This window comes from Archocentrus centrarchus, chromosome 10 (assembly GCF_007364275.1).
Source record: "Archocentrus centrarchus isolate MPI-CPG fArcCen1 chromosome 10, fArcCen1, whole genome shotgun sequence".
NCBI classification, from domain to species: Eukaryota; Metazoa; Chordata; class Actinopteri; order Cichliformes; family Cichlidae; genus Archocentrus; species Archocentrus centrarchus.
In genome coordinates this window covers 9,407,586-9,479,674 of record NC_044355.1, presented here as the reverse complement: position 1 = coordinate 9,479,674, position 72,089 = coordinate 9,407,586, and the positions used below count along the sequence as shown (strand labels likewise).

Below are 72,089 nucleotides of genomic sequence, written 5' to 3'. Positions count from 1 at the left end.
GACTGAACCTCCAGTCAAACCAATTACCATCCACACCCCTCCAGCTCTTGAGCACCATTTGAGAAGGAGACGAAATAGGAGCAGCTGCCTACATTATTTTCAGGTTACTGCAGTCAAAACTGCTGCAGTGCAAAGATGAAGGTGATGGAATTTATCAATTCATAGTACAGGAGAAAGTGAATTACTGTTGTTTGTCAGTGGCAATCTATTCTGCTGAGAGGAGCAGGATGCTTTTAAAAAAGTGTAATATATGTTGGCATAACAATGTCGAGTTTTGTCTCGACCAGTGTGTATGTGCAGAACTCTAAGCATTGAGGTCTTTGGCTCAATTTAAGAGAAACATACTAATGGCTGTTCATGAAGAATTCATGCCACTTTTGCTCCGTTTTGTCATGTTATGGGGGATTTTAGTTTTCATTCCCTGTATGTTTTCTAATCACTTACCTTATTTTACATCTCATCAGCATTCTGCCTCACTTGGGTATACTCCCCCACTTTCTTTGTTCCCTGCAAGATTTGCTTCTAACTCCCTGACATGCTCAAGTATTCCAGCTAGCCTAGGTGGTTTCCTAAGTTTATAGTTTTATTTTCTTATGTTTGTGTCTGACTTTTTTATGGACCTTGTCTGACCTTGTGTATATGACTGCACCCAGCATAAAATCCCCAACTTGATAACAAAAAGAGGGGGGAAATCATGGAATGGGTGGGTGAAGAGGTGTGAGTGAACAAACAAGCAAAATAATAGGATTACAGGGAGCAGCTGGTCAGCAGTATTTGGAGAATCTACATTAGCCTGATCTACTGCACCAGTTTACTCTCTCTTGAGAACATGTCATCTCTGCCTCCCGTTGCCCGCTACCAGTTTGAAAATATGGCAGTTGACCCAAATTGTTCACCCTTCACTCTCTTATTCCTCCCAAATTTGTCCCAAATTGAAAATGTATATTTCTCTCTCATTCACTCTCTACTACATGCCCCTGGCTGTTGGTCTGAAGCTATCTTAAATATTCACAACCAGGGAGTAACTGACGAGGAGAGCAAAGAGTGACACACTCAGAAAAAATATACACCAGAAATGAACCTTGTGCAGTGAACTAAATAACTGTTTATCATAAGTGACCTTATGCAAGAGGTTAAACAAGAACATATCAAAAAGATGTGCTATGTGGCATGTTACTTGACATACACACAAACATTATTTTGTTAGGAACAGAACTAATTATTTAGAAAACTATACGGCAACTGATGATTTGAATCATGGCTGATTGTTTAAAGATGTTAAAACAACCAGACATAGGGCAGTTCTTGTGATCATGTCCATGTGCTACTTCCACACTTTTCAGAAAGGAAATGGTGTTACCTTTTGAGTAAACCATCTGATATTAAATAAGGCGGGATTCGCCCTAGTAAATTTTTTTTTTTAAAAATAGTGGAGAACCCTCAACATTCAATTTGTGGTCAACCCATACCGTGACCTTTTCTTAAACATAACCAAGTAGTTTTGGTGCTTGAACTTAACCAAACAGGGTTTGGGAACACAAACAACCAGGAAGGAAGCAGTAAGGAAGTAGGCACCAATTGCTTGGGTGACCTTTAACCGCCATCTTTTCCTCCAACTGCAAACGTTATCACTCTTTATTCTGCTCATTTTTCCATCTGTCTTGTTGAGGCATTAGAACAGCAAATGTCCAAACACAGTTATTGGCAATCAACCTGTTGTGATGTTTAGGTATGAAGGCTTGTTGCTAGAGTCATGCAGCTAAAAAGTACTTTAATGGTTACCCTCCTGCAACACCTGCTGCATGGACTGGCACCTTTAAAAAGAAAAGTATATGTAATACATTTGTTTCTATGTAAAAAGTGTACTTTTAGCTACAAACCTTCACTCCTGCTGAATCTTGATTTTTAAGTGTGTTTCAGTGAGGGCACAGCTCTTTTCTCCAGGCTTTCTTTACTTCTGTTGAAATACCAGAGGTCACGACTATAAATGAGCACTCGTGTTGTGTGCAGTGCTGTTGAATCTCCTGCTGTATTCCAGCTGTGGGTTTATTTTGTTGTCAGTGTGAGAACACATGAAGGTAACACAGATGAAGGTCAGGCTGCCAAGTAATTTAAGAATATTTAACATATGTTTTGTTGTTGTTTTGCATTGGCTCATCATTGTTTCTCTGTATTATAGTGAAAACTTACCGGATCTCACTTTTTTCTGATAGTCTCCTAGATTTGTACACCAACATATTCTTGCATTTCTCTAAAAATGTCTTTGACCACAGGTTAATTTCTTAAAGATTATTGTAGAGTGCTCAAGTTTTGTTCTTATTCACTCCTTACTATGAATTCTTAATTATATTTTGGATGCAGCCATATTAACCCTCCTCACTTCTTGCAAATCAGAGAGCATCACAGCAGCGTATTTGTTATTGCTCACGAGAAATAATTATCTTTTGTAAAAGGTAAAGCCTACAACAAAATGTTACATTTAGTTTCTATACTTCAAACATATTTGCTTTCCTAAGGAAAATAATGACATGGGGTGAATACATGATTGCTAAATATAGGGATGACCTCAGGATGTTTAAGGTTTGAGGCTGAAAATAAATAACCCCTCATGACCACATAAAACACAATCAGCTTTAGTATGAAACCTCTTCACAGTACAGTTACAACCTTCAGTGGTCGGCTGGTGCACCCGGTGCCACGGCACAATGAATCACCAGCTCCTAATATACTACACTTGGTTTCTTGCTCTTTTGTTGCAAGCAAAGTTGTTGATTATCCACTCTTTCCTTGGACTATTCTGAAATCATTAGCATTAGTTAATGACATTTCCCCCCTGAAACTCTCCTTTAACCTCGAGCAGCAAGTATATAATGTGCAAAGCAAAAGATGTCTGGGTATGGTAGCCTTTAAGGTCTGTTACCTGCAAAAGTGGAAGACTACAATACCAAACTTTTACATTATAAAAAGATAAGATGCAGTTGCTCCTGGTTTCATCATACATTATGCCAGAGAATTTTCATGTTGAACTCTGCAGTTTCTGCTCTTTTTGTCTGGATACCTGTGGCAGCTCAGAGAGGCTTCTGCATTGTTTATTTTATGAAATGTAACTCAAATCCCCCTTAGACTCATTAACTCTGTGAAACATTTCCTCATCCTATTGCATCAATAACAATTGAGAGCAGACAAATGAACCTGTTAAGATTCAAGGATCCTGAACAGAAAGGGGGCAATCAGCTGTGTACTAATTTACACTATTTTCACCCCAAGTAATTTTACAACTAATTTGTGTTGCAGCTCAGAGTTACTGATCAATTATGAAAATGTTTTCATAGTGTTTGCGCGCAAATGTACCTTCATTTGTTGCAGAAGCTGAATAATAAGAGGTAATTTCAGATATCCCTGTTGGTGTTTTGTGCTCTGATCCACTGACCCAACAAAACACTGCACGGGTTGGTGTTTTGTACGTCAACACTGGAACTAAACCAATTTCAGATGCATTTGCTCTGGTGGTGCTCTCTGTATCTGACAAAGTAGGACATTATTCATGTTCAGACATCACCGCCCACTCACCGCAAAGACAGCTACTCAATCAGGCCATGCCAGATACAAATACAATAACTGGGTAAAAAAATCTAATGGTGTTACTGGTTTATAAAGGAATGTACACATTTTTCTAAGTCAGTTAGGCCACAATGCTCACATGTGATATGGACACTGAGTAGCTGCCCTAAAAGGAGATTCCATTGTCAGTAAAGAGGAGAAATCAATACAGCAATTGTATCTCTTTCAAAGTAACTAAGGAATGTTTTATTAAATTAGACAATGCTAGTTTAAGTCTATTGAGTGAACCTAAAGATTTGTTTTTCATTAAAGGGGTGTGAGAAATATGGAGACAGACCTGAGTTAAAGCTGGAGTATATTTAGTCTTTGTGGAAAAATATTTTACTGTGTGGCTAAAAAAAGAAAAGCTGTTTCCACTGAGTTCCTAGGTTGAGTTCAATGAAGTAGAAGTTCTAAAATGATATGAATGATACAGACTGCTGCAATTATAACCCGTACTTCAGAACATCTACCATTTCTTAGGTTATAAATCCAAAATTAATTTTAAAAAGTGCAGCGACACAGGTCACTAAAGGATGACTACCGAAAATGAAGCTCTGTAGCCCAGAGGTTTCTTACTGTGAGGGGAAAATGACAACTTAATTCACTTCTTCCGTTAGCTAATTATAATTTAACACATTACCATATTGCTTTGGATTCTATTCATTTCCATCACAAACTCGCAAGTGCAACATAAAAAGAAGCCACAGGGCATGGCATTGTTGTCTCTCAATGTTTCTACCCCTGCGAGTGTCACAGGCATTACGTGGAAAATAGGACAGCCATTGAACACTCCTTCAAACTCCACTCTAACAGAAATGAGTCACACAAAGGCAGTTTAAAAGTGCTATCTTCAAAAACGTCCTTTATAAGATGTCTCATCTTAAAATATAAAGAAATCTAAATGTTTTCGCCAAGAAATTATTTCACAGCCGATGAAGTACATTTTGCCTCGGTGAAGTCAAAGAACAAAGACGGTACAGAGCACCTTATTTATAGCTACTGCGTATTGCTGAGCCTTAAAGCTGCACACAGCTGCATGTTCACGTCAGCAAAGCTGGAGCTGTATTTCACGGTTACAACTCATTGACACAGTGACTTGTGTCATAAAAAGACACAGCAGTTAAAACCTACTGCATCACAGTTGTAACAGGACTCAGAGCAGACCAATTCCAGTCTGCTCAGTATAAAAATCGTTACAATTGATTGGTGGAGCACAGGGGCTGACTTGAGTGTTTGTGTTTGCACAGTAAAAATAAAGGTGGGTATCTGATAAAGACCACAAACATATTGTTTATTACTGACTTCTGAATACACTGGGTGCATCTGTGTTCAATTTAAAGACACAATCAGTGTCTATATATATATTAAGATACGCTCACACACCGTAGAAAAATAAGAGTTATAAATACAGAATCAGCAGTTTGTCGGTTTCTTTTGTTTTTTGGATTGTATCTCAATCCAGTTTATTGTATTGTTAAAAACAGACCACTTTACAAAGATTGTTGTTAAAGCAATAAATACATGGTTAAGGTTAGAGAATATTTTCTTTTAAATAGGACTATGATCAATGCTAAGGAACAGCAGGCTCCTGTATTACTGATTTATTAATCAATTTAATTTCCAAACTTTATCTCGCTATATTAATAAAGCTTTTGTAGAAGTTCACTAAGGAAGATCCATGTTCTATTCTTTTTTTGCTGCTTCCGTCTTCCAATACTGTCAAAGTCCATTATGGTGTTTTCAGCCTGAACTCTGTAAACCCGGATAAGTTGAATCTACTTAAAAAAACCAAGGTAACTCGTTGCCTTAAATTTTTTAAGTAATGAAACAGTTTATTTAACTCAGCTGTTAAGTAAGCACTACTCCATTTCCAACTGAACTAAATTGTATGTTCTAATTGACCAAACTTATCTTTTATAGTTCATGAAAAAATAAAATATCTTTTGATTAATCAATTCCCCCTATCCTTTTCATGGTCGTGTGGGGGTGGTGGGGGCTGGAGCCTATCCCTGCTGACAAGGCAGTAAGATGCAGGGTACCCCCCGTACAGGTCACCAGCCTTTGCAGGGCTGACACAGACAACCATTCACACCTGTGGGCAATTTAGAGAGACCAATTAACCTAACCCCAGTAACTGCATGTCTTCAGCTTGTGGGAGGAAACCCATACAGACACAGGGAGAACATACAAACTCCACACAGCAAGAGTCCCAGGCTAAGGTGGAATTGAACCCAGACTATTAGATAACTATTTTAGCTGTGAGGCAGCAGTGCTAACCACCACACCACCATGCTGCCCAGTAACACAAATATTTTTTACAGTGTTGAACTGTGTCTGTTTAAATTTGGTAAATAAACATGATAAAACTCAGCCCTGCTGAATGCCGGTACATTAGCATTTACAAATAACATTTGTCCATGGAACAATAAAAAAAAACTATACGAGAGAGCATTGTGAACAAAAACCAAATGTCTACTATTCCAAACAGCGAGATGCCTGGGCCAAGCCGGAATTGAACCCAGACCTTCTAGATGGCATTCTACCTGTGAGGTAGCACTGCTAACCATCATGCCACCATGCAGCTGTGTGGTAATCCAGTCTGTTAAAACTGGTATAAACTAGATGTTTAGCAGGTGCAAAACTTGATGACATTAAGTTGTTTGAATTCAAAAACATGATTACAATAAGATAGACCATCAAAAAGTACAGTCTACTCAGCATTAACAAGTAATGTTCACATTCTAGGCAATTTTAAGTAATATGAACTCAGTATTTTTAAGTGGAATCAAAATCTGGGTTTGCAGTGAAAGTTTCCAAAAGTCCTCTTGTCCACATTGGCACTATTCTATGAATCTGCCTAGCAGACTCTTGCCTTCCCTCCATTTTCCCCTCATCCTGGTTGCTCAGAGACCCTCAGCCGAGTCACCATCTGCTTGACTACAACCACCACAAGCATTTAGACTCCAGGGGTCCTGTCCTACTTCCTGGTATTGCTGGGACTCAGCTATGTTATGTTGCTTCATCAGAGTTTATTACTCAGACTTTGTGCTTTGTGCTTCAGTATGTGCAACATTCAGTCTTTTCAGTTGATTTCTCCTTATTGAACTGTCATCCAACTTCATTCATTGCTTGCATCATAATGACCTTGGTAACAGAAGCGTTTTAGCAAGTTGTTTTGCTCTTGCTAAATTGCGTGTAGTTGTTCCTGTTCTTAAATCTCTTAACCATGTGAAATAAATGATATAGATCTTAATATTTGGTGGTGCCAGTAAAGAATAATGGGAACATGGTCCAGTTTATCTCAATACAAATAATATTGCTGTTATCAAATCATTTTTGACTTTGTGTCACTTTGGTTGTACCTTTAAATTCCACATGCACATGTTTCCATGTATGAGCCTCCTCATTTACAGCAATAGCCAGGAGATAGGGTTAATAAGTAAATGTCCAGGCTCTCCAGAGGCCATACTGGCTGTTGTTCCTGACAAAACAGTGATTTGGTTTAGTGTGGTGAATTGGAATGCAAATGCAGATGCACAGGTTTACTAGTTGTCCAAAGTTCAGTCAGTCAGTATTTTCCCACAGATAGCTTTAATATAGGGTGTTATAAGAGGTGCTGACAGACCTGTCAGCAGGAAATAAGACTACAAAGAGTCTAAAAACACCTGTACAGGGGTGATTTTTTTCTTCTTCTTCTTGGAGAGATGGAACAGAGTGGCTGCTCAGGTTTGAAGCTCTTATCTGGAATTTAACAAAGTGCTCACTTCACTGCAATATTGAAGACCAAAGCACCAGAGCTTCTGTCCTCTTGGGGGAATGTACCACAAAATGTTTGCTATGTTCTGATAAGAAACGGTGCTACCAAACAGTGAAGATACTGCAAATCATACACTCCATGGCATGCAAGACAGACGCTACAGGAATGCAGAAGACTGAGAGGAGATACACTTTGTCTTTGATCAGGCCTCCAAGACATTCACTAGTGACCTTTCTCTTAGTGCCCTTCATAATATGCAAAATCAGATTCACACGAGTCATCAACATTTGACCTTTTTTTTCCATTTTGGTCTGTTCATACCACTGTTAAACATACCAGACCCTCATTCAAACTCCGACCAGCCTCTTTTTTAGCTCTGTGCAGTTGTTTGGCAATGTCAAGAAATGCCATGCTTTTCTGACAGGGGTCAGAGTGTCAGTAGATCAGGTAGAGGGAGCAAAAAAAAGAAGGACATATTGTATTTAACTTTAATTCTGTCTGGTTTCACATATCTTTGCAGTGCACGAAGTCTAGAGAGTGTACCGCTATTAAATTTATCTGCAGTGTAGGTGAGGCACAATTGCTCTTTATTACTTAAAGGAAGTTTGAGCAAAAATTAAATGCAAAATTTCAAAAAGTCAGTGTCTAATGTTTAAAGGCTTGTATTTTGGAGAATCTGGACTATTGTTAGCCACTGAAAGTAACTGTGACAGAACAGGGACATGCAATGCTGTTAAACACAGCTTTACAAGAGAATGCACAAGTTATTCCCATGCCAAGGATCTGAACCTTTGCATGGTAGGATTAACTAGCTTAGATGAAAGTTGAACCAAAACATGCCAGACATGTGCATGGTAGGCATGGTAGTCATAACCAATAAGTTTTAGCAGTGGCACAAATTTTGCTTCATACAGTTTGAAGTTTGTTTTTATTTAGATTATTTTATATGTTTCTATATCTACGATATAGTGCAGAACAATTGCAAGTATTTCATACATTTAAAAGACTTCTATTGGCAAAAAAATTCAAATTAGTTGAACTGTATGTGTTATCTTATAAAAGAGTATCTGTAAAAGATAAGATCAATAACACTCATATATATCTGGAACCAAGAGGCTGTCATATATGTATAAGGACTGGAAGCTGGGGTTATAGCCTGCTTTCTTCACATAGCTTTATAACAATCAAAAATGACATATTTTAATAACTAAGATTTGCTGGTTAGCCGTCTTTGCTAAGCAATGCTTGCTGGCTCCAGTTTCATCCAGCAGCCTACTGCATATTTATTGTTTGCCTCATCCTCATCATCATTCTTTCCCAAACTTCCTTTCACATGCAGCAATATAACCATAAGCACCTTTATATAACCATGTGGAACAACTGTTGCAGCATTCATCACATATTGTGGAACACTGGGTCAGCGCTGCTTAACTCAGTCAGAAGTTAAACATAAATGTCTTCAAACTTTAAATCATTTTGAAGGTGTTACTTCATTCTCGCAAGCATACCGTGGGTTTAATTCGTTACTGTCTAAAGCTGTAGGCTTAGGTTGATTTGTACCATGTCTGCAAGCTAATTCTAATACAAAACAAGCACCCTTTTTTTTTTTAAACAGTCTTTAAGGGCAACTGCTTCTGAAATGTAGGTTGGGGTGAACTGAAGTGAACTACGTGCTTGGGAATCATAAAATAGACTCTGACTACCACCAATATGAATAAAATGTAGAGCTAATGTTGTGCTAGACTTACTTTGATGTTGTATTCTTCCAATAATTTGGCTGACTGACTCTGACCGACTCTTGTCATTTACATTGTGGCACACATGTCCGTCTGTCAAAGCCTATCAGCTTCCTTTTAAACTGGCTGTCCACCTTGGCTGGCAGTGTGAATTGAATGGATGCTTTATGCATGCAGACGGATGGTCATGTCTGTCTAGATTATTCCTTTTACTTTTATGCATCTGCATCTATCGCTACACATTTATGGCCCAATGAGAGAGTTTGTCCCTTACATTTAATCAAATGATACAAATAACGTTTGAAATCAGGTTTTTAGAGCTGAAAACACGACTGAGCAAACAGCAAATGCCACAAGGATTAGACTGAAATGGATTCAGGGCCATATTTATGTATGAGGGGGTTAGATATGGCCAAGCACGTTCTTCATTGAATGGTGGGTAGTTCTTGAATGGGTTCATCCTTGTACTTTTCTGAATACCTGATCAAAAAGTTTCTTTCATGCAAACTTTGTTAGCTGATAATGTACAAAACTTATTTATGAGTGCTGTTTTTGAAAGAAAAACACAAAACTGCAGTACTCATTTCAAAGAGGTCTGTGCATTGACATAAGAAGAAAACAACACAGATGGTATCAAACCAAAAGTAGGACCTCAATAAATGAAAAGAAAGCCAAAAAGGAGATAAAGGGAAAAAAAAATAAGAAGGGGGGGGGGGGGGGGCAACACAGCCCAAACAAAAACAAACAAAGCAAAAGAAATATTGCCGTGGATTCTGCTCAATTCCCCTCTGAATTCTGAAAAGCTGCTCAGTATGTATGACACAATTGTTGAATTTTGTCTTTTGGATAGGTTTCTGTAATCCGTTTTTAATTTACATTGTCTTCTCATTATCATATACTCATCTGCTCATCTATTCACATGATCAAACAATGGGGTTTTATCCAGACTACTATGAATGCACAGTGGCCTAAAGAAAGGAGGATTTTGCATCTAATATCAATGGCAAGAAATCATGAAACATATAAATACAGAGGACATGGATGAAAGGGGACAGAGGTTTTTTGTGTTACTAAAGTCCTGTCAAATCCAAACAGCTAAAATAAAACCAATAAAACCAGACAGGATGGCACCTTAACCTTGTCTCCATGTAAGTTCCTCTAAACGTTATGTGGATAATCACCTCTTTTGGCCATAAACAGCACGGACCGCTGCACAAAGCTTTTTGTATTCACCCAGACCAACAGCCAAGCAGAATGTTATTTACAGAGGATAAGGAAGAAGTTAGACCACAAACAGACTACTCCAGCCACAGGTCTAACCCTCAGGGGGAGAACTCGAGATTGGGATTTTGTGCCAGGCTGAGCAGCCATTTCTCTGCGACTCAGAGAAAGTGAAAACTCTGAGGTACAAACTGCTAAGAAAAAAAAACCCTTTCACAGGAAATTCACAATAGGTAGAAATGTTGGCAGCATAATGGGGCTTCAGAGAATTACACAGAATTTTAGTACAATTTTTACTCAACTGCATGGGTGTGTTACTAACCTAAAGAGTGATTTTTTTTTTTTTTTTTTTTTTTTTTTACAGGCTTCCAGTAAAGAAAAAAGATGTCATGAGGAAATATTATCCCCTGTCTCAGACAACTTCTTAGGTCACTATGCTAGAGGTCAAGTCTGGGATGTTACCAAGAAAAAATTGGACACATGCTTCACGGTTATATTAAGGTAAAGCTGGTTAAAGAAAACTTTGCCTCTGGTCGTATGGGCAAAAAGGAAAAGTCAGAGCGACTGCCACAGCTGCAGTCTGACCTTTTGCTGGTGTGCCTCGCATTAATCTACAAAGCTGAAATAAGGGCAGTGCAAGAGGTTAAAGAATAACAGGAAAGATAAGACGCTGACAGCATTCACCTCAGATATCACTTAGGTGGCTTATCAGCTGTGTATTTTTGCTTTATAGGGTTGTGTCTTTTCATTTTACAACATTAAAATAAAAAGTGAATCACAATGAAATCATAAAAATCTCTCTGAGCAGCTTATTGCCCTATTTCATGGGACTCCATTGTTAGCTTTAATACAGTAGTTCTTGGATAAGTGTATGTTCTGTCTTTTCTTTGTATTGCAGAAGAGTTTGGCGCTTTGAGAGATTTAGTGACAAAACATTTGACTTGAAGGAATATGATATTGCAGAAGGTGCCTGGTGGAAGAGCTGGCGTAGTGCCAAATCACAGCAACGTTTACCTCAAGGTGTATTATGTTGTAAGGTAAGGACCCCACACTTTTAAACCCCAACAATCAGCCTTATGAGCAGGCACTTGGCAAGAGTGGGAAGGAAAAACTCCCTTTTAACAGAAAGAAAATTCCAGGAAAACCAGGCTCAGGGAGGGGCAGGCATCTGCCATGAGGGGAAAGATGATGGAGAAAAACGAGAGCACAGAGAGTCATTAACAAAAAAAAAAAAACAAGCCATGAGAGAGCAGACAAAATTTAATAACATGCAGCAGTGGTATTTAAACACCTGAGGAGTAAAAAGAAGTCAGTGGAGAAGAAATTCTCAGTGCATCATTGGAAGTCCCCCAGCAGCAGCCTGAGCCTGTAGCAGCCTAACTAATGGTTCAGAGTCACCGGATCCAGACCCATTTATCAAAAAGGAAGATTCTGAGTCTGACATAACAGCCCACACCCATTTCTCCTTGAAGGGAAATTTATTCAGAATTTCAAAAATCGTTTTAATTAAAAACTTACTGAAGTACGTGAAACTGACACCCATGTCACAGTGGGTTCTTATGGGCTCGTTTTAAAAGTAGAGACATGGTGGTCTCCTGAATCCAAACTGGGAGCTGATTTTACAGGAGAGAGGCCTGAAAGATGAAGTCTCTGCCTCCCATTCTGCTTTCAAAAGCTCTAGGAACCACAAGCAAGCCTGCTGTCTGAAAGCAAAGTGCTCTGTCTGGATAATATGGTAAAACTAGGTCTTTAGGATATGATGGGGCCTGATTATTCAAGACTATTCAAGAAGCCAGTATTGGGGAAATAAGAGCGTTTTTTCTAGTCCCTGTCAGTACTTTCATTGCAGTGTTTTGGATTAACTGGGGTATTTTTCAGGCATCTTTTAGAACAGCTTGATAATAACAAATTACAATAGTCCATCCTAGAAGTAATAAATGCATAAACAAGCTTCCCAGCATCACTCTGAGACAGAATGTTTCTAATTTTAGCAACACTGCACGGTTGTAAGAAAACAATGCTACATATTTCTTTAATGTGCACACTGAAGGACACATCCTGTTCAAAAATGTCTCCAAGATTCCTCACAGTGTTGATGGAGGCCAACGTAAAGCCAAACCAAATAAGTATCTGATTAGACACAGTGTTTCTGAGGTTTATATAGCCAAATACAATGACCTCAGTAGTGTCTGAATTCAGGAGAAGAAAATCTCCCATAAATGCAAGGACTGAATGTGCACCTTCACTTTTCTCAAGGCATCTTAATGAGGCATTTTCCTTTCTGGTCACAGTTTTTGCTTACACTCACATACTACTACTACTACTACTTTATTTATAAAGCACTTTAAAACAACAGCAATTGCAACAAAGTGCTGTACAGATACAAGTCAAATAAGCCAATACACATAACAATGACAACAACGACAATAAGAAACCAACACAGTAAAAGAAATAAAACGAGTCTCAGCATGTATTAAAAGCCAGGGAATAAAAATGTACATACTGAAAACATACATACATGATGCATGGTTTTCCACAGCAGTTATAGCAGTTAAATTCCTCAGCTTAATATTGTGTAAAAATAATGCTTCCCTTCACAATTATCCTCATTTGGTAATTGTTCCACATTTTAGTGCTACATCACTGAAGTTCTGACACTTTTATTGGGGTGTTTCATTTCAAAGTAACTCTTGGTAGTATTTCCTCTTTAAATATTATGGCTGCCTCACTATAGGGGAATTTCAATCCTTTGCAATAGCAGCTTCTGTTCTGTTAGGGCTAATGTATATCACCCCTTTAACATCATGAGCTTCATTCAACCTGTGTGTTTAGCGGATGTTAAGGTTCCTTCAGTCTCTGGGCTTTGGATTTACAGAAGACAAGAATATTTCCATTTAGCATCATTTTGACATTCAATACATTTCCATTTTTATCTTTCAGCTTTTCCAACAGCTTGAGGGGGTTTAAGGCCTTGTCACTTTTATCCTTAAACTTGACAACAAATCCCCCTTCCTCTTTAAACTTTACAATTTCTCCTAATTTCCCAAGCAACCCCACTTTAATTACCATTCTACGATCTCTTTCTTTTCTGGTGTTTTACTGCATTTTCTTTATTGCTTTGTCTCTGTACATTGTTACATATTTAATTTCTTTATAGGCATATTATAGTTCCTGCAACAGCAAATCTGTTAGGGTCTGGTTGGGCCAGAGAGATGTAAATTTTGTCATCTGATGGTGACGGTGAACTCTCATCTACAGAGCCTTTACATTTTAACGTACTAAATACGAATGCACCCTTCAGGCAGGCAACAGAGAACTGTAACAAGAATGTCTCCTCGGCTGTGATGTCTCCAGATGTCTGTTTGACGGTCTGCACCAGAGTATAATCACTGCTTTACTTGTAGGCCACGATTTGGATAATCCTTTTATTTGTTTTTTGTTTTTCTGTCTGAGACTTTATTTGGACTTACCTGTTGCATCTTTTGACTTCTTTTATGGTTCTGAATGTGTGCCCACCACCTCATAGAAAAAGATTCAAACTCAAAAAACTGAATTTAAATGAACAAATGTAAATTCATAAGCTCACTGGAATGTGAAGCTAAAGAGGCTTGTTATTTTTCAGTCCCTTCTAAGAACAGAGAAACCTAATGCATCTTTAATACCATTCTTCATTGTAAGAGGACTAAGTAATTGAATAAGGTGAAGGTTAATCTGCTGTTTTCTCACACATAAAAAAGAATGACGCTTCTGCCCACTTAGGACACATTAGAGCTGCTGAGTGGAATCAACTGGGGAAAATGACTGACAATAAAATCGACAATTGTTCTACTGGCCTGTGATCTCTAATATTTAGAGGTGCTAATGGATACTGAGACTGGCCTTGCATTTATTTATTTTGCCAGTACGTGGGGATGCATTCAATGGCCTGATGTGGTAACATCATCTGCCATGGTGTAATGATTTTGGTTTCAGTTTTGTATCTAAAAATGAGCATAAGGTTACCAACCATAGCATTAGAATTAGTCCAAATAATCCCCGCTAGTAAATGTGTTTTAGGTCATGTTTTAGGTTAGAAAACCTTTTTGGATCTTCCAGCATGCCAGCCAAAACAAAACACTCTACAACTGAATCATAACCCCATCGATTTTCCGTGTGGTTCAAGCCGCAAATATATTGATCTCTTTTCCAAAGATGATAGGGCACTTGCTAACCACAACTCCCAACTCTGTATTTCAACCACTAGACCTGCAAAAGCTCCACTTTGGCAATGTGTGTGTGTGTGTGTGTGTACTCTTTTTACACTGCTGTGAGGTCAAAAGGGTGAAAAGGTGTAGACAGGTTTACTTCAATCAGTGGGTTAGTGACATTTCTGTATTTTTGGCTCATTTAAGCTCCTAAAAACAGCTGGCTGACAACAGCAGAAGACTTGCTTTGCCCAAGTGGCAGCATCCAGGGCTGAAAAATGAAACCAGCATGGAAGGGCCAAAAACTGAAGGCTCCAAAAGTGACTCCATACCTTTAGACTCCAGTGTTAAAATGCCCATTTTTTCCATTAAAAAGCATTTTGCACCCTGGCACGAAAAGGGTTTTTGGCTTCTATTGCCATGAGCAGACAACACAGACTCAAAAATGCAGACAAACAAAACCAGCCACCCCCCCCAAAAAAAATGAAGCCAAAAAGCCAAAGGGCAGCCGTTAACAGTCCAAATATCAAATGCAAACAGGGAAAACAGTCACACAGACAAATAGCTCAAAGAGTAAGCCAAACTGAGGCCTTAAATCAGGGCTCTTCAACTCCAGGCCTCAAGAGCCCCTGTCCTGCAGGTTTTAGATGTGTCCCTGACCCAACGCACCTGAATCAAATGGCTGAATTACCTCCTCAGTATACAGTCAAGTTCTCCAGAGTCCTGCTAATGACTTCTATATTTGACTCAGGTGTGTTGAAGCAGCAGCACATCTACAACCTGCAGGACAGGGGCTCTCGAGGCCTGGAGTTGAAGAGGGAAGTGGACACAGGAGAGTGACAGGACACAGCTGAACCTAATTAAACAAGACAAGGAAGTAAAACAGAATATAAAGCACATGAGACAAAGGCTATGAAAATTAACTGAAACATGAGAACATTTAACACAGAGATGGAGACATAACAAGACACACACAGGAGGCAGAACAAACTGAAACAGGGAATATATGCAAACTATAATTGAGAACTAAACTAGATAGCAAAACTAAAACTAGCTTGTGGATGTAAACAAAGAAACCAACCACAAATATCTGTTATAAATAAAAATAGAAAACTTAAACCTACAACCAAAAACTGGAGCTAATAATTCAGACTCATATAACATGAACATAAATAACTCAAAACACTGGGTCAAAAGACCCAGGACCTTGACAGCTATGTATAGTTTGCTCAAAACTAACAACTAAAAAGTGCATTTTTCTTCTTTTTCATTTGTCTGTGCAGTAATGAGAGTAGGGAACAGGTGGAAGAGAGCCTGGAGTAGTGGAGGTAGGCACTGGAGAGAAGAGGAATGAAAGTCAGTAGAAGCAAGACAGAATACATGTGTGTGAATGAGAGGGAGACAGATGGAAAGGTGAAGATGCAAGGAGCAGAGAAAGTGAAGACAGGTGATTTTAAATACACTGGATCAATCATCCAAAGCAACAGACAGGGAAGAAGAGAGTGCAAGCAGGGTGGAGACAAGTGTCTGGGGTTATTCGCTACAGAGGGTTAGAAGAAAGAGTGAAAGGGAAGATTTACAAAATGTTAGTGAGACCTGCTATGATGTATGGTTTGGACACAGTGGAAAAAAAGACAGGAGGCAAAGGTGGCAGAGTTAAAGATATTAAGATTTTCATTGGGAATGACCAGGACAGGCAGAATTAGAAATGAGTACATCAGAGGAGCACCTCAGGTTGAGCAGTTTGGAGACGATGTTAAACAGGCAAAGCTGAGATGGTTTGGACATGTGCAAAGGAGGGATAGTGGATATATTGGACCTAGGATGTTGAAGATGTAGCTGCCAGGTAGAAGGAAGAGAGGAAGACCTCAGAGGACGTTCATAATTGATGTGAAGGAGGACATGAAAAAGGTTGGTGTGACGGAAGAGGATGCTAGGAATGGGGTGAGATGGAGGCAGGTGTGGCAAACCCTGAAGGAAGCGACAGAAAGAAGGTTTGCCTGTGTGGTACAAATCATTAAAGAAGTTTTTTTTTTTAAATCAAGCTAGCCTTAGTTCATCTCAGGAAGACATTCAGCTTTCTTTTAAATTGGCTGCAATTCAACTGGCATGCAACAGAAGTCTCCTTATTGAGTAGGCCTGATTGGAGCTTAATGGCTAAAATAATTTGCTGTATCTATAATTTTGAAGTTTTTCTTACAGTGAATCCAGTTCTGTCCATAAATGCTAATATTCTGCACGCTGATTGGTCATTGAGACTTTATGGGTCACACTCCCTTGACAGCATTAATTTTCCAATGATATTGTAATAAGTGTACTTAAACCACAACAGTTCATTCAATCAATTAATCAGTTTATTTGTATAGCACATTAAAACAATAGCAGTTGACCAAAGTGCTTCACAGGGCATAAAACAAATAAAACAACAAATAAAATAATATAAAAACAAAAGAACATAGAACAAAAATAAAAACACAATAAAACCATAAACAATGAAGGACTGTAATAGTAGTGCCAATAGTAATGGCAAGAAGATCTATCTACCAGTCTGAAATGCACATGCAAAGAAGTTTTAAGAAGTTTTTTTTTTTTAAAGTAATAGGGGAATGAACTTCTCTTATGTGGAGAGAGAGGACATTCCAGAGTTTAGGGGCAACCACGGCAATGGCTCTATCCCCTCTACTCTTCAAATTAGATTTGTATCTGGTCAGAAAGCAGCTAGTTGTGAGGGTCAAAGGTGACTGCAATCAAGAGACTGCTGATAGAAATTATCTGCTGATATTTACAGGAGATCGGGTATGTCATACAGTAGCTTTGTGGTGCTGTGACTGCTACTTGAAGAAACGTGTTTTATTGCACCAGAACCCTTAAAATTTTATAATTGAACGTTTACATTTTATCTTTGTGTTGAGCCTCTATTTCCAAACTCAAATGTTTATGAGTGTTTTAGTCCAAATTGGCCATTATCCAGCCTGTAATTAGGTCATCATCAGAGGCCTCACTCCCTCCATCCTAATTAAGGATAATTACACCAGAGGCAGCTATCAAAACAAACGCTGCTGTTCCTTTAAATCTTCACTCGTTTCAAATGTTTTGGAGCGAGGGAGGGAAATACAGTGAAAGGGAGACGAACCACATTGTCAACGGGGGGGGGGGAGCGCACGCAAGCCGACACTCCCCTTGAACACAAGCACCAGCGCACTGACAGTCTGACCAGTGCCGACCAGCCCCCTGAAGCACAGAGCTTGCTGTTTGCATGTGTGCACCCCCCCCTTGGACTTGGTGGGAGGGGAGAGAAGTTTACCCAAAGAGCAGCTTGGATCATTGAGAGAGACGATGCCTTTTTCCTCTACTCCGGTCTCACGAGCTTCTCAGCGGATTTGCTGATTCCCACAATTAATCTGCAAGTTATTCATCAGGAGTGGGGAGAGATTTCGAGCCAGAGGATGCTCCCACAGGTCATTCGGATACTGTATGTCTTGTCTTTCTGCTTTTTCCAAGGAGGCTTTATCAGGTGAGGGGCTTTAAAACATCTGTTGTTCTTTCTGTGTCTGTGCGAGTTATTTTCTCTCTCATCAAATGCTTGGCATAAACTTTTTTTTTTTTTTGGCCATTTCAGTTGATTCTGCTGGCTTTTACGCTCCCGTCATTTATGGAGTTTTAAACTTATTAGATATTAACATCCAAAACGTTTTAATGCTGGTGCGAAGGGTTTAAATTGGAGACCGGTTCGTGCGCGCAAACGTGTTCCCAGCTGTGCAACAAATAAAATAGCCCAGCTGTTTACGCACAGGAAACAGATGCCACTAACCAAGAGCTACCAAGGCACTAGTCCCTGTTTGTAGCGCACAGAGGTGGCAAACTACCTGTGGAATTCCCGGTTGCATTGCAAGGTTGACCGGTGGCTTTGTGGATCGTTTAAATCGCTATATTAATACTCAGTGTAGGATAATCGTGGTGGTGGTGCTGAACAGTTTAACAGCAGCCAGTGATTACAAAGCTTACCTGGAAATAAAACCCAATAAAAGCTGATGCATACTGAACATTTGGATTCACGTTTGAAAACGGGAATCCAGTGTGGAGTTCATTGTTTATGCACTTGGGTTATTCACTATTGTAGGAAATAACAAAGGGAAGTCTTTGTGTGCTCAGTGTGTCTGCAGGGAAAAGAGAATCTTGGTTCTTATGTGTTCACTGTGTGTCCTACAACACACCTCCTATTTCCATGTCCTCCTTTCATTCAGTCCATCTAGCAATAACCAAGCTCCTCTGTCTTCCTCTTTCTGTGCCTTCTTCTCTTCCTCCCTCACCCTCTTTCCCTCCTCTTGGTGGCAAAAAGTTTTATTTGCAGTGAACACTTTTCTTATTTCATGCCCTGCCACCCTCAGGTGTGAGCGGAAGGGAATTAAGATCTGCATAATCCCAGAGCGGAACAGAGCAGTGACTCTGTGAACCCAGGGGCGAGGAGAGCAGCTCTTAGCCTGGAGAGTCAACTGACAGCACCTCCTCTGACAAATTATATGGTCTCCTACCAGCCATTCTGCTAGCCACGTAGAGAAGGAGTGGGAGGGAGGCAAGGGTGGAAAGGAAGGGATTAAGGTGTAAAAGACATGCAGAATCTGATGGAGGCATGGACACGTTGGGCGAATGATGGAAGATGAAAATGGCAATGGAGCAACCTGGGATGGGGAGAAATGTGAACCAGAAATTGAAAGGGTGTTTCATTTAGCTGGAGGTGGTGGGAAGATTAGTAAAATGGAGAATGGGGCTGGTAGATGGAGAGAAATGGTTCAGATAGGAAAGAGGAGATGAGATGGAGAAAGAGGGGAGGTACGTGTGAGACAGGAAGAGATTTGGGGGGAAAAAAAATTGTCATGTAAATGGTGCTCATCAAGCAGGATGGATGTATGTTTTTGGACGGGATGTTTGTCAACAAGAGGAAATGGAAAAACTGCAACGAAGGGTGTAATAAATAAGCAAGTTCATGTCATACTCTGAGGGTTTGGAGATGGTTGTGTGTTGATATGCATATAGAAAGAAGAGATGTTATGTCTTTTTGACTTGAATGTTAGCCTGGAAGCCCAGCCTGACACTGTCTGGTTTCCTGAAGCTTTTCTGCCATCCAGTTCAGTTATTTGTGGGGTATCCCATTTATTACCCTACAAGAGGAAAATTAAAAATGCAGTGATTGCATTGATTTATGTTAATGAATGCGCTGACTTCAGTCACGACAGTGTACACAGATGTTGGCTGAACTTGTGCTCACATCTTTCCCATTCACCAATGCCTGCATGTGATTGGTTGCGTTCTTTATGTAAGATGTTTTGGATGGGGGGGGGGTATCAAAAAAGAATTAATCCATTAATCAGCCAGTTCTTTAAACAGTAACATGGGTTTTTCTACAGTTCATTTGGTTAAAAAAATTATGGATTTTGGTGAATTAGGTATCTGGGTATTTGAACTTAAACTAGAACAGGATGTTTTATTGTCGTTCCCCTCCATGTTTGTTTTCCAAGCAGAATATTGTATCCTAATGACGCTTAATGTTATTTACTTCACCTGTCAGTGGTTTTAATGTTGCGGTTGAAGCTGTGTAATGCACATGTGCATCAACATGGCAAGAAAAACAACTGAAACATGACTGCAAAATAAACATTATCATAGTGCTTTGCTACAAGTCACATTTTATGTCCACAGCACTCAAAAAACAACCTTATACATGGCTGCTAAACTTTTGAACTCTTTTTGTTGCTCATGGATATATTTAACACTCTACTGCAGGAAAAGCAAACCCGTGAATAATAGCTGCATTCCCTTTAGCTGTGTCAGTTTTATTTCCCTGCTTTGTTTCATGTTTCACAATTTACTGGACACTGTAACAGAACAGTGCCACTCTAAATGTTCTTGCTAACACGAGTTAAAACATTAGCTGTGAAAACCGATGATGTGTGCATTTGAGGAGGAGGGTTTTCTAAAGTTGATCTGCCCAAACAGAAACAGCCATACAATAACTTTTAAAATTAAAATAAAGCAGAAACTATTATGCGTAAATGTGAAAATACCTGATGAAATTAGCTTTGGCTTAAACATGAGTTTTTGATTTAGTCCCACTGCCTTTTTTTTTTTTTTTTTCTGAACACTTATAATTGGAAACTATTAAAGTGTACCAATTATTCTTCCCTTATTTTCTGTCATACTGTTAAAATAGCTAATAATCATTTTAAAAATGGGAAAGTTTTAAATATAATGGAAGTAATCCCGGTGAGGTGCTTCAGGCAGTTTTTTTTTTTCTTTCCTACTAATGGCTCTACATGATGTTGATGAGAGCAGCTATCTCTAATATGGTAACCTCAGGCACACAGGTCTGGCTGTGAGCATGGAAGCCCCACCCAACTGCTGTTAAAACCTTCTGTTTATGAGAGGCATCCTATCAAATGAAAGTTGGCTCAAAGAGAGGCTAGCCTTAAAGCCAGAGGAGCCTAAATGTCTTGTTTCAGACAGCTGACGAACTGAGAGGCTGCAGCAAGGCTCAGTATGACATGAAAAAAAAGGGGGAGCAGAACCTGAATTTCTCACTTTGGGATGTTCAGTGCAAAAGAAGTTGGTAGTTGTTACTGTAATGAAAAAAATTACGACACATGCAGTCTTTACCATGTGAACACATCAGTGTAAATTGTGCAAATGTGTCCCTGACCTCTGGTCATCTGATGTGTATCTGTTTATTGGGAAATTGTGAGCAAAGCATAGTGGATTGCATGAAGTGAAGGGCAGAGGATTGCACACCAAGGATCTCTGCTGTCCTTGCCTCCAGTCAGCTAGAGATCATGAGTCAGAGCTTAAAAAAAATATCAGAGAATAAGTCTTATCAGATGGAGCTGGGCACTTGCGAGCCAGATTAGTGTGTGTGTGTGTGTGTGTGTGTGTGTGTGTGTGTGTGTGTGTGTGTGTGTGTGTGCAGGCAGGCATATGGTAGTTCATACCATCTTTCCCTCTTAACTGTAATGCATTAATTGAAGTAGATAAAGACTTCACTTGACCTTAAAACTGAACTTTAGAAAATGGGTCAATCATAAACAGTATATCACTGACATATTTGGAGGCAAACATTATCAAAAATCCTGTAACCCAGTTAGAGACATAAAAGGAGAAGTTATTTTTAAAGTCTTCACTGCATTGCTGTCACATTTTATTTCTCATATTCCTTTTAAAATGTGTGGAGTAGTTTTAATGCAGTGTCACCGGGCTTGCAGGAAAAGTCCAACCTTGTGTCTCAGAGACTAATTGGCCTAATTAAAAGACTGTATTGAAATAATGTATATACCACTGAGATACTTCCAGTGTTCGTGCAGTTATAATAATATATTTGGAAAAACTACAATAAATGTCAAACTTGAGAACCAAAGAAAAATAGATTTCTCTACTCACCCGTTTTGAGTAATGCCTAGAAGCTGGTTAAGGTTAGGTAATTCTTTTCAGTTTATACTGAACCGTGCCTTTATTCAACATAAAACTGACCAATTGTTTAGATGTATCAGGACATGCAGTTCATTCTTTTCATCAAGAGATGTGATCATTGATGATGACTTGTCTTTATTACCATGTGATCCTATAAGTTTCTGCCTAGTTTGTGATTTTGTTTTTAAAAAACAGTCGCATTTAAGGTGTTAAACACCGGGAGAGCACAGTTGGGTGGTCAGTCTGAAATGAGTGTTTTGTACCAAATGATGTCTGTGTAAATTGTCTGTAAACAGTTGTGCTGCATTCAGTTTACCTCAGAAGTAGAAATGTTGGAACTGAGAGTGACGTCACTCCCAATTTGAGCGTGTTCCAGTAGTAAAGTTGGAAAATCGAGGAAAAGCAGGATTTGTTTTGCTCCTTAGCAAGGTGGAACCATCACTAGCAATACATATGTTTGGTTTTTTTTTGGTTTTTTGGGGGGGTTTTTTTTGTTTTTTGGTTTTGTTGGGTTTTTTTTGCTTAAACACATCACTGCAGTACGTTCATGATTAGAGCCTGGTCAGTGTTCTGAATATGGCTTCTTTAGCGAGTCACAAATACACAATAGTGGTGATACAGATTAAAAATTATACAGTTTTACTAACATTTATGTTCACTGCCACCATCTTGGATTGTTAAGTTGGGGTTGGTGGGGCAGCTTTGACTTTCAGAGTTGGAAATCCAACTTGAGGCAGTGTTCTAGTAGAAAATTCTGACAGGGAACTTGGAAATTCGACTTAAACTGGAATGCACTATTAGCTTTTTCCCTGAATGCAACTACTGGTAGGAAAATACCTGCAGATTCAATGGAATACGTTGAGCAGCTTAAGACTGTTCCTTGAGTGATGATGCAAATGACAAGAAAATGGTTAGTGTACTATAAGAGAGAGTTGCTTTTCTTAAGGTTGTTCACACAAGCATTTAAAAAGGTAAAAAAAAAACTACATCTGTGCACTATCCAGTCCAAGGGGGTGAATTTTAGCCAGTAGCCAACTGTCATGACAATGACCTTTGTGAACTATAAGCCAGAGACCACTGAAGGTCAAATGGCACATCAGCTTTTGTTTAACCTTCTGTCAAAGTTCATCAAAATAGTTTATAGAAAAGTTATGATACAGGAATTGATGTTACAAATATCTCTTTTGGTTTTTTGGGGGATAAAATGCATGCCACAACATTGCTAATAGACATTTAGCAACCTTGTTTATTTTGAAGCCCTTTCTGAAACAGCAGTTAAAGAACAGAAAAGGTGCTTCTTTATAGTAAGCACCGTGGAAAGAAGTAAATGCAATTTTTAGCCAATACAGACTTCAAAAGCTCGTTTTTTGTTTTTTTTTTGGCGAGGACAAAATCTTTCTGTGATAGCTTTTAATTAAATTCTGATGGTCCTCCCAGCTGGCACAGACATATCTGCAACAGCAAAGCAATATCTGGAGGCTAGTAAACAGCAGAGAGAAGAGGACTGCAATGATTGTGTGCCTTCACTTTAAACAGTTTGCAACCCACAAGGAGTTGTCCGTAACACTTGCATGGGGAAAACCCTGGTGAGAAAATGCCTGCCACTTCCAACAGGAAAAAAACTCCAATTCCCATCAGGAAACTGTTGCACGCATTTTTAAACCCTTTTAAACAAACTTTATGTGTGACGTGTGCTCACATGCAGGGTTTAAAAGGACAACTGCACATGGCAGAAAAAAATAATCAGCAGGGTGTGTCAGTGATTTCACCTTGAGTTAGACTGTAACAAACACTTTTGGGGCTTTGTCATTCTTTCCAAAAACAAAGGAAATCCCCACACACTTGGTTGATACACATATTAGAGCAGCAAGGAGTTCTGGCAAAAGGAAGTGTGAAAGGAGAACAGATGGGATGTTTATGTGAGTTAATGACAAAAAAATGAGAGCCAAGCTGGATACAAGAGTCGAGCAGACGGTTTGCTCTCCACAACCACCATGAGTCGGAGAGGTATGCTTATCAATGAAATATGAACACAATAGACAAAAAAAAGTCATCAAAAGATAAAGCGTTCGTGTTTTTGTGCTTGCAAGCGTCAAATTCCAATGAGGATATGATAAAATTCAATTGAGGCTTGTTAGGGAAAGAAAAAATTTATTTATTCTGCTCGTTCTCAGAGGATTTTTTTTTCCATCCAACGCTGCTATAATTTTATATTGCAACTGTCTGTGCAGCTGGAAAAAAAAGACAAAATTAACATCCCTCTTCTATTTGTTAAGAGCAACTTTTAATAAAAGGGAATTGTTCACACATATCTAACCACACAGTCAAATCCAAATCCCTGTTAAGAAAGCAATGCCGGACGTAGAGCTGCCCATTGTTTCAGTGGCCATTAGATTTGTTTGTGGTGGAGGTGACAGCTCAATGATGGTGTCTACCAGCTGGCCTGTTCCTTCACTGATCGAATGACACCTCAGACTGAGAGATGTAACTGATTGTTTGCTACCTATTTCAGTGAAACCACATATAATCTTCCTCTTTTGTAGTTGCGTTAAACGTGCACAACGACCTCATTTGACAGATCTTAGTAATTTTTCGTAAGATCCAGGTGCCAGTGGATGAAAACAGTGGTTTTGTCCTCAGGGAGTTTATATGCCAGTTATTTTCTCATATCAAAATTCAACCACGAGTTAAATAGCTATGATCATTCATATCATAAACCAGTTTTATATTCTGGATGAGAAGTGGGTCTCTCCCTGTCTCTTCCTGTCCACACTAAACCATGTATTTTTGACATGCCTCCGCTGCCAGCTGAAATCAAAACCCCGAGCCACTGAATAATAAATGCATCATGAAGCGTAACTGATGTGCATCAGCTCAGGGTAAACTTTTAATCTTTGAAGATATTATGTAGCCAGCTAATGCTAAGCTGAAAGAGCATTAAATGCAACATTGTCCACTGGTTATGGAGGGAACCTTCAAAAACCTTTCAGACATGCATCAATGTAGCCTCTGCAGTTTTCCTGAGGTATGGGAAAGTTTTTTTTAGCATCTTCATGCTCATTGTTTTCAGCAGATATTTTTGGGTAAACAAACAAAAACTTGATATTGATCTCTTGATGCAGTCCCTTCATTATTCATTTAAGTAAAGCTGTCCATCAGTTTCAAGCTTACATGAAAGACGCTGCACGGATACTTGTAGGTTGAGGGAATTTTTTTTCTCTGAGCTAACTCCTATTATAGCCAGGAACTGCAAAAGGTAATAAAGTCAGCCAGCTCAGTAGACTCATTCCCCACATGGGTCTCCCTACAAAGCCACATAAAAATTCACATTTTAATTCCCTGGTTTCTTAAAATTTGTGCTGATCAGGGAATTCTTTGTACATACAGTTTCTTTCTGTAGTTTACATTATAGGCCTAAATAAGTTTATTTATTTATTTTATTTAACCTTTATTTTACCAGGTAAAATGTTTGAGAACTAGTTCTCATTTATAAACATGTCCTGGTTATCCAGTTAGTAGTAGCTGATCTCAAAGCAAATGAAGACATCATGTGTATGTGTACATTGTTTGTAAATACATTTTGCTAAACAATTTTTTAGTGTAGTAGAGGTTTAACTTGCAATTTTACATAGAGCTGGACTGTGTTCAGTGACCGTTGTTTGCAGAAATGTATGTGAGTCCAAGCAGTAACTGTATTATAGAAATAAGCCACTACCACCTAAAGGCCCAAAAGATAATAGCCATACAACATAGTTTTTCTGGCTTCATCTCTTACACACAGATTTTTTTTTTTATTCTCTAAACCTTTTCGTGATATTGCAACCTGTAGATGAAGACATCCTTAAAATTTCTGCATTAACTTGAGAAGCAGTATGGTTAAAACTATTTGCTTATATAGTCCTTCATAACGTGGTAAACCTCAATCTTTATATTCAATAGTGTTTCACAAGTAGAGTTCAACTTACAAATTTTTGTGTTGTGTTTTTATTTATTGTTTTATTATTTTTATTAAAATCCAGCACAAAAATAGTTTGATTTGTGTACCTGAGGAAAGCTCTATACCACAGCTCTTGCGTGTAATTTTATGTGTTCTCGATTCTGGCAATGCCCTAACTCCACAGTGAAACTGCCAGTGTGGGAAAATGGTCCTCACCACATTTTATTTTGTTTGTTTTTGGTTTTTTGGTTTTGTTTTGGCTAGCACAAGGCAGCCAACCAGCTGAGGTGGAGGCACTGTAGCTGAGAAGTTTTCAGGTGGCTTCATCTAGGTTCTAAAACCACAGTTGTGCCTGCAATTTTGTGTACTACTTTAAATCATCTATGCTGTGTCTTTGCAGCCAGAACAATCCAGCATACAATGTGACTCTCTCCAGTGTCTGGGTAAGAAAAAATGTGACATAGTGGCAAGGTAATGCAATTAAGGGGGACTCTCCACTCTTCTTCTCTAGCCCTAGCAAATTAAAATGGCCACTTATTGACTAGAAAAGCACTTTGGCTCTAAGGTTTGCCACTGTAGGTCATTATGTTCTCTGCAATTAGAATCATGAAGTGGGGGCCAATTATGAAACCCTCCATCATGTCATTACATCTGACCATATGGTCCTTGCTGATTATACTTCACTTTGAGGCTGAGGGAAAAGTGTGGTCTCAGAAAGCAAGACCTCATAATACACTGTTGGCCAAAAGAAGCAGTGGCCAGTGGAGTCAAACTGAAGAGCTGCTTTGTAATTGAATCCGAAAGTCATTAACTGAGCCATTTAGAGTGACCATGCTATAATCAATCAGTAATTACATAGGGCTGTGTCAGCTTTGTCAGTCAAATATTGTGGGCTGCAGTCAACAGTGGAAGAGCACACCACACTTATTAATCATTAACTCAAGGTAAAATGTACACCTAAACCATCAGCTTACGGTTTGGTTACTTTGAACATTTTATAGAAAATCTAAGTTTCTTGGATAAATCAGTGAATAAATTGAAATCAGTGGGTATATATGTACACTAGATAATGAGGTTTATGCTGAGAGGTGCTGTTTTGACTCTTAATTACCACAAATGACAATGAATTTAGAAACTGTAACTTAATTTTATTTGTTTTGTTTTTCTAATATTCCTAAAATTGTGATGACTAAGTTCCAGGAATTTATTTTATTCTTTGACTGTAACTATACAGGGGGCTGCGACCCCAAGCGGGTACACGCCAAGCTGCGGAGCCACCTACCCATCCAGTCCCCCGCAGGAGTCGGGACCCCCGCGCAGACTGGGAATTAGGCTCAGCAGCCAGTAACGATCCCTTCGCAGGTTCACTGACGGAAATCTCGTTACAACTTTTACTTAAGTCAGACAAGTTCGCGAACGATCCGGTTAAGATGATTGGTAGCATATGATCGTGAGCTGGAGGGGAGGGTCCACACTGCGCAGTGAGTAAACAAACACCAGAGAGGGAGGGGCTCCTGCAAAATGCGCTGGGAGAAAGTTGCGCGTTACATAGAGGCTACACGTGGGAACGGTAAGGAAAATGAGTGACGGAAAGCGTAGCAAAGACTGGACACATTTTAACCTTATACCTCCAAACATGTCGAATGAGAAACAGCGTACTTCAAAAGTACCGGCATTTGTGGACTTCCGGTCACAAATACCGTAATACCACTACATGACTGTGAAGTGTAATTTCTGAGCTTTCAGGAACCGTTTGAATTTTTTCGATAGCACGAATGTCGCAGAGTTAAGGTGAAAAGCCAGCTGATCAAGTTCCTTGATCAAGTTCCTTGATCAGCTGACTTTGCGGTGAGAGGCTTCGTCTTAATCAGCTGTTCGTGGCTGGTAAGGTAAGGAAACCCACGATTCAGCAGCGATCGCCTGGCGTTAAAGGATTATTCTGATAGAGTGTAGACTGCAAATTTAAAATTTAATATTGAGCAGGCTGCACAAACAACCTACATAGGTATACTGTATACGAATTGTTCATCCCTCAGTGTAATTAGAAGAACAAAACAGGGCAGGTCATCAGGCAGGAGAAACAGGATCAGCTCCTCAAAGGCCCTTGTTTTTTTCTGATTTCCAATCTTTTGTTTTATAATTTGTACTTGGAGCACTCTATTATATGTTGAGCATATAAAGAAAAGTTTGATATAGGCCTAATGTATGCTTTTACATTATCATTTTACACATTTTTTTTAAAAATTAAAATTTAAAGAGCCATATGGGAGCCGGAATTCCCATCATTACTATCTGATCACCACCAACAGAAGCTGGTTCCTCAGTGCAGCCAGAAAATGCTTGAAGTCACATGGTCCGATCTTGCATTCTGATTGGTTCTAGGGACATGGAGGCATTTATGGGCAATGGGAAATCACGTGAAGGCTTTTGATAATTCAGACTAGTCAGAGACAGGTATTTAATGGGTTATGACGATTGATTGGCGTATAGTACTTGTGGCAGTACTATTCGAGTGGCTGAATGGAAATCTCTGGCGGGCCCGATATGGCCCTCGCGCCACCAGTTGACACTCCCTGGCGTAGATCCAACAAGGTGCTGGAAACATTCCTGAGATTTGGGTCTGTATTGACGTGATAGCATCACACTGTTGCTGCACGTTTGTCTGCTGCACAGCCGTGGTGTGGATCTCCCACTTTGCCACATCCCAAAGGTGCACTATTGGATTGAGATCCAGTAAGTGAAGCCTATCAGAGTAAGGTGAATTCATTGTCATGTTCAAGAAACCAGTTTGAGATTATTTGAGCTTTGTGACATGGCATGCTATCCTGTTTGAAGTAACCACCAAAAGATGGATACAATGTGCCCATAACAGTATGGGCATGGTCAGTAGCAGTACTATGCTCAGTGGTTACTAAGGTGTGCCATGAAAAAAATATCTCCACCAACCTGAACTGTTGGTAGAAGATATCATGGATCCATGCGTTCATGTTGTTTATACCAGATTCTGACCCAAGCATCCAAATGTCAGAGCAGAAATCAAGACTCATCAGATCAGGAAACATTTTTTTTTAATCTTCTGTTGTTCAATTTTGGTGAGCCTGTGTGAATTGTAGCATCAGGTTCATGTTCTTTGCTGACAGTAGTGGCTTCTGGTGAGGTCTTCTGCTGCTGTAGCTCATGCGCTTCAAGGTTTGATGCATTGTGCATTCAGAAATGCTCCTCTGCATACCTTGATTGTAACAAGTGGTTATTTGATTTATTGTTGCCATCCTGTCGCACATAAGCAAGGCATTTTGACCCAGAGAACTGCCACTCACTGGATATTTTCTATTTTTCTGAACATTCTCTTTAAACTGTAGTGATGGTTGTGTGGAACAATCCCAGTAGATCATCAGTTTCTGAAATATTCAGCCCAGCTCGTCTGGCACTAAGAACCATGCCACATTCAAAGTCACCTCTCTTCCCCATTCTAATATTGAGTTTGAACTTCAGCAGGTTGTTTTGACCATTTCTATATGCCTAAATGCACTGAGTTGCTGCCATGTGATTGGTTGGTTTGTGTTAAAAAGCAGCTGAACAGGTCTACCTAACAAAGTGGCTGGTGAGTGTAGTTGAAGGTTGGAGTTAATTGGCATGTAAAATGTGCGCTGGTGTTGTCACCAAGGGGCAATCAGAACCAGGGGGCAGCCTCTAGAGCTGAAAAATGAATCAGATGCAGAAGTGCCAGAAATTGCAGTCCGTCAAGGTGACGGTTAAGGTCAGCTCCAAAAGTAAGTCCATCCCCATAGACTGTGTTTAAATGCCCAACAACATAACATAAAAAAAACATATTTACAGCCTGGCACAGAAAGCATTTTTGGTGATATTGTAGTAAAATCTAGTATATAGCATAGTTTCTCCCTTCATAACAGCTCTGAGGAGGGATACTTAGGGCCCTTGCCACTTTGTTTGATATGTGTCTCACAGACAGCTGGACTGTTCGCGCTAGTCTTCAGCTTTACTACTTTGAGTCATTAAAAGGAACACCTCCACTGTGACATTAGCTGACTAGTGCTTGCTGTGTGATACAAACCATCCAAGAAGCTTGCATTTTAGACACACATCAGGTAATTAGCACTAATTACTTGATTTGTGTCTGTTATACTGCACCCGTACAGTTTATGGATGCAGTTTGCTAAACAAGCAAGCTAGGGTAAAGATTCGGAGTCTGAGACCAGTGGTCTGTGTCCTTCTATTTTACTCTATATGGTTAGAACTTCCCACACAAACAACTAAGGAAGTGGTGCTTTCTAACATATTAATGCTATGCCTGCTTAACATTTTTATTTTTGTCTTTAAACACAGATCACTCTGATATAGTTTTCTGCAGTGGGAAGAAAAAAACTGTTTTATTATTACTATAAAAATGTGCTTTAAGTTATTTAAAAGTAGAAACTGAATTTGCTAACCTCAGTTTCTCAGGTAAAGAGTTCCAAAGCCGTGTGGCTCTAACAGAAAAATGCTCAAATTCCTTTTGTAATGAGGCAGGCTGTGAGAACAGTTAGGAGGATCTGACCTGAAGAACACCTGCAGCGGCATGGTTCATAGGGTCTGACTGAATCTATAATATAGGTTGGAGTGAGCTCATCTAAGGTTTTAAAAGTAACTAATAAAAGTTTAAAATCAATACAGTATCTAGCAGGTGGTCAGGATGGAAATGATGCAGTCTAGTCTCTTTTGAATTTGTGACTAGTCTAACTGCTGAGTTTTGAACTCAGGAGATGCACTTTTGGGTGAGACCTGAGTAGAGGGAATTAGTCCAAACATGGTGAGATGAAGGCATGGAGAATTTTTTTCCCCAAGGTCTGCTTGAGGTAAAAAAAAATGTTTTTGCAGCATTTCTTAATTGGAGAAAGGATGACTGTACAGTGTTGGTCATTTGAAAGGTTGAACAAAGCTCAGTGTTAATGATTACAACCAGGTTTTGAGCAGAATTCCTAATGTTGGTTTGTGAAGCTGAATAAAAGGACCTTGGATTTGGATCCAGTTCCAACATCAAGACCTTAATCTTATAGTTTTGCTAGTTTAAGATGTAAAAAAGACATGCTTAATCTGTATTATTGTAGTATAAGAAACTTTTGGCTGCTCCCTTATTTCACAAGGGGATCCTTGGGATGTTTGATTTAGCAGATTTTTGTAGTGGATGCCCTTCCTGATGCAACCCTTCCATTGATTCAGGCTTGGGACCAGCACTAGGAGTATGCTAGCTTGTGACCCCCTGAGGCTGGGTTTGCGTTGGCTCCTGGTTTTGGACCAGCAAAATACAATAACAACTACATCATGGAACAACTAGTATTCATACATTTTGTGTACTGTACATGTATATGTTTGCACAATGTTTTAATTGCAGTCTCCCAGTAGTTTGTATCAAACCCAATTTTACTAAATGACTTTGTCCGTAGGAGTTTGATAAAGTTCTTTTAGCTCATGCATACACTGCGATCCTCCTGGAGATGGTACATTATAACACCAAGACCACTCTTAAAATGTTCACAAAGAACTAACTGCAGTGAAAATAAAAACCCAAACTACATATATATGTTGTTCCTCTTCCTACATTTTACTACACCCTATGTCACACACAATCAGTGTAGCAGAACCTGTGGGGTGGTAAAGGTCCTTGAGGAGGATTACGGCTGTGTTTGTCACATAACAAAATAAGAGGCTCTCTCCTCTTCAGCAGCATTAAATGAGGGCAGTTCATAGAGTCCTATATAAGGACCTTGCATAATTCCCCTATACACTCAAAGAATTACCAACTGTTAGCGCTTACCTTTGCTCTCACATGGTAAGAACCAAATTATATGCAATAGCGCCTTCATCTGGTGACCAAAAAGCTGAGACACTTTGATGGGTTTCCTGTCTTTGCTGTAACCAATCCAGTAGGGTCTTCAACCATCAGTTTTCAAAGAAATAGTTTGTATTGATGGTTGGGCATACTGCTTGTGTCCATTATGTGATACTTTATGATATAAGTGGTCTGTTTACCATAAGTGGCCTTCAGGTGACACTCTCCTACAGAGTGGAAAGCTATTTCAAGGGTAAACCAACACAGTTCATATACCTCCACAAATCGGCCATGCTCTCTTTTCTCCACATACTGATGAAATGACTAGTTGTCCTTGTGAACTACATTATTAAACTATAATGATATCATAGTGTGCTTAAGTTAAAAAAAAAAAAAAATCTTTGCTGAGGAGAGCACAACAGTGTGAGCCTTTTGAAAGGTGTTTTTGTTAATCCCAAGCATATTCTATGTTATGTTGGTGCATTGCTTCTTGGTTGCCTCCTGGAAAGAATGAATTTGAAAGAATGCTGCTGTGGTTCTGACTCCAGGACTGTTTTCTCAAAATAATTGCTGTCTGAGGTCTACAGTTAGTAGCTGTTCTGTTGCATAAAACGTATTGTAAAAGTAAAGAGTGTAAAAGTTTAGATAATTTTTAGGTCCTTAGAGTGTTATTTATTTTCTTATTATTGCACTTATTTTTTAATCAGGGGGAAAAGTCTGTCTTTGTGGATTCCACGCACTGAGAAAACAATAAGCAAACCTTATGCTGGACAAAGATCATTTAATGTGTACCAACGTAATAAGCCAAATGAACTTGTTCATTTAAAGAGCAGATTTCATTTAAAGAAAATTTCGTGGCTTAAGATGGGTGAAATCTTCAAAATAAGTTACTAGTTAAAATGCACTTAGTAATACTGTGTACAACTCCCAAAAAGTTAGGACACTGTAGTACACATAAATGCAGTACTTTGGAAAGGGGGAACAAGGCAACAAAAAAAACCCAAAGAATAATTGGTAGAACCTTATTAAGTTATTTAGATTCAGTATACACGTTGGTCCTGAGGTTCATTAATGCACATAGATAACTTGCACATCTGTGATGACAACATTAATTCTGAATTATGTAGTCTAAATTGCAGCATATCAAAACCTTTATGTCTTTTTCAGTGAAGGAATTGCTTATTGTTCCAAAATAATGCCAAACCCACTTCTTCATACAATACAGCAGCATGGAGCCTAGAGAAAGTCACCTGCACAAGACCTCTCACCCACTTAAAGAGGCCATGAATTGCTTGGCAACTGAAAACTTCAGCTTGGCTTAAATGTAAATTTAAAGAAAGAGCTTATATATATATATAACATTGATATGTTTTTATACTTATTTGTTTTTTTCTGTACGCACGAAGTACCGCAGCAATTTCCTAAGGCTGTGAACCTGTTCACCCATATGGCAATAAAAACCTTCTGATTCTGATTCTGATTCTGATGTTCTGCGTACTGCATTTCAAATATAGCATTTGAATGATTTCCATATGACTCCATTATGCTCATACGGTATTTAGGGCAACACAGTGATGTCAAAAGAAGGTCAAATCCAGTGGCTTGCTGCAGCTCCCTGTGCCTGCATGAGTTTGTCCGGGTTCTCTGGCTTCCTCCCACAGTACAAAGACATACATGATAGGCTATTTAGTGATTCTAAATGGGCTCGTAAATGGTCAGTTTTGTCTTTGTTAACCCCATTAAGGGCTAGTGACCTATCCAGAGTTTACTGTGCCTCTTGCCCTACAGGCTCCACACCCCCTGCAACCATGGACTAGATAAACTGTTAAAAAATTAAATGGATGGATTCTCTTATTTACAGATTACACACCATACATTGTAATTCTTCTTTTACTTGCCTAAAAGATAGACCCATACCTGTAGCAAAAGTAGATACCCTTGTTTAATATCTTTAAATGAAAGAAATGTGTTAAAAATAATATCACCAGCATGGCAGCTGTTTACAAAATGTCAAGTTTTAGACTGTCAAAGTAGTATACGCGGTGTTTGAGTCTATTAGATCCTAGCCTGAGCCTTTAATTAACTCTTCCTCATTTTGTTGATTGAATCGATATATCCTGCCAGACATTTGTCTTCCCCTGAAAGGACAGAGGCAGTTTAGTTTGTTGAAATCATGTTAGCGGGGTCATGCTCATAATTGTTTGAACTTGACACAGGACAATTGTCATATTAACTGTTCGACTAAGTTACAGTACATTTATTATTAATATAGTTAAAATATATTTTCCTACCAACATTTTTTTTAGATCAGTACTCAACTTTTAAAGATGTGTTTGCATCATCATCCAGATTAAGTATGAGCAAATTTATAACCCATATATTACCAAGCTAGTCTTTATTTTGAAATGTTTTATGTATTTCATTATCTGTCTCTGTTAGTGATGTTCAAACTGTCATTTCAAAGTAAGACCGCTAATATTCCAAAATCTTTAGTTACCATAATGGCATAAATTTTCCATTGAGTTTCTGTAAAAATTAATCTTAATATCACAACATTAAGGATAAAATGTTTTGATTTTTCTTTTTTAAATGGTTCTTTGGAGGGCACAGTTTGGATGATTGGCTTTATGCTCAAAAGATGTGCTTTTACCGGGATTTTCATTTTTACCTGGTGACACACACTCTTTTTAGTTATGCATGACTGTGCTTTGTTCATGGTTATCTCAGTCCACACACTCAGCTCACAGCTTGCTAACCATCCATAACGGTGATGGAGACACATCTTTCTATCATACTGAGCAGACATGTGAGCTAAACATATTTGTTCTCACCTTGCTGCCTGAACACCGAGACACCATCCCTTCCTTTTTTGTGTGTGTGTCTGTTTGTGCCCCAAAAAGATGCAACATTGTTTCCCGAATAGTATCTTAAATGGTGTGTTTCGCTTTATATTAGAAATGTTTGCTGATCAGTAAAAGGGAGGTATGCTCAATGAATGTGTCACATAAAGGCTGTTAATTGACATCACAAGGGTTTCGCTTACTTTCTTTTTTTTTTCTCCTGCAAGTTATTTGCTTCTCTCTCTCATACAATGGCGTAATTAAATCCACCTGATAGGAAGACATAAAATAGCACAACAGTGTATGTCAAACAGGATTAGTTCATAGTCTGTCTGAACTTGTTTTTCCTTAACAGGCTAAAGGATTACCATAGCCATATGCCTTTGTTCTTTGGAAAAAGCTGCTAGACATGCAATGCTTGTCCAGCACCCCAAGAGGCTCTTGTGAATAAGACATCACCCCAGAAAAAAGTGCACAAAGCAAATGGAGCAGTGCCTGAGTTGTCTCTTGGACTCGAGCCTCTGAGGAAATCTTTCAAAGCCAGACTCTGCTTCTCTTGGGGGTTTTACAAATCTGTGAGAAAGAAAACATGAGGACATTTCTACCTACCGTCAGCTTTGTACCATCTCATGTTTACTGAGGCATAATCAGTAATTTTAAAAATTGCAACATCAAAATTGTTCTTGACTCTAGACTGCGGTGAAAGCCTACTATAGCTGTGGGAGGGATGGAACATACACCAGCTGTCATATGGCGATATAAGCTAAAATATTAGCAAAAATGAGTAAAAACTTTTACCTTCCGCCAGTGTGAAATTATAATTAGCAGCATGGGTGAAATGAGAAACTACAATTTCACAAAGAAATGAATGGCTGCTTCCTGTATGAGTGGAATTCAGAAAATCCCTTGTAGAGTCTTTGTTATGACGTTGTTGGTTCCAGCCAGCAGCTTGATCAAGCGAAACAGGCCAGCGGCTATGCCTACAACTTCCTTTCTCTTCAGTGTCATGTCCAAAATATGGGTCATGCAGAGTGCAGTTACTGTCTTTGTGTGTGTATGTGTGCGTGCGTGCATGCACATGTTTGCGAAAGTATTGTGTGGTTTTGTGGGAAGACTTTTCTGTATGACAGTCTGCTTTACCTTCTAAAACCTCACTTTATTATTCAGATTGACAGCAAAACTGCCAGCTTTTAGGCATTTCTTAAAAAGCACAGGTGGACCGTGACCGGGGCCAAGTGCACACTGACTCACACACCGACCCTCAGCTTTCTTGCGTCTGTCTTCTTTGCAGTAACTGTTATGGTGCTCTGGTTCCTAAGGTAAAATATGAGGGCCACCACACCTTACTTCACCCACAAAGAGTAACCTTTGGGAGATGATGATAATGAAGGATTAGTCAGAACTGTGACATAACTAAGAGTGAAAACTGTAGCGAGGGAAACACCATTACATCCTCATCTTGAAATAAAAGAAAAAAAAAAGATTATGGTAACTGGAAATGAGTTCAGACGAACAGAAAAAGAAGCATCAGAGAATGTGATTTAAACTGAGACTGATAGACTATAGAAGGATGCTGAGGTGATCCAGAACCCAGCAGCGGAGGGACGCACTTTAAATTCCTTCATTATGTCATGCAATTACCATGCCAGTTTGGCTACATAGGAAGATCCATTCCCAACTCTCTAATTATTGATTCTTGTTACCTTGAATACAGTACATGGTGAAGATGAGAGAGATAAACACAATGCTTTGATCATGGCCTTTGTCCTGCATTTGAACACAATCATTCAGCTATAATAAGATTCCTAATAACAATATGAATTGTAATGTAACACATACATATTACAAATTATCTATATGACTCTCTGAGCCAATTGCAGCATGAGAATAAAGTCACAGTACATTTCAAGTTTCCAAAGAGACGCATCAAGGCAATCTTTTGCAGTCAGTATCGTCCCTTCTTTGTATCAGAAATCCTGCTAGCTCTGTTTCACAGAGACTGACAGGAGCCAATCCACGCTGATATCAGATCTTAGACGTGAAAAGGGTGGCCTGAATACAAAGTAGCTTGAAGAGACATCTGGGAAGATGGGTAGGTCTGAGGAGGCTTTGTGTTAGATTCATCTCTCTTGGGCGGGCAAGGTCAGTTCCTGGGTTTATCACGGGGATTGCCATTTTAACTTCTACTGTTGGAGACCTTTAGTGTGTTGATTAAGCTTTGGCTAGAGCCAACAGGAAGAACATACTGAGCACCTTTTATATAAAATTAAATCCATATTTTTAAGTCAAAATTCAATGTCTTTTAAAGATCGCCATTTGGAGTGCCTTATATGAAGGTTCTGGGCTCCCAAGTTTTTAAAAGCAAAACTATTCTGAAATGCACTCAAAAAAGAGTGAAACTTTGTATGTGGGAGGAACAATTCATTCTGCCGTGACATTTTGACAGCAGATGTTGCAATTAGGAGTTGGAGAGAGTGTAGATTCAGATTTAACACAGTGTTATCCTCTCAGATAAACAAATCAAATCATGAAGACTAGGATAATATATTTCCCACAACTATGAATTTAAAGTTACTAGACAAGAATGTATTAGAGCGCTGAAGATTATGGGAAAAGCCCAGCTTGTTATTTGGAGTTCACTGTACTAGAAACACGAACATAAATCTGTCATCAAGCCACAGCTCACTGTGCCCTTGTCATTACTGTGGCGATCGCCTGGAAACATTATTTCTGCGGGCTACTCCAGAGATGTCAAGCTTCACTCCCACAAGATTAGAGATTACATTACCAAATTAGTATGCATGACAGAAAGTTGTGATTTACTCTAGGTTATTGTGGATTAATATTGAAATAATTCAACCAAGGGATTTGCATTCCAGCTAAATATTTTAACAAGATGTATAATATACCATTAGCATTGGTTTCTAGCTAAACTACATACGGTGAACTAAGCTGTGCAACAAAACAAAAAATCAAATACAATGCTCAGAGATAAGGTTGGAAACAAAAGCAAGTCTGTAAACATATTTATAAAATTGCAAGCTACCCCGTCTGCACTTGCAGCTCTCTCAATATACCATTGTGTTTAAGGCTAGTGCTGTTTTCTAAACCAGTAAAACAAGAGTAAAAAATTTTTTCAAAATATAGAAATATGTGGGCACTGTTGGACAAGTTAAAGTATTCCTTTAGGTATTCAATGACAAGTTCAAAATGAACAACAGGTGCACTAGAGGGGAAACAATGAGATAACCCCCCCCCCCCCCCCCCCCCCTCAACAGGAATGGAGGCCACTGACATTTTCATCAATCCATATGACCTGTTGCCCCTGATTTTTAGTCCAGTTCTTGTGCAATTTGGCATATCAGCCTTTTCTCTCTCTCCTATCTCTTCCTTAAGATTTGCTTCTTGACAGCCACCCTGGAGCTGAGACCTTTCTGATGAGGTTTTGGTGAACAGTAGATGGATCAGCTGAAGGTCAAGATTTATTTCTCAGGTCCTGAGTCAAGTCTTTGCTGGATTTTTTTCCCCCCTATTTTTTAAGAGCATGTCTTTCAGATACTGTTTATCTGCTGTAGGTTTTCTTTTTTTAAAAGGTCTGCCACCTTTTTTTGTCCCACGTTTGTCCAGTTTCCTCAGATTTCCTCAGACAGTTGACTTGACAGTGTTAGGCAGTAGTCTCCAGTTAATGTTTATGATATTAACCTCGCGGTCATTATGTAACTAGCAAACACAGCTAAGGATATATTTAACCATAATGCTACAGTATGTTGATTTAGAATCACCAACTAATCTAACCCCTCTAAGTGTATGTCTTTTGACTGTGGGAGGAAACCTGAGTACCCAGAGAAAATCCACACAGACATGGGCAAAACATGCAAACTCCACACAGAAAGGCCCCAGCCAAGGTGGATTTGAACCAAGGACCTTCTTGCTGTGAGGCAACAGTACTAACCACCATACCACTGTGCTGCCCTTGAAGATTAATGTGCAATGTTAAATTACAGTGTGCTTCAAATCCCATTCCCCAGTGTGTCTATTGATCAAAAAGGAATTGCAGTAGCCATCACATACAGTGATGGCCTACATGGGCCATTAAAAACAAAGAAAAAAAAATATGTCATTGTATTACCATAAAGCACACCATTGTTTGATGTACTTTGATAAGATGCCTGTCAGAGGCATGAATGATTTCTGTGGTTTGGTAGGTCTGATAGAAAGTTCTGTCAGTTATCTAAGAGGTCTTAGATCAATGCATAAGAATCAAGTAAATGTCAAGGACAAGTTGGCAAGTAGGAAATCAGAGCGATGTGGCAACAGGCAGAGAAAGTCATTTTCTTCTGTTTCCCATTATGCTAATGGAACTAAAAACTTAGTATTTCCATGTACTGTATGACTGTCTAATGGCCCTGATATTCCCCGGTGCTCCTTTGTTGGAAAACAGGGAACATCCATACTGTGAATAGATGTGCCTTTCTGCAGCTTTTTAATGAAAAAGCAATTAACAAAATATGTTTGAACTCCATGGGAAGAAACCCATCCCATCTGATTAGGTGCAATTTTGTTACTTTTGAATGTGAATTATACAGAGAATAATCTGATTTATTATTAGGTTAAAAACAAATTATGAACAGTTTAACGGGTAAGTAGCTGCATATATAGCCCTGTTTTCTGGCTCTGAAATTAGTAGGCAACTATCTATATCTCCTGAGCCATGGAGGCTATATTTTGTGAGAAAAAGAGGAAGCAGTGAATTTTGCAGATGTATAGAATTGCTGGTCTCTTGCTGACCTAGCCTCCCTTCCCCCTCACCCTACCCAGTCCAGTTATGTCCTTATAGATTTGAACTGTGTGTAATATATATAGAATGACAGCTCAAGCTTCTTTTATTTTACTGGATGTGTTTAAATTCTTTATAACTAAATGCTGCACCACACTGGAAATGGATAGCATTTATCAAGTTATGTGGCTAATTTTTTGCTTGACCTGTGCGACCTGCAACACCAGGGTATCCCTATAAATTATGTTTATATTCTACAAATAACCTTATGGAATAAACCATGTCCCAACATTCAAAGCTAGTGCAGCAATGAGTGTACCCTATTATTGTTGAGAGCTGGAATATAAGGATGTGAAGATTACAATAAGGCTTTCAAATTAAAAATGGATACAATAATACAAAAGGTCACTTTCTGATCCAAAGCCCTTATCAACAGCAAAATATAGTTTGTTTGTATCTTTCACAGATCATTTTAAAAATATATGTTTTGTGATGTTACAACACTAAAAGTTTGATTAGATATAAAAATTGCATGTTTTGTTTTTGGAAAAGATGATCATTTGGATTAATGTAAGTTGTTAAACCTCAAATTCACCAACTACAATATGACAATGATGAGGCTGAACCAAAACAATGAAGCTGTGGCTGGGGCAGGTAAACAATGGGCTGAAATTAGCTGTAAAGCTCTGGTAAGCAAAGAGAAGCTGGAGATGCCTGTTTCCCTGGAGGTTAATTACTTTGCACTTTTTTTCCTATTGTTTTTCTGTATTTAGAAAATAATAAATTAATCTCGGCTTATGCGGCACTTTTCAAAATCTGTTACGCGCTTCACAAAGGCTGCAAAATAAAGCATACAAGTCATTAAATCAATGAATAACAATAATAACATGTACAACAAGTAACATAATTTGGGTTTAAAATTGAGCTCGTTGAGGTTAGGGGACATGCGATTTAAATATACCCATAAACCCTATCATATGATAAATTCAAGCAGTAAAGAGGGAACAAATTCCTAATAAAATCAATAAAGCAAATTAAAACTGCCTGAAATTTCAAAGAAACCTTATCATTTCTTATTGGCTACATTCTTATAACCATCTTTTTTTCTTGCAAGTAAATGTGTGTATACAATTGTGTTTCAGCTTTGATTTAGCTTTGTTTTCAAATTCTACAAAAAAAATAATTTGCTAACAAGAGTGTGACAGCCAAAACTTGCTTTATAATGGAAGGAAAGACTTGTTATTCTCAACAGCAGTCTGGCACCGATCCTCAAATGAAAGAGATGCAGGGGGGGAAGCAAAAGGTCAGGCTAATTAAATGTCAGAAAAGAGCATCTTAATAATTGAATCATTCAAACAAAGAACCACATAATTTAGTTTTTAAGGGTTCTAATGAGCCACTTGCAGTTACTCTTGTAGTTTTATGGTCAATAGAAATTGTAGGTATTATCTTAACAGTGATTCTTGTACACTGCATAAACCTCAATAGACTTAACCTTCCAAACCAATTGACTAAGACACAGTAAATAGTTTGCTGATAAAGATGTCAATTTTTGGAAGGAATCCCAAAACCTCCAGCACTGCATCTTAAACCACTGTCAGGAGTCATTAGTCTGAATGCAAGTGAGCAAATTTTCAAACAGATGTATTTGTGCCAGAAACCTAAAGATAAAATTGTTTTGACACGCTTGTAAATGGCTTAGGCTGTTTCTTCTTTCACCCTCTCAGTTATATAAGATCCTATTGTGACACCAAAAACAATAGGAAGGAATCCAATTGGATATACATGCGGGTTGATGGAGAGGTGATGTTGGCCCTCGAGGGAAAACAAACCCACAGATCTTCCTATAGCAGAGTGTGAGAAGTTCATTCCACCTAATAGAGTTTATTTGTGTTATGATTACTCTCTAAATGGTCTTTACTTTTGTACTTCAGAATGCACTTATACGCTGACATGCTGGATATTTATACTGATATGGACTGGGTAATGTGTTAGAAATTAAAGGATGTCTCATCTCTTGATGGACATGAGAAGACAGTCAAAAAAAAATGCAACAGGCTAGTCCTCTTTGCCACAATTTCATTGTAGCAACTGAAAATGGTACTCAGTAGTTTGTATGGCCCCCACATGCTTGTTCACGTATACAGTACATGTCTGATATCAGGGCATCCTTCTAATGAGACTACGTATGATGTCTTGGGGGATCTCCTCCCAGATCTGAACTAGGGCATCACTGAGCTCCTGGACAGTCTGAGGTCAGGCAAGTGTGGGGGCCAGTCAGTGGTATCAGTTCCTTTATTCTCCAGGAACTGCCTGCATGCTCTTACCACATGAGGTGAGAATATGCTCACAGTCCGCGGTTCCTCCTGGTGCATGACTCTGGACCCACTGCACCAGTGTAGGGTCTGACAAGGATTTCATTCCAATACCTGATGGTAATCAGGGTGCCGTTGCCTAGCTTGTAGTGGTCCGTGTCCATGGATATGCCTCCCCAGACCATCACTGACCCATCACCAACCCGGTCATCCTGAGCAATGTTACAGGCAGCATAACATTCTCTGTGGCTTCTCCAGACCCTTTCACGTCTGTTCCATGTGTTCAGGGTGAACTTGCACTCATCTGTGAAAAGAACAGGGGGCAAGTAATGGACCTGCCAATTCTGTTATTCTATGGCAAATGCCAATTGGGTTCCACGGTGTTGGGCAGTGAGCACAGAGCCACCCTCATGAAGTCAGTTTCTGATTGTTTGGTTAGAGACCTTCACACCAGTGGCCTGCTGGAGGTCATTTTATAGGTCTCTGGCCATGCTCATCCTGTTCCTCCTTGCACAAAGGAGATACCAGTCCTGCTGATGGGTTAGGGACCTTCTACGGCCCTGTCCAGCTCTCCTACAGTAACTGTGTTTCCTGTAATCTCCTCCATGCTCTTGAGACTGTGTTGGCAGACGCAACAAACCTGGCAATGGCAAGTATGCTATACTCTGAATAAAAAGTGTTCCTTTCATTTTTTTTTTTAAAGCAGTGTACTTCGATTTCATATTCTCTGCATACTATATTTTGATCATGTTTGATCACTTTTAGGAAATATAAAACTACCAGCACCTCATTAGCTTTGAAATATCATATTGACATTTCTTGAGTGAATTTTCCCGACTACAAACAGAAATGGCTCTGTCAGCTGCACAAAGTGGGACTGTTACACTGGAACTTGCCATCATGATAGTTAATTATGCCACATGCATGTACAGTATAGAAATAGTGAACCCTGTCCTATGGGCTAGGCTTACAATGTGAGTGAGTGCTTTGACTGTAGTTAACCTCTTCATGGATTTTCTTTCCCAAAATGCCATCTAATGGTATGTTTTCTTTTGTCGTGAAAAAGGTACATCTAAAACATTTGCATGGTAGTGCCAACACATGGTATTATGGTAGGGTCTTATTCTTTTTCTGTCAATATTTCTTGAAGATTAAAAAGAGTTTACTGTCACAGTCATTTGTCTTTGAATTCTTGTGACCACCTGTGAGAGAAAAATCACACTTTGGGCCAAACAGGATGTTTTATTGTTCTTTGTTGGTTTGTGAAAGGGACACAACCCAAGACAGATTGTTTGTTATTATCAGTGGATTACTGCAAGTAAGAGTCTGACCATCAATCCATCCCCTCGTGCACCTGTTTGTGTTTGTATTCAAGTGTTTGTGAGAGGGGGAAAAAGATAAGGGAGGTGACAGTATTACATCAGTATTACTAGAGGGGAAGAAATGTGGAGTGGAGTTATGGGACTAGTGAGAGTTGAGCTTTAACAAAAGATTTGCATGCGCCACGGAAGGGGTCCAGTGATAAAGATTTTATGTTAACATTATTATATAGTAATGGCTTGCAGTTGTCAACGAATCAATCTAACTTCACCATGTATGAATGACAACAAGCTCAGCTTGCTTCCAGTGCAGACACTGGTAAAATGAATGAGCACAGTAACAAGAAAACTAGATTTACAGAAGTATAGACTAGCTGTCAGATGAGTTACACTGTCTGTCATGTCAGAAGTGTCATGAGTGAAAGATCAGCATCAAATCTCCACATGAAGTGCAACACAATATTTAGTCTGAAGATAAATGTTAAAAAGGAGTAAAATACAAAGGTTAAAGAAGAGATACAACAATTAATTGTAAAATTATCACAGAAAAGTAACACTTTATCAAATTGTAAATAATGGTCATTAAATAGCAATAACAAACTGAGGAAATTTGAATGAATTACTTCAAAAATGTAGTTGAGAATGTTTGCCTGGTTACTGATGTGGTAAGAAGGTGAATGCTACTTAACCCTTAAATGCATACCTTAAGTCAGTTCTTAAGCACTCAGCAGAGTCAGGCAGCCTCAAACTCAGATTTCTTTTTTTAACTGTCTAATGTGTCATCCAAAAACTTTATTGTGTATTTCAAAAACAATATGCAAACAACATATCCAGGGTGCACCCCACTTTTTGATCAGTCAGCTGGGATAGGCTTTGAGTTTGTTGTCAAACTGAACATTGTGTGGAAGTGTTGGGATTATTTAGATGGTAAATGGACTTGTACTTATATATTGCCCTTCTACACAATTGAGCACTCAAATGAGCACTTTCTTAGTACAAGTCTCATTCACCACAGTCACACACAGTCATACATGCTTTTATCTATGCCTAAGCCCTTTGCGACACACACAGTCCTATTCTGATGGATGCATTGGGGGTAACTTGGGGTTCAGTACCTTACCCAAGGATACTTCACCACGTGGAATGGAAGAGTCAGGGATTGATCCACTGACCTTCTGATTGGTAGGTCACCCGCTCTACCACCTGCTACAGGTTTTGAAAAAACATGAAATTCTTGTTTCGATACCTAAATCCATACATACATAAATGTGTCTATTTTGTCACAGTAATAGATGGTTGAGCTGGGTTATATGCTCAAATCAGCATGCTATTTGAAATCAAAGGGGACTGATGACAAAAGCTTTCCAATTAAAGAGGTACCAGATGTGAATATTTGCACCATTAATGGCTCGGATAATTTATAAGCCGAAACAGAGCATGTAAAATTAAAGCTATTCAAAAAACAAAACAGAGAAGCAATGCATACTTCTCACCCTACACACATTACAATAACTCTGAGAAAGTGACTGTAATTAGTGATTACTGTGCAGACTATTTTGGGTTCAGTTGGCATCCATCAGAACTGAGAATTACAGAGGCAAAATGTCACCATATGGAAATTAATATATCTGTCTGCTAAGGAATTTCAATTAAAAAAAAAAAATTCCTGTAGAGTAGCATAAAATAAGTAATAGCACAAGTGGATGTCTTGATTCACAAAGTGGGCTCCTTGTATGCAGTAAGACAGTATGAACTTGCCGCAGTGATCCACCACTAAAGCCTCATTTTTGTATTCCTAATTGTAGCCTCTGCTGATGCAAATAACAGATATCTCAGGACCAACTTAGCTTCACTCTTGAAGTTCCAAAAATATCTTCCACTAAGTCTTCCATCCAGTAGCCCCTGACTATGCAGTTTATGTGAGTCTAGATACAGCAAAGAGAGCACAAGATTGGGAAATCAGTGACTGGCTCCAGACTTACTCACAAGAACACAGCAATGCTGTGCCCTCCAGGGGACTGAACCTGCCATGTGTACATAGCTTTAGATCATGACAGAATTGTGACCTGTTGACAGTTGTATCAAATTCATGAGTTGCAATATGCTGTGCTACAGCCAGAGCCAAACAGAAGTCAAATCTATTGTGAACCAGTGTTTTGTGGCTTAAAGAGCACTGCAGTTCTTTGCTTGTTCCTTAAGATTTCCCCCTTTGTCTCTGTTCCTCTTTTTCCTTTCACTCCAGGCTGTTGGTTATTCCTGTCAGTGGCTGCCCAAGCCTTACTGGAGCTTGTATCAACTCCTTCCTCTCCCCAGTGTGACATTCATAGCATTACAATTGAGCCATCAATCTGTCAAGCTTTACCCCTGCTAAGCCACGAGCAGTGGGAGGCACAGAAGAGGGACAAGTTTACCTCTGCTTCTGTTTTGGTTCTCTGTAGTTAGGGTCTAACAACTACAATAAGTCTCAGTCATGATGTGAAATAGATAAGCTTTTAGTTGCCAGCTGAGGCAAGCCATTCAGTTGTCATTTTTCACCCTCATTTCACATCTACTGCTGTTTTTTTTTTTTTTTTAATTTTGCTGATGACTGACTTGCTGATAGCTGCTGGCTTCATTTTTTTTTTTTTTTAACTCCACCACCCCCACTGCTACCTCTCAGACATGCACACACTCCTTCACTACTGTTTTTCATATCCTCTCTTTTCTTTCTCTTTGTATTTGTTGCCCCTGTCTTTACCTCTCCTCCTGGGTAATGTCAGACTGAGCTCCTGTAAGGAGGAGATAAAGCCCCCCAGCAGACAAGAGCTCTCACCTTCTGACTTCCTGGACAAACTCATGGGGAAAACATCAGGATATGATGCACGGATCAGACCCAACTTCAAAGGTACAGTGTATACCGTGGCAGACCATCGCAGCAGCCCTCAAGAAAATCTTAGAGAAAGTACAAGCACTAGAAAACAAAGCAAACAATAGTGGGTTTCAGTGCTGTGAACGCTAAACAACCAACAATCCCATGTCCATTTGCTGTGTGAGGCTTTACCAAAACTATAGGAAGATTCCAACATTTAAAGCTGTTCAACTGCTTTATACTACACTGTGACAGCCAACCATTGTGACTGTTATCACTGTGACCTTACTACAGGATTAAAATATATTTCCAGGCACCAAAGTTACATACAAATACAGATTTGAGAGAAACTGCTACCTGCATTGTGTTCACTGTAAAAAAAAATTCTAGTAGAGAAACAGTTTGTACGACCCACAAGTCACCAGGAGAGCATTTCGGTAGATGGTGTGCATACAAAGCACCTGAGACTAGGGTTCTCATCCTGAATCCTGCACACACTGCACCTCACAGTTGGAAAGTATCAGGGTTTAAGCAACAAAAGATTTTTACTATAACCTTCTGTGTTGTACTTCAAGTCATCATTAATTACTTAACTTTTAACCCTAGACTACAATTATTCCCCTGACCTTAATCAAGTTGAGTGTATAACCCTAACCTTATAGAACATCATCCCTGATTTATTTAGTGTAGACATGGCTGAGCACTGAATTTTTCTCAGACGCCTGGCCTACTGTGTACATCTCATCAGTATGAATGTGCCCAAACTTTTACGTGAAACTTTTAAGCTGTTTTTGCAATAGAAATGTGACCTTAAATAACAGGAGCTCCAACTTCAGAACTGGAACTAGCATTGCATGCATTGCAGTAAGTGGATGAAAAGTAATGATACAGTCAAAAAATGTTCATTAGGCTTAGAAGATGCAAAGACAAATGACCGCAGCAGTGCTGTTTCATAAATCCCAGGGGGAAAGTGTGTGTCTCTGTTCTTATTTTTAATGTTTCTTCCCCCAGGTCCACCTGTGAATGTCACCTGTAATATTTTTATTAACAGCTTTGGTTCAATCACAGAAACTACCATGGTAAGAAGACCTTGTGCTTTTCAAATATTGCACTTTTTTTTTTTTTTTAAATTGAAGTTTGTTTTTGTTTTACTCCACAGAAATTTTAATATTGCATATGTTCTTTGCCATGATTATGGCTGTAGATTAGTTGTCTCTCTCTGCATGATTAATAATAAAAAATATTCAAATTCTTCTTATTTTTTTCCTTTCTACCTTATTGGTTGCTAATCCTTTTAGTGCTGAAGCAATTTCTGTTTCCTGGAGCATAACAGTGCAACCTTCAGAGACCATTGGGGTCACTGACATACTGATAATGAACTGTCCACTCTGCAATTAAAATGAAAAATTGAGAAAATGAAAGAAAAGGGAGAAGGGTGAAAGGACAGGGAAAATGGCCCCTCTTACGTCTGCATTAACACTACAATAAAGCAGTGAAGTGTTTAAGGGTATCTGAGGGACTTCCAGAGGTCCAAACCTGCAGTCAGGTTAACTCAAAAAAACATTAATAATGTAATTGTATGTTCTGCTGATTTTTTTTTTTTTTATTTTATTCTAACAAGTGAAAAAAGTAAGAAACTTACTAACTGCAGTGGCCAAAGATAAATTATGAAGTAATTATACTGATTAGATTTCTAATTTAATTACTTATGTATGCTGGCTGCAGGCAGGGCTGTGTTTGGTATATTTCCTTGCATTACCAGCCTCAGCTCAGGCATTTGTAGTAAATCTGGCAAATATGATGAAGCAAACAAAGATGGATTATCTGTTGTGACCTTAGTGCTCTCTCTTTCTTGCTCGGTGTTATATGAACATTTTTCAAATTTGCCGTTTATTTGCTCGATCTTCAGGGCAACAGTTTTCACACACTTGTCTCAAATGAAATGAGCACAAAGGACACTTGAGGTTCATTTTAGTCTGTTTTTCTCATCATGAGGAAATATACAAGAAATTATGTATTATTTATAGCTCAGATTAATTTTGTGTAAAGGTTCAAGTCATACTCTGTCCCAAGAGAGTAACTTTCATCATACTTTTATCTTGCATTGAGAAGTTCAGCTCGACGTGTGTCAAACTGCTCCCAGAAACTTCTCAAACTACGGCAAAATAATCCACTTCTGAGTTTTCCATCTAACTGTAACCTCTACTGATGATATATTTTCCATTAACTGCCCTGAGTTCTTCCACAGGACTACAGGCTCAACGTATTTCTACGGCAAAAATGGAATGACCCTCGTCTGGCATACAGTGAATATCCCGATGACTCACTTGATCTGGATCCGTCCATGTTGGACTCTATCTGGAAACCTGATTTATTCTTCGCAAACGAGAAAGGAGCCAATTTCCACGAGGTCACTACTGATAACAAGCTGCTACGGATTTTCCAAGATGGCAGCGTACTTTACAGTATCAGGTAACTAAAGATTTTATTTCTAGAATAGCAGAGCCACAGATACTGGGTCGCTTGTTCAGATATTTTAAAATAATTTTGAAATTTACTAGTTACAGTCATGTAGTTAAAAAAAAATGTTAGTTTCTAATATTTTTGGATATGTGTGCCAGAATTTAAGTCAAGCACACTGTTGTTTTCCTCCCTCCCATGTCTTTAAAGACCCAACCCTACTGACCCTTACATGTTTGTCCATCTCAAACTTACTGACCAAGCATCTAATCCCAACCAAGCAAGTACCACTACACAGAGTAGGCACAGAACTTAATGACCATGCAAAGAACTACTAAAGTAAAGTTTGAAGTACATTTAATTACATTCAATCAAAGTTTGAATACATGGCTCTCTTATGATTAAATTGATTAACTGTTGATTGATACAATAAATGTTTACTTCATATTTTGCTCTGGCCTCTTTAGGCTTGTATTCAGCATACTGTACATGTAAAATCTTAAAATCCTACTTCTGAAAATGTTGGGATGCTGTGTAAAACTGTAAATAAAAACAAAAAGCAATGATTTGCAAATCTCATAAACCCTTATTTTATGCACAGTAGAACACAGAAAACATATCAAATGTTTAAACTGAGAAAACAAAACTATATTAGCTCATTTTGAATTGATGGTAGCAGCACGTCTCAAAAAATTTGCAACAGGGCCATGTTTACTTCTGTGTAGGATCCCCTCTTCTTTTAACACCAATCCATAATCATCTGAGAACTGTGGAGACCAGCTGGTGAGCTTTTGGGAGAGAAATTCTAACTGTTCAACAGATAGATGGCATAGCATTGTCTGGACGGAAGAATATGTTGCTCTAAAACCTGTATATACCTTTCAGTATTGATGGTGCCTTTCCAGATGTGCATGCTGCCAAATCCACAGGCACTAATTAACCCCATAGCTTGTTATCAGTGCATTAAACTGAGCACTGGTACTGGATGGTCCCTCTTCTCTTTAGTTCTGAGGATGTGGCATTGATGCTTTCCAAAAAGAACTTCAAATTTCAATTTGTCTGACGACAGAACAGTTTTCCACTTTGTCTCAGTCCATGTTAAATGAGCTTTGGCCTAGAGGAGACAGTGGCATTTCTGAACCATGTTCACATATGACTTCCTCTTTGCATGATAGAGCTTTAATCTGCATTTGTGGATGGCACGGTGAACTATGCTCACAGACGATGATTCCTCGAAGTGTTCTTCAGCCTAATGCAGTGATTTCCATGAGAGAATCATGCCTGTTTTTAATGGAGTGCAGCCTGAGGTCACAAAGATCACAGGCATCCAATATGGTTTTACTGCCTTGTCCTTTGCACAGAAAGGATATTACATTATGTACTATAGATGATGAGATATTCATAGACATCACAATTTTACACTGAGGAACATTCGTCTGAAATTGTTCAACAATTTGTAGGCACAGTTTTTTGGTTTTTTGCGGACTGATGAAGCTCTGCCCATCTTTACTTCTATGAAACTCTGCCTCTCTAAGATGTTCTTTTTATACCCAATCATGCAAAAATGTTGCTCCAGCTGTTTCTTTTTTGTACCACTTACTTTTCCAGCCTTTCTTTGGCCCCATCTCTAATTTTGTGAGCCACTTGGTACATTTTCTCAGTTCAAACTTTTGATATGGGTTTATGAGATTTGAAAATCATTGTATTCTATTTCTTTTTAAATTTTACACAGCGTCCTAACGTTTTCAGCATTGGGTTTGTATTTCAGTGAATTTTACTGAAGCTGTAGTTATGCAACAGCAAATCATTATCAGTTGGGCACTGTATTTCTGCTAAATGAAGTAAAGAAAATTAAAAAAACAACGCAAAAATGTGATTTCTACTCAGTCTGTTGCTATCAGGCAAATAGCAAATAAATCCCACTCAGACATGATGTGTTGACTACAATAGCCGCAGATTGCTGAACTGCCACTCACACACATCTAACTTCACCTTTCCACCCACCCAGTGCATATCTATGTGCACTGCAGGTCACCAAAATATTAATAGGGTGCAACCATGTCAAGTGGCAAGTGTGTGACAGAGTCTTTGATGTCAGTTTGTTTAATGTTACTCTACACCAGATGGGAAATTTGCAGCTGACTTACTAAACCATTGCACAGGAGGAGCAGATTTACTTTTAGTCCTTGCTTGTGTGTCACATGAGTTCTCATTTTACATGTTGGTATTTAAACAATCATAAAATGTACAAGGTATGCAACTGTTTAATCAAAAACAAAGTCCATTCACTTTCAATGAAAGTTAGAATATATACAATGACATTTATGAGGTTTTTTTTGTTTGTTTTTTGTTTTCTTGCAGTTTTTCCTGTGATAAAATTACTAAAATTACTTATTTACTGAAGGGGAAAAAAAAAATAATAAAAACTTCCAGAAAACAGAGAGGCATAAACATAAGTCATCCAATGAAATCAGACTCACAGTACTGCAAATACAGATAATCACCACCTCATTCCACTGATATACTGCATCTCTTAGATTTGCTTACTAACTGTGTTTGGTAATTATGCATCAAACATCTTTGTTCCCTCTAAGTGCATGACACAATTTAGGCAGTGAGTCAATCAGTGGAGTATTTGTAGTTTGTTCTTCTGCTGGTGAAAGAGATATTGTCATCATTACACAGTTGCAAATGGGTGCCTGGGTGTATATTGCTGGCGGCTCGTGTCTCGCCTCTGGGCAATACATTACAGCAGGTAATTACAGAGCTTTCCTCCAGACAGACTCCCAAATAGCTCTCTCTCTCTTCTCTAAGAATCCTTGAAGGCTTAATGCATCAAAACAACAAATAAAAACTCGGGATGCCTACACCAATTACTTCTCTATTGCTATGGTGAGTGAGTGAGTTATCAAATGGCAGACAAATTCAAACTCTTTTCCAATCTACTGTTTTGGTGGGGAAAAAATGCTTATTGTTTTTATTCATCCAATTATATTTTATTGAACATTTTCATACAGACTCATATAAGCTGCAAAACAAAGCAGCTGACAGTGATATAGTCACTTTCTAAAAGTCTTGTAATCTATCATTTCTCCTTATGTTTCGTGTCTTTTCCTTTTTGTTCTGTTGTGCCTTCTGACATCCTCTGGATCCTATTCTCTCTTCCAATCTGTTCTTTCTGTCTCAGGCTGACTCTTACCCTGTCCTGCCCTATGGACTTGAAGAATTTCCCAATGGACATTCAGACCTGTACCATGCAGCTTGAAAGCTGTGAGTTTTCATTTCTTCCTCTTCCTTTTGTGTCACTTCTCTTTTATCCTCCTTTGGTTTTTTATTTTCTGCTTGTTGCCTTTTTCTACATTTGCCTCGCTGTACGCCAAACCCGCTGTTTTGTGTTAAAAGGAGATTTTGTAATTGCTCCATGTGTTTGTGAATATTTCTTACTGATATTGATAATGTGGTTGTCACTCAAGTAAGTCATCCATGATTGCTAAACATTTGCTATAGTATTTCACAGAAATGGCAATTGTCCACACATTTCTTAACAGCAGTAACATTAAAGCTCTGTGAGGCAATCTGTACAAAGGTGAGACTACAAGACATCTACCAAGAAGACTGAGAAAGATGCTAATATGCAACCATATGTGTGCAAAATAGGTTCTTCGTGGTGGAAGCAAGGTGCATTCTTGCAATCAGAGATCCAGTTCTACTTAATTTGATTTTGCTGCGTGTTGTTCCTCCAACATCATAATCAGTGTTGCTCCTGGGACACCATTACAACAGACCAGTCCGTTTTAGAGTCCATTTTAAAGTTCTTTTATTTGTATTTAAGTCATTACATGGCCTTGCCCCACCTTATCTCTCCGAGTTGCTGCACTTGCATACTCCTTCCCAGTCACTCAGATCAGCTGACCAGCTGCACCTCGATGTGCCGAGGACGCAGCAGAGGCTCAGAGGAGACAGAGCCTTTGCTGTGGCAGCTCCTAAACACTGGAATTCATTGCCATTAGGCATTAAACAGGCCTCGTCATTGGCCAATTTTTAATCTGCTCTTAAGACATATCTTTTTTTTATTTGGCCTTTGACTAGTATGAGCTGCTGTTTTGTTTTGATTTTATTTATCTGTTTTTTTTTTAGGATAAACTGTGTATTTTATTGTTATTTATTTTATCTTTTTTTTTAATTACCTTTTTAAATTTCATCTTGTCTTGTCCTGGTGTGTTTTATGTACAGCACTTTGGTCAGTGGTTACTGTGTTTTTAAAGTGCTTTAAATAAACTTGGCTTGGCTTTGTAGTCACAATTCTGTGTCATAGTTTTGTGATGTTGGGGGAAAAGGCATACTTGTTAGAAGTTTATCTTAAGGATTTTCTCATAGTGTAACATGTAACACTGTGAAAAGGTCTGTTTTAACCCAAACTCTGCCTTTTTTCCCAGCATTAATAGTTCTATAATTATAATTTAGTGCAAGAACAACTGGGTAAAAATCCAGTGGTTCTTCCTGGAGTGATTGGAAGTCACTCTGGCAGCAATCCAGAGTGACTTCCAAGTCCATAGGCATGCCATGTTACATTATGCAGACTGATGTTTGCTATTCTGTCCTGTAGAGTAGGATCTGGAGAACTTTACACTGCACCATCAGGCAAAGCTGTTTGATGAAATAGAATTACATTTGCCTAAAAACAGCCTCATCCTCATCCCTGTTTTAAAAGAAAACACGCCATCTCAATGCCTTTTAAGGTGTAGAAGTTAAGCAACTACATGGAGTGACTGATGAGGGTAGCTGTAAACGTTAAGTCAATAACAGCAATGTTTTCATCCACCTGGTGAAGCTCACTTTATTAGCCGGTTATCGAAAACTGATACTGCTACTAATGGTAGCTGTCGTTTTACACCGCAAAATTACCAAAGGAGCCAACTGAGTTGGTTTGGGCACCCAGTTAGGATCCCTCCTGAGCGTCTTCTTCTGGAGATTTTCTTGTTCCTTCTGCCGAGTGGAGACCCCAGTGTAAGACCCAGACTCACTGGAGGGATTATATCTTATCTGGCCTTGGAACATACGAAAATTCCCCCCAGGAGGAACTGAAAAACTTTGCTGAGCAAAGCGACAACTGGAATGCTCTGCTATGTTGCTGATATGATGTGACCTCAGATAAAGGAATGAAAACTGAATTTTTTTTTTTCCTTTTGATTCATTCATATTTTCTTGCATAGTACATGGCAGAATTGTCAATTTCTTACACGTTGTTTCTGTCTTTACTCTAAGACTGCCTCCTCTTCCCAACAGATGTCAATGAGAGAGAGGATTTGATTTTCCCTAATCAATCATTAGAGACTAACCTCTTTGTCTGAAGCTGCCATAATTTTAGGTTCATACCAAAATGCAGTCATGCCAACATATTGATTTTGCCAGGGTTTTTAAAAGCATAGCACACCAAAGTGAAAACAAACTGCAGTGTTAGGGGATGTATAGAATGCATAATAGATAATTTTAGGTAATTGAGGGGATCATGTCAGTTTCAGAAGCACAAAATCAAGGCAGGCTTTCTTCATTTGCACAGCTTGACAACTGCTTGGCATCAGCATTGATGTCGCCAGTGACACTGACTGGCTAATCTTTAGTCATGTTTTAGTGCTCATTGGACTGAATTTTCTACAGAGAGGCTGCTGTTTCACATTACCGTGCCAAACAAATCAGTCAGCTCAGTGGAGTGGACAGTTTCAAACGTTTGGACCAAGGCACCACATTTACTGTGCATGTATTAAAACCAGAGAGTTTGGGGGGAAAATGTACAAAACATATTTGAAACCTATTGAAATGTTATGCACTGATAAAACAGAGTAGGAAGAGTATCCTCTTCTATCAATCTTCCTTTGCCTTTAGCAGAGATAGTATCTGCCCTCATGAAACCAATTTCCTGGATATAAATAATAAAACTTTAATTTTGTGTCCCTTTTATTATATGTGACCCACCCCCTGTGCCTAGAGGTGACCCAATTTCCAGTCACAGGGACAAAAGAATTCAAGTCTGGCAAAGGGTGAAACAGAGAGAGCACCCCCAAAATTCAGTTTTTGCCCAAATAAGTCTAGCTTAAAGCTTCTATCACTACTTGGATTTGTACCTGACTTGGTGAGAAGAAGAGGTATTGTTTTTTTAAAGGACTTGTCTCTTCTTTGTCCAAAAAGCAGCATTATTTATTTCTACAAATTAACAAAGGGACAAGCTGATTTTAAAAATAAACTATAAAGACATTTCACCCTTCAGAAGTGTAAGGAGAGGAGACACTCAGGTAAACAGATGTGTGTGTGTGTGTGTGTGTGTGTGTGTGTGTGTGTGTGTGTGTGTGTGTGTGTGTGTGTGTGTGTGTGTGTGTGTGTGTGTGTGTGTGTGTGTGTGTGTGTGTGTTAGTTTTGGGGTTACTGTATCACATCACACTGCCATTAGAGGAGAGGTAATCATTTCTGATTAAAGGCCTAGTGAGGATACACCACCCAAGGGTGCGATCACCTTGGCTAGAGCTTAATGTTAAGAGGACATTATAGGTTTTGCTGTCACTACTGGAGCTCTCACAACACCATCTGCTCAACATGAGAGAGTGAGAGAGGATAATGGAGGAGAAAAAAGAGTTATCTTTGGAAGTTTAGAGAGCCAAGGCCACAGGCTTATATAGCTATATAAATAAAGCCAACCATAGGATTCTGCCTTATTCTGACACTTCAAAGCTTCATATATGCAGCTTATAACAGTTTGCTTTGCCATGAGCCATTAGTGTTCAGTAACCCAAAATCTACTTGGAACTTATTCTATTAGTAAAAACCAAGACAGGAAGTGTGAAGCATAACAGTAACTTTCATTAGGTGACAGACTTTATAACATGAAAAAGGAGATGGCATGTGACTAATGCTCATTACTGTACCTTGCTTAGATATGCTAGACATTCTGGCTCATGAATTTCATTTTTATTGCACCTTGAAAGCTGTGGCAGTTATGTTTTGACGTCTGTTAGCTCTATCTGGCAGAAGAACAGAAAACCATTTCATTATCTCAGGAAAGCATTGGTATTCCCCTTGGTTGTTGTAGCAGGATGTCTGAATGACAGTGACTTCTCCTCGTGAACGACATCAGCGTGGTGTTTTTCAGACTGGTGGTGCAGGATTGGATGTAACATCTTGAATAATTGATGTTTTTTGTAACTCGGGGCCTAAAGGGTCCCAGTAGACATCAGTATTATTTAGATGTGCAAGGAACTCCTCGCTGTTGTAGCATCCAGCGTGCATTTTTATTACACCCACAATCACGCACCTGTGAAAAGGAGTATAACCCTTAAAAAGATGATGCAAATCAACATGTGCATGCATTTGTGTTTCAAGTAAAACAGTTACTGACTTATCCCAAGTGTTTAAATCTAAGTGGGTCACTAAACTGTATAAGATTTTTATTATGTGTTTTATGTTGTATTTTGTGTGTTAATGGTGTGTTTGCAGTACAAAACGCAGTGTCTCCAACTTTCTTAGGCAGATATGCTCCTCACCCAAGTCCGTAACCTTCAAACAACCACAACAACACAACTGTTGCTGTGCAGTACGATGTGACCTTTACTGTGACAAACAGGATGGCAGAGGGTAGCTGGACAGATGGGGAGAGGGGCATTACATCACCACAGCCTTCCAAGTTTCAGTCTGCCTCTCTCCGAGTCTCATTAGCCAGAGTTTTTGATGTTTTCTCATGCACAGATTTTATACCGCAGTAGGAAGATCCCCTTGAAAAATTGGGTTGAGGAGGAATAACAGCAGCGATAACAAGAATATTCAATGGCTGCTGAAGCAGGTTATCTGAGTTAAACAAGCCACAGACTTTTTTTTTCATGTATACTTCTTCTGCACTTCTCTCAGAATGAGTCAGTAAATAATATGCAGCCTTGTTTGTCACTTCATCTTCTATCTTGTGACAGTGCTATCTACAGTATAACTCAGTGAAATGGTGTTGTACTGATGTAGTCTTGTCAGATCTTAAATGTGGTGGTAAATTTGAGATTTTTGTTAGATTTTATGGAGATTGGTCTTGTTTTAGATGTTAGATACTGAGTGTGCAAAGTAATGAACATTGGCAGTTGCATGCATTTTTTGCAAATACATACTGTAGTAAAATACATGCCATGAAAATAGTGAGGTATGTTCCCTAAATGCCTCAAATATCATGGAAAGTATAAGAAAAAAACTACATAGAAACAAAGGAGGAATTTATTGTTTAGAATGAGTAGAAGAAAATAAATTACAGCAAGAAAAGAACATTTCTCACATTTATGTCTTTTCTATCCTTTCTGTGTTCTTTGGTTTCCTTTCACAGTTGGTTACACCATGAATGACTTGATCTTTGAGTGGCTGTCTGAGAACCCCGTTCAGGTGGCTGATGATCTTACCCTGCCTCAGTTTGTGCTAAAAGAAGAGAAGGATTTGGGCTACTGCACAAAGCACTACAACACAGGTGCAATAAGTGTTGAGAAAGCAAGTAACCCACGTTTTAAGACATTAAAGCTTCAGTTGATTATGTCTTATTCATGTATTTTCTGCATGATCCTGATTACATTAAGTCTAGCCGCCTTTAAATGAAATGTAATTTTAAACAATAAACTTCTTTCTTTCTTTCTTTTATATTTACATGTCAGAATGCAAAAGCACTAAAAATAAGCAAAGCAAAACCACCTGTTGTCCTATACCATGTGCACGCAGGTCAATTCACCTGCATTGAGGTGAAGTTCCACCTGGAACGTCAGATGGGTTACTACTTAATCCAGATGTACATCCCTTCCCTTCTCATCGTTATCCTCTCATGGGTATCCTTCTGGATAAACATGGATGCTGCACCAGCCAGAGTTGGTCTGGGCATCACCACAGTACTTACAATGACCACACAGAGCTCTGGTTCAAGAGCCTCTTTGCCCAAGGTGAGTCTGTAGACTAGTGACCATTATGAGTGTTTTTCATGTCATTTCAAACCAAAGCAGACAGACATAAACTGAGCAAATATGATGAGGTATACTACAAAAATAATAGCATTAAAAAGTACCAATGTGCTGGATTGAACTCTATGTGCTTAATCCAGCATGAAAATTGGATGAGAATGTTTTGTTTTTCATTTTTGTGCCTAAGAATTTCATGTTAAAAAGTATTCTACATACTGTACTTTATTTTGCATCATTGTCAAATTCAGCTACGCTATATTGCCAAAAGTATTCCCTCATCTGCCTTTGCATGCATATGAACTTGAATGTGTGATTCATCACTCCAGAGAATACATCTCCACTCCTCTAAAGTCCAGTGGCAGCATGCTTTACACCACTGCATCCGACCCTTTGCATTGCACTTGGTGATGTAAGGCTTGGATGCAGCAATGGAAACCCCATTCCGCAAAGCTCTCAGTGCACTGTTCTTGAGTTAATCTGAAGGCCACATGACGCTTTGGAGGTCTGTAGCGATTGACTTTGCAGAAAGATTGCGACCTCTGTGCACTATGCGCCTCAGCATCCGCTGACTCCGCTCTGTCATTTTACATGGCCTACCACTTCGTGGCTGAATTACCGTCATTCCCAGTTACTTCCATTTTGTTATGATACCACTAACAGTTTACTGTGGAATATTTATTAGGGAGGAATTTCATGACTGGACTGGCATCCTATCACAGTACCACGCTGAAATTCACCGAGCTCCTGAGAGTGACCCATTCTTTCATGAATGTTTGTAGAAGCAGTCTGCATGCCTAGGTGCTTGGTTTGATACACCTGTGGCCATGAATTCAATGATTTGGCTAGGTGACTGAATACTTTTGGCAATATAGTGTATACACCATTCAGGAATTGTCACTAGTTGTCTTTTGCAGAAAATGGTCTAAAAACTTAATGATTTGAGTTCAGATGACCAACTTCTGAAATGTCAACGGAGCACAAACAAGTAACTTCACTGCCAGAGAACCTGAAATATTAGTCTCAGAAACAAATAAACAGATTTTGAAACTAATAATATGCCCAGATTTGTCCAGAAACTCCAAAAAGTATGAGTAGAAATAGCATTACATAATGCTATCAGCTCAACAAAAAGGTCATTGACCAAAAAGAATGTAATAAATGGCAGTGTGGACTGAGTTTGAAACTTGTAGACTATTCTGACATTTTCTGACATATCCTCCAAAAAGTGATACATGATTTATAAATACCATTACCTTTCATTGCCGATATTACCTGACAGGACAAGCCAAATGCTTCATGAGATAGCAGCAGACAATCAATGTCTGTAAAAGACATTTTAAAAGGTTTGTGTAATTGGTTCTGTGTGAGTATAGATTTAATGCATAGATCTCATGACTATCACAAGAAAAGCATCAGACAGACTATGTCAACCATTTCAGATGCATACAGAACCATAATCGTTTCTTATCCTTCTGATGACTGCACTTTGTCCCAGATTTGAGCTGAATTAAACTTTGCATGTTATGAATTCCTGAGATGTCTCTGTTTTAGTTTAACTGAGATCAGAAGTTGTTTCATCCTTTATTTCACTCCTATGAAGGTTTACTAGTTGTGCCCACCAAAGTTAAGTAAATGAATGTTAAAAAAAAAAAAAAAAGATTTAGTCTTAATGTGATAAATGGACAGCCATCTATACAGCACATTTCTAATTTTTTGACTATTTCTAGTCCCTTGACTATTTAAGCCACATTTACCTGTTTATACAAACATTACAGCACTTTATGCCATGATGACCCACTCAGCCTTCTGAGCCATAGGATGCAGAGTGAGGATCTAATTTAGAAGAAAACATGTTAATCCATGCCCCCACCCCCCCCCCCCCCCCCCCCCCCCCTTTTCACTGTGTGTATCTGTAACAGTCAGCAAAATGCTGCTCAATTGAGTGAAGCTTCCACATAATGCCTGCTCAGTGGGTGTTGCTGATGTGGTGTGACATATCTTCTCTCATGGATGACACAACTAGGGGACTCCCCAAGCCCAAGCTGTGACCTGCCTCATAGCTATGTGTCAACTGCCCACAACCCACTGACTCATTTGAATTCTAGGCCATCCTAAAGATGTATGTCATTATAGCCCAGATCTGAGGAATGGTTAGATTGTGAACAACCCACGGAATTATCTATCAGCCTTATTGATTGGCTATTGATTAATCCGTGACCTTGTCCTTTTCCAGGTGTCTTATGTGAAGGCTATTGACATCTGGATGGCAGTGTGTCTTCTGTTTGTGTTTGCTGCCCTGTTGGAGTATGCAGCAGTTAACTTTGTCTCAAGGCAACACAAGGAGTTCATCAGGCTGAGGAAAAAGCAGCGGCAGCAGAGAATAGTAAGTGTAAATGATGTAGACCCACACACACAGGCTACAGCCTGCTTCCATACAGACTTGCATTCTGTGTCACATTCTAGTAGATTCTGAAAAAGTAAGAATGTAAAGCAAATGCTCTCGAGTCCTTGTCATCCTCTATAGCAGTGATTTATGCCTCTTGTTATTGTGGGATGCTGTAGACTCAGGAGCTGACAACATCAACATGCTACAGCGAGCTGTCATATTAAATGAAGAAGATCCAGTCACTTCAGTTCAACTTGTGAGCACTGGCCTGTTTGGAGACCTTGTGATCTTTTACTTCTGCCGTTACCTTTGACGCAGAGCAACAGACTTCTTACCAACCTTGTGGCACCGGATTACTCTAACCTTGTCATATCTATCATAACAATTCAGTTCAGATTGATTAGTATAGCCATCTAGTAACCACTCTATGTTTATAGAAAATGTGGATTTTCACACACATTTTAGACATTCTATTTTTGCCCATGCTCTACCTTTCCACTAGGTTTTGTGAAATTGGGGTCAGTAGTTTTTGAGCAATTTTGCTGAGCTCTGTTGAGGTTTGACTTTTACCTTGGCAGAGGAATCAGTGCTCTTGATGCAAGTAATTTCAGAAATCGTAATGCATGAAACCAGTGGTTATGTACCATATCATCTAGCCCACTGACCAGTCAAACAGATTGGGTGTAAAAAGTTGTTGTAGCAATGTACAGAATAAGAATAACAGCTTTTTTTATACTAAAGAAAACCTGTTCTGGCAGACAGATATGTAAATGAGCTATGGACACTTTATTTTATGACTTGCAGCACTTTTGAATAAGGAGGCCAGCCTGCAGGTACACTCTAAATGCCAGTGAAACTTTAAAGCCCATGTATGTATTATTTTCTATACAATAAAGTTTGTAGTTCTAAATATTAGTAAGGTGCTATTAAAGGGACATGAATGTGTGCAAATTGTCTGTGCAGAAGGTAAATGGGCATCATTTTTATTATTGGGCCATCTATATGAATTAAAAGGGTAACACTGTAATGGAGCAACTTAGCAAGATTATGAACACCAAAAACAATAACCTGGTTCTTATTAATAGATTATTTTTCATGTGTAATGCTTTAATATGTGTTTAATAATCGGTCTGTTAGTCACAGCTCTAACCCTCTGAAAAAATGCATCAGTAAGTGGTACCTTTTTGTCTTTGGACAAAATATCTAGATAGATAGATATTTAAAAATATATATAATTTTTCTTTTTATCTAAACATACATCTTCTAAACTGAATCCATTGCAAGTTGACAAATAAGTGTTTAAAAAGGGGTGAGAAACAGAGATTTTTGTCTCAAGAGAAATAGAAAGGACATGTAGAAAATCCCATTAAACACCTCAGAGACCAGACAGCCTCTCAGACCCATGGCAAGCTTCCTCGTACATGTAGGAGAGTCCAGCAGATTTACAGGACAGTTTCCCTTCTTGCACTGATACAAGAGAGAGGGAATAATGGTCTGTAGAGAAAAGGACTTCCCCTGTTCACATCAGTTGGACAATTACCCCCACAAAGGAGTTGGAGGTCACACACTATACATCTGAGGGGTATTGATGCATGACCCTGTAGTAGTACCAGAGAGATGTTGGGAGTCTGATGAAGCGAACAAATCCCGGGCTGACCGAGGCTTAATCAATGAGAGATGAGATTTCAACCAGCCACTGTTATATTGTGTATCCACACAGGGTTCAGAACTGTAAAAATAAATACATGGATTTGTACTTCCATTTATAGTCTTGACAGAAATAACTTGAACTGTCTCTTTGAGGATTCTTTTTTGTTGTTTTCAAAGCCAGTGCTCTTTAACAGCTACACTCATAGTGCCTCTTTAATTAAAAAGCTAAGGACATCTGCTAGAGACTGTTATTTGGATCTAAAGTATGTGAATTGGTTCATGTAATATATGAAGACTAATGTCCAAAATAAATCAAAAATATAAAACCAAAGAGCTGTAAGACAAAAGACTCCACACTTTTCTTTTTTTAATATCAAAGATAAAATGGACAATAACTATTGTTTCTGTTTGTCCACGTTCCTTTCTGATGGAGGTGTCTGCTAGTCAGCCTGGGAGTGTTGAGTCGCTGCGAAAAGCCAGTGACATCCCCGGTAACAACTCAACCTACAGGAGTCTGAATCAGCACTGCAGCGCCTGTGCCAGGGTAAAAAAGAACAAAATTTAAAAAAGAACCCTGCCTCAACTTTGACCTTCCAACACTATTTTTGTCCACACCTCCGGTTTTTCAAATTGTGTTGAGCAACTTTCATCTTAAATGTGAGATAGTGGCCTCTTTCCCTCAACCAAACCCACGTTATGCTGATCTCACCCTGTCGCTATAGTCCTCTCCCTTTGACCTTCTGTTCCTTTGTATCACTTTTACTAAGTTAAAATTTTTGCACTTTGCCCTTTATTCCTCCCCAGTGTGTAACCTGTTTAAAGGCTCCAGTTCTTCTTCTCTCCTTGTCAGAGGGGAAGCCATGCTGTTGTATTACGTCCTGAATCTAGTTTAGCATTGTCTTGCTGAACAAAGACAAAGGGATGACATCTGGATGGTAGCGTATGTTCTTCAAAAACTTGTATATCTCATTCAGCATTAACGGCGCCTCCACCGATGGAGGAAGTTACCCATGGCATACGCGACCCGGTACGATCAGAGATGCAAGCTTTTAAACTGTGCATAGATAACAAGCTGATGCCACGGCATCCGTGATGTCCAGAGAATTTTAGATTTTATTTGTCAGACTATAGGACAGTATTTCACTTTGCCTCTGTCCATCTTTAATTGTCTATGTTTGTGAAGTGTGTTGCTGTCATTAAATTGAAATAAGTATATATTTCTGAAAACAGTTGCTATTGGGCTAAAATTATGGCATTTACAATGAGGAAAATTTCTTTTTGTAAGCAGAAAACTAGCAAGGAACTAGTTAGTTTACATAATCAGATGAAAATGGTTTTCATCTTAAGGTTAAAAAAAATACTCATAAGCCCCTATGAAGCTCAGTCGGTCGCTGATCATGTTTTGTACTCTGCAGATTTACAACACATAAAAACAAAGTTGTCCCCCTTGAGTGAGCCAGGATGGCTGTTTGTTTTGTTTGTTTTGTTTTGTTTTGTTTTGTTTTTCTACACCAAGCTGAGCAAATCAGCTGCTGCACACAGCCTTCTGTTTACTTGATAGCCTTCTTCTCAACTAATTCTCTACTAGCGAATAAGCATAGTTCTCTAAATGTCATATGTGTTTCATGATCTTTAGTTACAGCAAAACAGGGAAAAAAAACAGCTTGTCTTTGTGAAAATTACTGTTTTTAGACAATGACTTTAGTCTCCACAGAGCACAATGTGATAATCAGAGCAGGTTCAGCTGAAGTTATGCTGTGAGGAGTACAGAGCAGAGACAATGAGCACCTATTATCTTTAAAGAAACGCACCATTAGACTTTAGCACATGATGTACTATATCGTTTAAGATGGCACAGGAGAGATAATTAAGCTGTGCTAGAATGGCATTGTATTCCCTACCCCCCTGTTGTATGGTGCAGTTTGTCACTGGAGCACCAGAAAGTTCTTTTCAAAGAGAAAGTTTACAGTAAATTAGTATCGCTAGATGTTTGATGTAAGCCGTTAGTGACTTTCTGCCAGGTATGTACAGTACTGAGAGATGACATTCAGCAGAGAACCAGAGAGCTGCCAGGGTCAGTGATAGAGAAACCGAGAGAGGCGGGACACGGGGATCAGAGCTTTCAGGGCCCTTCACACTGACTACTAATCATCCAATTTAGATCCCACATCTTCACTTTCCCCTGCTAAAGTGAATCTCTCAAAGTGTCAGAGGGCTGTCAGAGTTAAGCTGCATGTCTATTAATATTCTCTTCAAAGGGCGGGAACAGTGTCTCAGTGACTGTATTTAAAAAAAAAAAAAAAGTGCAGAGCCATTCATCAAAGCATAATGCCAAGTGCAAGGTTTTTTGGTGGGATCATGACTTTATTAATATTTTGAGCCATTTTATTAACATTTTGAAAGGTCTGTCATTCTGTAACTTTGAAAAGGGGGAGGGTTAATTTTTTTTACAGATTGACAAATTTTCTTTTTCCTCCTAATGAAGAGGCTCTCATTTGTACTTCTTTGTTATAGATACTTCTAATAGCTTTACTGGGTAAAGAAAAACATGAAGATGTCACATTAAAGGCAGTATAGTAGGCTCATAGCCTGTCACTTTGTAGTAGACAGTAACAAGTAACCCTCTTGTGTGTTTACCACCATGTCATTCATATGTTGGGCAGTATTCTTTGCTCCCCATTGGTAGCTCACCTCAGAGCTCAGAGTAGTTGAAGCTTGTACCTGCCTGTTTCATGTTGCAAACAGTTGCTAACAGTTCTTTCTGACTAATGACCACTACCTTTGCTGCTAATATAGTTGTGGCAGTGGATGCATGCAGTAGTACAAAGCAAATTACATTTGTTTTGTGCTCTCCAATGACAGTTTCAACCCCTAAAGAGTCTAATGCTCATTAACTGAGGCTGGTTTTGTACCTTGTTACTGACAAATCATCAAATAAATTTTTTTTCAATCTCAAAGTTTTCAACTATTTTTTTTTCTTCTTTTATTTAAGCTATTTTATTGTAAGGCCAAAGGCACAAAACTTGTGGGGAAAATAGAACTTGCTGTTTTGTTTTGGGGTTTTTTGTTGCTGTTGTTTGGACGATCTCACTCTGTTACACTCTGCTGCCCTTTTGTGCTACTACACCACAAACGCATTCGAGAATCAGCCACTGAGCAGAAATGTGAAAAGCTGTATGCTAATTCTTGTTGACAGGAAGAGGCCAATCTGTTTTTTTCCCTGCTTGACTCCACAGGAGGAGGAACTGGTGAGGGAGAGTCGCGGTTTTTACTTCCGGGGTTATGGATTGGGTCACTGCCTGCAGACCAAGGATGGTACTGCTGTGGAAGGAGCCAGCGTGTTCACCCCCCCACCTCCAATTACCATGTTTGATGGAGAAGTACTCCACAAGCGTTTCGTGGACCGAGCCAAACGCATTGACACCATATCCAGAGCTGTTTTTCCCTTGAGCTTTCTCATATTTAACATCTTCTACTGGGTCACCTATAAAGTGCTGCGACACGAGGACATTCATGCAAATTTGTAAAACGCTCTCTGCCAATCCGGGATGTTGTATTTTTGGGGTTTTTTGTTTGTTTTTCTCAAAACCAAAACTGCCTGTCAATCTACATTACAATGAGGAACCGTGTCAAAAGGCACATCTGCTTCTCAGAACAGCTAAAAATAAAAACGTTGTGCTCAGGTGCGTCTTCAGGATCTCAAAGAGCGATTAAGTGGAAAGACTAGATTAAGCTGCTTGGATTCAGGCTGTTGTTTGCATTTGCCCTCTTGTATCTGTTTTGGATTGATTCACTTGGATTACAGCAGAGACAAAACACTGGTGTACTTTTGGGTTCGTGACCTTTGCTTCAAGTGATGGATAAAAGAGAAGTTGATCCTGGCTGAATGAGACATACTGACTTGAATTTTGACACTACCCAGCTTTGAATGAATGTTTTTGAAAATTAATTTTTTTTAACAACTTTATCAAATGGGTGCAAATGGAAAGAGGGGGCAATGGGTCTTTGATATCTATGAATATTCAGTAAGTGATGATCATTCAGTTTAAGTATGTGTAACGAGATTATATATGAGTGTATAAAAGTGTATATAAACAAAGCTGTTCATTATAATGCACAAAGCACAAATATGTATTTCCTTTTGTCTAAATTTAAATAAATTGTTATTCTGCCAGGAAACCAGAAATGATTTTGCTTCTCTTTAACCTTAGTATTCAAATGATTACTTTGGGGGGGCAAAAGAAGATGAAAAATCGGTCACAAACTAACTGCATCACACACAATTACTTTTCTGTTTCATTCCTTTAATAGCAGCCATCAGCTCTAAAATCCCAAGTGGGAAGAAAATTTAAAGTGATTCTGCCTAATGAAAATTGCAAATGTTGCAGATGCAAAATCTTAAATAGACATTAACATGACTGCAGTTTGATTTGTGATCACATGCACTTGCATAATAAATCTTGCAGGAACTCACTGAAAAAAATTGCATAAGAGCTGCCATTTTTTCCCCCCTCCTAGCCTCAGGAGTGGTTTTGAAGGTGTGGAAATTCAGGGATGTGGTGGAGGGGGAGCATCGCCAGTGAGGGAGGACGAATGGGTTTTTTAATGGGAAATCAGAGGGTTGTTTTATCAACTAATGAGTTTGAAAAGGGCTTGGTGTTCCACTGCTAATGACAATTCAGAGAGGCAGCCAGAGCCTACTGTCCTTTTGTTGGCAATCCTAATCAGCTCCTCTGTATTGTATGGTTCCCCTGTTAATGGAAAAGCGTGTGTGAGAATCTGTAAGTGTATGTGTGTGCTTCATCTGCCGGCTCTTATATTGATACGGTTTTTTGAACTTTATCGGGTTAAGTATTGGATATTGTTATTTTTGGAATCAATCTACTGTACTGGAAGAAAAGCTCGAATAAGGACGTACTGTTATATAAATGTAAAAGTTGCTGCCATTTACATATTGAACTCATGGCCTCAACTTGAAGGACACAGGCCTTGAAGTACTTCATGCTTGTGACAGCTTAGACTTCTAAAACAGCCTGTAAGGATGTGCAACGTCAAAGTGCTGGCTGTTGCGTGTCATGGGTAATGAATTTCCCTTCCTTTAATCTCCGGCTCTTCAGACATTACTTCAAAATTTGGGGAAATAAGCTGATTTGCTTTCTTGCCTCGAGTTAATTGAGATTAGAATCCTTCTCATGTCTAGTTCTTTTTAAACAAAAGTCACCTACTAGCGAGCTTGAAGCTCACACGTTAACACTTTGCATCTCATTTGTTTAATCCATGGTTGCGGATCTCTAGGGTGAGTTGGGAGGGTGGGGAAGGAGTTTGTTCCGGCTCATTCAACAGATGTTCAATCAGACTGGGATCTGGAGGATTTTGAATTTCTATGCTTGGGCTCATTGCCTTGTAACTTTAGACACTCATGAACAGTTTTTTAGTGTGTGGCAGGATGCATTGTCCTCCTGGTTAGAGACTGCTGCCAATGGTGAGTGCAAGTACCATGGGGCGCTGTCTTTGGTCTACAGCAGGGGTATTCAACTCCAGGCCTCGAGGGCCGGTGTCCTGCAGGTTTTAGATGTGTCCTTGATCCAACACACCTGAATCAAATGGCTGAATTACCTCCTCAGTATGCAGTCAAGTTCTCCAGAGTCCTGCTAATGACTTTAGATTTGACTCAGGTGTGTTGAAGCAGAGACACATCTAAAATCTGCAGGACACCGGCCCTCGAGGCCTGGAGTTGAATACCCCTGGTCTACAGCAATGGTCATGTAGATGTTGGCTCACATGGATACCAAGAAGAAAAGCCTTCCAGTAGAACATTGCATTTGAACTAAGTGGCAAACACCAGGGCTGAAAAATAAGCAGTTCCTTGAGGCTGGCTCCATAAGCAAATAAAACTTTTATAGAAATGTTAAGATGCTTGACTAAATGGGCTTTTTGCCCTGTACCTTGCAGTTCAAAAAGCTTTCATACTCTAAACAAGTATAAAATTTGTCTGGATATGCATAGGTTTAGATAGAAACCAAATCTAGTTGCATTCTGGTGCACATCTCTATAAATTTCAGTGTTCCTTGTATAAGACTCCTCTTTCTGCTGTCAAAAAAAATCTAGCCAGCTTGTACAACTGAAAACCTTAGACTGATACTTTGAATATAGACATTCAAAGGTTTAAGGGTTGGTACTTACGCAACATTTTAAAACTCAAAACACTAACCAAAATTTCTCAGATCCAAAACAAAATGGTATCACAGAGTATCATCACCTTTAACAAGCAGCCTCCTTTCATTGTAAGTCATTGATGGTATCGTTGGGGGGGGGGGGGCACATTTGTTACAAAATAAGAAGCTTTTCTAAATCCTCAATTGACTGACACACGCAAAATAGGCCCAATGATTTCTGGCACATTACGCTCCATTGCCTCTTCTAGAAAACAGCATGTCCCTTCAGAATGTGCATTATTTTGAGGACAGAGGAAGACTGATGGATTCCAATAAAGGAAGATATTTGCTATGCCAGTGGGATTTGCACCCTAACTTTCATTACACGCAAAATCCCAAGCGTGCAGTGACTAATAAAAAACCTTTAACCCATCTCCTGCCACAAGGCACCAAAAAGAAAACCAAAGCTATCAAACCACCTGATTTATAAATTAGTCCCAGCAGAAGGGTGGACCCAAATGAAATCGTTAAATATTCATTGTTACAACCAGATTTACATGCATCCAGTGACAGGCTATGTGTGGCTGCTTATTTGAAGGCCTTCTCCGGGGAATGCTTGATGCTCACAAATGACACTCATGCCTTTAAGCCATGTGATTGTGTATGAATAAACATACAATGAGCATAGGAGAAAGGAATGTGTGTGTAATGGAGCAGCTGGTCATCATGTTCAAGGCATGCCCTTGCTGTCTCCCTTGGGAGTGATCAACAGCTTTCCCTTTCCCCATTTTAGCTGAATGCCAATAGTGCCAGAGCTAAAAGTGATGTGTGCACTTTAAGAGAGCAGCCTAAGACCTGCAATCAATACTGTTGTCCCTTATAGTTCAAGCCTCTCACCTGTTCACAACACACAAAATTGTATGAGTCTGTAGTCATTGGTTCTTCTCTTCTGGTGCTTATTAAAAATTTCTCAGACCAGTTGAGTTGGATAGATGTTTTGCACATTGCATCCAAAAAGCAACAAGACTGCATAGCTAGCATAAATGACAAGCAAACCACTGTTTGTCGAGATTCAAGAAAAAATTTAGGAACTATGATTTCTGTATTGATTACTCCTGAAATGTGGTATGATGACCTTCATCTAACCCAGATCTAGTGTAGAATAGATACGGTTGAGGAAATAATTTTTTGATCCCCAGCTGAATTCGTAAGTTTGCTCACTTACAAAGAAATGAACAGTCTCTAATTTCTATGGTAGTTTCATTTTAAGGGAGAGAGACAGAATATCAACCAAAAATCCAGAAAAAAGAAAACTTCCCATTTGCATGTCATTGAGTGAAATAAGTATTTGATCCCACAAGCAAAACATGACTTAATACTTGGTGAAGAAACCTTTGCTGACAAGTACAGCAGTAAGACGTTTCTTGGAGCTGGTCATCGGGTTTGCATCAGAAAGCATTTGCTCCCTCCACAGATTTTCTATAGGACTGAGGTCTGGAGACCAGCTAGGATAATCCATGACTTTAATGTGCTTTTCCTTTTGCCACTCCGTTGTTGCCTTGGTGGTATGTTTTGGGTCATTGTCATGCTGGACCCACCTTGAGTATTCTGGCTGAGGGAAGGAGGTTCTTGTCCAAGATTTTACATCATATGGCCTGTCCATTGACCCTTCAGTGTGTTGAAATCGTCCTTTACCCTTATATGAAAAACTGCCCCAAAACATGTTTCTGCCTCCCTGCTTGGCTGTATGGAGATGGTGTTCTTTTGGTCATACTCAGCATTTCTCTTCCTCCAAGCAGGAAGACAAGTTGATGCCAAAGAACTCGATTTTGGTTTCATCTGACCACAGCACTTTCTCCCAAGCCTTGTCTGAATCATTTAGATGCTCACTGGCAAACTTAAGATGAGCCTATACGTGTGCCTTCGTGAGCAGGGGGACCTTGTGGGTGCTGCAAGATTTCAATCCATTACAATGTAGTGTGTTGCCAATGTGTGTTCTTGGTGACTATGATTCCGACTGCCTTCAGATCATTAACAAGCTCCTCTAATGTTGTCTAATGTTGTTCTGGGCTGATCTGCCACCTTTCTCATGATCATCCTCATCCCATGAGGTAAGATCTTTCATGGAGCTCTAGACTGAGGTTGGCTAATGGTCATTTTGTAATCACACCAACAGTCGTCACCTTCTCACCAAGCTTCTTGCTGATGGGCTTGTAGCCCATTCCAGCCTTGTGCAGGTCTGCAGGTCCCTGACATCCTTTGGCAGCTTTTTGGTCTTGCCCATTGTGGTAGAGAGGTTGGAATGGAAGAAACTGATCCTGTGGACAGGTATATTTTATACACATAATGAGTTGAGAATTGATTGATTGATTGATTGATTGATTGATTGTAATCTCTGTGCCACATGGGCAGACAGTCAATCTGTAGGAGCCAGAATTCTGGCTGGATTGTAGAGGATCAAATACTTATTTCACTCAATGATATGTAAATCAATTTATAACTTTTATGTCATCCATTGATATTTTGTCTCTAAAATGGAAAAAAAAATACAAAAAAATTAGAGCCTGCTCATTTCTTTGTAAGTGAGCAAATTTACAAAATCAGCAGGGGATCAAATAATTATTCCCCCCACATTCAATGTCAAAATATTACTAATATAATTTTAATCAGAACTTATGAGTCAGATCAGTGTCACCAAGCATTTAGCTAAAAAAAATAAAATAAAATACCCTTACTTCTATAGGAACCTCTGTAGCTGAATGCTGGATAAAGAAATGCAGCAGCTAAGGGAAAATATTGGCTTCTTTTGACAGTGATGCATTGGTAAGACAATGTTACATGTGTCACCTTTAAATATATGAGAGTAAACAGAGGAAACTGCTTGTTCCACACACCATTATGGCTGCAAATCTTGTGAATGTCACCCAGCACATGGATAAAGATATCCTTGCACTTTAAATACACCTTTTTGTTCCCACAATGTGGGTGATACAAATGTTTTATGCAAATATTCTGCCTTTCCACTACTCATGATTTATTCCACAATGCAATGACACATATGGAGTTGTATCTTTGTGGTGATTTGGTGTCCGGTGGGCTTTTCAGTATATACACATTCATCAGAAACTGTCTAGTATAGGACTACCTAAAGAATACTTCCTAAATAAAAGATGGTAGTTTTTTATGTATAAGTGCTGTGTGCACCCCTAATTTTACACATCTAAATATCATGATACTTTGACTTTTTCATATTTACATTAAAGTATACAGTATTATTTAACTAAAAGGGAGATAAGATGAAGAGTAAGTTTTATGTAGCCAAGCCTAGACACTTGGATATATTATATGGATACACGCACAGCAGCTTTGTAGCTTCTTTAGGAGTCAATGATGCCACAGCTGGAAGATCAATACACCAAATAATGGGTAATGCCTTTTGTGAATGAGGAATCTGTAGCCACATTCCTCAAGCTGACTGCAGTAAGTTTAGAAAGCTATGAAAAGGGAGTGGACACAATGTTGAAGCTGTAATGAATAATTCAATAGACAAACCCATCAACAATCTTTCCTGATGTTCTTCCTGCACCTAGAAGAGCAGTTCCGAAATGTATTGATACGCTGACGTTTGTGCACATACAAAAAACATGCCAGCAGACAACCTTTTAATATTACCCAGATACCCACACAAACACATGATGCTGAAAAGAGCTGACAAGTCCACCCTGTTTATGAGAGAGTCGATGCAGCTATGATTGATGCTCCAGCAGCTGGATCTTTCAAATAGGGACAGATAGGCATCCAGGCTGTTCATTTTAAACCATTTCTCCAACTTGAGTCAAGAAAGCACTTTTTCAAAAACACTGCAGAAAAAAACTTCATTTCAAGCAGCACAGAAAAAGTCCTCCTTGTGTATACTTATACAGGAAATCCCATGTGGATTCATTTCCACTAATCCCTAGCTGTGCTTCTACATTTCTGTAATTCCAACATCTGAGAGAAGCCCTACAGCTGGGAAGACTGCAGCTCAAGGTTTACATGGATAATGCTTAGAGATGTATGTGCATTCTGCACAGTCTTTGTTTGTGAACAGGAGAAACAAGGAAATAGTCAATTCCCTTTCCCTGTATATAGAAAATAGGCACCAACTAAAATTCTGTCAGCCCCCTTTTCAAAAGTCCCTCACTTTAGAAGATTTAAAAATTCCTGTGGAGAGCTTAGTTGAAGATTGAATTAGGAATGACAGCAATTCCTCTAAATATTGCAGTGCAATGTACTGAATATAACGTAAGTCATCTGTGGAAGGCCTGAAAGGTTTATTTACTGTGTATAACAAGGTTTAAGACGGTAGCATAAGAAAAAAAAAATTCATCAGAAAGTGAGTCAGCAAAAATGTACATTTGACAAAAGGAGAGCAGAAAATAAAACAGAGACATTAAACTAATCTAATCTGACACAATGTTAAGATGCAGGGGAGAAAAATAACCTGTATTTCCTTTTTTTTTTTTTTTTTTCAATTACCTGCTTGCTTTACATCTCAGTACTTCACAGGTGGACTTCTTATTATTAATGCCTAAATTTACGTGTCACCTATAGTTGGTTTTGCTTTGAAATGTTATTAAAAAAAAATCAAAACAATCCTGCACACTCATATTTTTT

At 39.0% G+C, this 72,089-nt stretch overlaps 1 protein-coding gene across 2 annotated transcripts; it reads left to right on the top strand.

Moving 5' to 3' along the window:
• The first annotated feature begins 17,733 nt into the window (after positions 1-17,733).
• On the top strand, positions 17,734-65,394 carry glra4a (glycine receptor, alpha 4a). Of its 2 annotated transcripts, XM_030739245.1 has the most exons (10): positions 17,734-18,015; positions 45,731-45,855; positions 46,831-46,898; positions 48,068-48,291; positions 51,467-51,549; positions 56,627-56,764; positions 57,010-57,224; positions 59,476-59,625; positions 61,712-61,822; positions 64,515-65,394. In XM_030739245.1, exons 1-10 carry the CDS (start codon positions 17,948-17,950, stop codon positions 64,803-64,805), a joined length of 1,473 nt encoding a protein of 490 aa, XP_030595105.1. In that variant the 5' UTR covers positions 17,734-17,947; the 3' UTR covers positions 64,806-65,394. The 2 variants fall into 2 exon arrangements, with proteins under 2 accessions (XP_030595105.1, XP_030595106.1); XM_030739246.1 differs by lacking the exon at positions 61,712-61,822.
• The last annotated feature ends 6,695 nt before the right edge of the window (positions 65,395-72,089 follow it).

What these genes read in the sequence shown, in the direction of transcription:
- glra4a (XM_030739245.1), top strand. Translation starts at nt 17,948, where the DNA reads ATGCTCCCACAGGTCATTCGGATACTGTATGTCTTGTCTTTCTGCTTT. An exon ending in TTCCAAGGAGGCTTTATCAG is followed by an intron (nt 18,016 to 45,730) that starts GTGAGGGGCTTT and finishes GGGTAATGTCAG; the next exon opens with ACTGAGCTCCTGTAAGGAGG. An exon ending in CAATCACAGAAACTACCATG is followed by an intron (nt 46,899 to 48,067) that starts GTAAGAAGACCT and finishes GTTCTTCCACAG; the next exon opens with GACTACAGGCTCAACGTATT.